Here is a 72,089-nt window from a genome sequence, read left to right on the forward strand (position 1 = left end):
TAGGTTTGTCGTTTCCAGTGGGCCATGTTAATGTTTCCAATGAGCCATGTTAATGAAGTTTGAGTTCCAACAGATGTTGTAGTTCGCTTGATCACATTGGCAAACGAAGATTGGAGTGAAGTGTTAGAGAGGGGGGCCAGTTTACGGGCCTCCTGATAAGAGATATTATTTTTAGTTTTTAGATTTTTTATTTGCTTTTCTTTAATAAATATCGGACAGTCGTTGGAGGAGGCCATGTGATCTCCACTGCAATTGCAGCACTTAACTGTGCTGCTGCAGTGGAAACCATCATGACCCTCACTACGGCATCTAAAACAAACCATATATCGAAAATTTTATTCAATGACTTTTTGATTGTTGCCTCCGGAAACATTCAATGAGAATGTCTCCGGATCTCAGCTTTATAACGTTTAGAGCCGGCCAGCTGTCCTGTTTTTCCTCTTTATCAACACCCGGCAACGACTTCGGATGGGAGGAAGATCGGTTAGATAAATTGGAAACATTTGCAGAAATTTTTAATGTAGACATGGTATGTTTAAAGTTCACCCCCTACTTTCCTCACTCACCACGGAGTGCCAACAAGGGTGATGCCTGAACCTGGGGATACCCAGCAGGACACACACCAAGGATTTCATATGAGGTATACTCGAACAGATCGATCAATACCAAAAGGTTAAATTCAATCTTCTCGATTGACCCATGAGCCACCGCCTCAAAACGTAGTCCCGCAAACGAAATTTGAGAAATAACATTTACTCTGTAAATGCTGTGAAGTTAAGGGGGAAATTGGGACCACGCAGAGGCAAGACTTGACCAAGCCGATGGATCGGACCGGGCCAATCCGACCTCCCGTCTCTCTCCAAGTAAGGGCCAAAGCGGAGTGTTGGGCGCAAGGATCTCGCAAGACCAACACGCCCTCAGCCACCAGGATCCCGTCCTCGGAGATTACGGGTCGCAACCCACGGCAAACAGGTTGCTCCCCCGTTGCCTCTCACACAACCGAGAAGATGTGAGCCTATTGTATTCACCGGGTTCACACAGGAGAGCTCTAGGTTAGTCGTCTTTTACGACAAGCTTGCCTAGAGGGCTGAGGTCCTATTCTTATCACCCCGGAAACCCCAGGGGTGATTTGTGCTACGAAGTCATGCATAGGTGTGTTCTATAGGGTTTTACATGTTAGGTAAATATATTGCTGTGTCACAAGGGAAGACAAACACACCAAACTCATTGTGTAATATTCAATTTTTATTGGATGTTTACAGGTTTGTTAGACCGAGTGATAGAACCCAACAGGGGAGTTTGATCCCTTTCTCATACACTTCTACTGCTTCATACGTTCTTATGGGAATTAAAATCTCCCATTATTATAATAGGTTTAGGTAATGGTTCTTTTAAATTATGCTACCGAAAAGCGGACACAGAAGTTGTTCGGGCTGGGTTGGTTGAATGAGCGTTAAACTTTGTAGCATATTGAAGACTGAGTCTAATACGTCAGTTATATATAGAAGGCTCATTAGTCTCCACGCATAAACTCTTTATGTGCATTGTGAACCTTGGTGATGGACGAGGTCCAACAATTTTAGATACGATATCCACGCAGAGCCGCATATGATGGATTCATGGTCTAATTTAGACGTCACCAGAAAACGATATGGGGGGGGGGGGGGGGGGCGGGGATCCATGGCTCAGTTGGTTAGCGCAGCGTAATGACCCAGGAGCCTCTCACCACTGCGGTCGATTTTAGTTCAAGTCCAGTTCATGCTGGCTTCCTCTCTTTGCGTAAGTGGAAAGATCTTTAAGCAACCTGCGGATTGTCGTGGGTTTTCCGTCCTACCATAATACTTACCGCCGTCGTCGTATAAATGAAATATTCTTGAGTACGGGGTAAAACACAATCACGTTAATAAATAAAAAAGACTATAGATTGAATACAATACACCTATCAGCCCCTCTAATTGGTTCTTGGCTGTAAAAGAAACTGTCCGCTAAGTACAAATAATCCCAAATCTGAACTAATAATATTTAAGCTGCTTTAGAACGGCCATCGTACAAGTAACAAATTTATGCTGATTTATGCTGATCTCGTGTTCAGGGTTTCATGTAACTCGTCTATTTTCTAGGTTTTATCAGCAAGCTAAAAAGATGTTCTTACAACTTTACCGTCCAAAATTTTAGAGTTATTTCGAATAAGATTATCCAGTTTGTCTTTAATTCTATGTTAACCTTTAATTGGGTATGTAAAGTGTCCTTACATAGACAACGGACAAAACCGCGTAGGTTTGTATCGGTTCCGTGTGCAAATTTGCCGCACACTTGTATGAGATTGTCGTCACAGCCCAGATTGTACTTTCTGTACTGTAGTCTATTACATATAATCCGTCTTACGTACAAGATATAAGAACTCCGCCTCAGCTTTAACTGGTATTCGAAGCACATTCTCTATATTTTTTGTAGTGTAAATCAAGTTTTACTCCAGAATTTAGCGCCTTTTTGCTATTTTGTAATAAACTGGGTTGACTGCTAGATGTAGGCTAACGGATATCTTACTACTATCTTGTGATGGTGAAATATTTATCTGGGTAAACAAACCAAACCACTCACACGAGGTCAAACTAATAATCTATGTGTACACCCAAACGATCTATGTAGCTTAGCCTCGATGTAGAGTAAATCAACACATGTGTAGATGGAGCTTCGCAGTACTGTAGTTGGACTCCTTCAGCTGGTGGAGTATCTATCGAGTTTTGACCTTATCTCAAGTATCCTACATTACAATTAGATTTAAAGTCGTATGTATAAGAGCCAGCGTATCTGATACAGGAGCAGCCTTTGATATCGGCGAAGGCTGATACGAGTAACAACATGGACATGAATGCAAAGAGGGCGGTGATTGTGCTGATTCCCAATCGTTTCATTAAAAAGGCTATGGAAAAACACTTTTTAAGGATGAAAAAGTTATATAGTGGATACGAGATCACATTCGTGGCAGATGATGACGAAGAAACTGGATCGCCCATCGGTCTGTATAACTATGCCATTACTCTTATTGAATCCTTCCCCGACCCACCTCTGGTTATACCCACTCACGACATCGGGGCTTTGGTGCACTCTGCTCTGGCTCTGAAATTCTCTCATATCCGGGCGCCATCATTCCTCACAGAGATGTTCACACTGCACAAAGGGCAAACATACAAACTCACCCCGAAAGAGTTTACCCTGCCTTACCTGGAGCTGACGCCAGACGCCGTAATTGAGCAGAGCGACTTGACAAAAGCTGGCATCAGAAACCTTCCAGTGTTCGTCAAGCCCTCTTTCGGAACTAATTCAAACATGATCAAGAAAGTCAACGATATGAGCCAGCTTAATGCATTCCTCAAAAAACAGCGCAAAATAATTAGCAGTGACGCCGAAAAGATTTCTGAATTCATCTTGAGAATTCTGATGGATAATTCCTTTAAAGCCGATTTGAGCAGAACGTGGATTGTACAACCATATGTTCAAAACGACGCCACACTGGTAGCCGTGGATGGTTTGGTGTGTCAAAAAAGAGTTACAGTGTGGAACATTCATGAATTCGTGTTTTGGGGCAATAGTTCGAGTGCTTTAAAGTGCATATCATCACCAGTAGACTTATCCCATGACGCTGGTGAAAACTTGCAAAACGCCTACGACTATATTGTTAAAGAACTTATGTCCCACGGATTTGATAATCAGTTTGCATGCTTGGAGGCATTCGTTACCAGAAATGGAAAAGTCAGTATTGTGGAAGTTAATGGTCGCATTCTGAGAATGATGTCTAGGAGTTATCTGCAAATGTATGGCCAGAATGGCGACAATATCATGGCAATGTTTCAGATTGCTGAGGGAAAAGTTCCAGAGGCTCCAATTTTAAACCAGGCAGTTCACTGTTGCATAGGATATGTGTGTCTTTCCCTCGAAGGTGTTGCGAAGGAATACATTGATTTTGGCGCGGCAGAACGTTTACAGGAAATAGAACTGAAAGTGTCGGAGGACACGCAGATTTCCTCTCCTGGAGAATGGGGTCACCAGGTGGCGTATTGTTACACTTCCGGTAAAACTAGGGAAGATGCCATGGACAAATGCCGAGGATTGGTTGACAGATTAATAATTACAAAAGACAGATGCATGTGGCTTACAAATTGAAAGATTTTACATTTCATGAAATATCTACGTGTAAAACCTGTTCGTTAGCGATTCGAATCGCCGATATGCACACTGCTCTGTTCTCTTTTTCATAATGTGTTCTTATGTAAATGTATCTTGTCACTCCCTCGACATACGTTCTCCATTTCCTTATCTGGGCGAAAATATGGTAGAAATAGCTCAGCAGCCATGCACATGTGTATCCACGGACGAATATTGCAATAGAATAAGTCTAGGATGAAACTAGCGAAGAAGTATTTGTGAATTGCTGAAAATATCACTACATATATATTATTTTTCATTTTCAAAACAGAGCGGTAATGAAGGCAAGCGATCATTACAACAGTGAATGGAAAGCAGGTTATGGCTAAGTGGTTGAATCTCATTTTTCGATCGTCCTCTATCAGAGACATTAGACAGGGAAGTTGCTTTGTGTAATCGAGTGGTAGTTTCCGTAGTGTAGGGGGCTCTATCTGTATGACAGGTGTTTGAAAGGTTTATCAGTAAATTGGACAACTTGCTCCTATTTAGGCATTTACATTAAAAGATATACTAAAACCCTGCCGGAGGAAAATTGACGAGAAGTCGTATTTCGCCGTTCACTTGTGACTAATTGCCATATATCACACGTGTCTTACTCTGTAGTGTGGGTCTTTTAATATATTATATTATATTTAACTCCAGCTTACACCCCTCGTAAATCTGTGCGCCATCGTATTGAAACAGTCTCCGAAACACCGAGTGTAAATAATCATGACGAGAAATTGATCTTGATGCAAACTGACATGAAAGTTGTAGACACTGAAACGGTGTTTGACACCAATGACGTCCTTTTTGCACAGATCGAGTCAGAAGAAAGAAACATAGCACCGCGTGGTTGTATAATGTTTTTCATCCACCCTAGCCTTGATATTTTATGGTATCTTATGCGCTGTATTAAAAAAGGGATATTATACAGTAGATATTATACAGTTCTAATAGCTTCGAGTATTTGTCTTCATGTTTACTTAATTGTGTGCTTGCTGCTATGATAAATGTATTCACTGTTTTCATAATGCATGCAATGCTTTGATAAATGTATTCACCCCTTTTGAATAATAGCTGCCAAGTATAAATTGTTTACTTGTCAATGCCATGTTCAATAGATATTGTAAACATGTGTCCATCTGCCTCTTAAATTGCAAACCGTTGTGTATAAATAAATTACCTAGCTTCTACTCAGGTTCATGTCAGCAGCACAGGTGGGTGCCTTGACAATTGCAATCTGCCACCCATTGTGTACATCTGGCCTGATAGCCATTTCAGCGTGTAGGCCCGGCATGTCTACCGCTGATTTAAAGCGGTACGCGGATTAAAATGCATATACATTTGAATTGAACTGACAACTTGTGACGGCCTGGCCAGATGTATAAGTGATAAGAAACGCGTAAAAAACTTGTTACAACGGACACAGCCTGGACAGCAGGGCAATGTTGGACAGCGTATAAATATTTTTGGTCGAAAGGGCATGCCATATCTGAATTTGTCAGCTGTGGAATAAATACATGTAGATCGATCGTTAGTCCAGCAGTTCCTGTGTTGTTCAGTTTCAGAAAGGCCTCAAGGATATTAAGTCTTACTTGGTATTATAGAGAGAAGATATGCTTTTTTCTATAGCTGTATACAATTGCGCACGGACGTCTGCGAAAATTTATAGCCACACTCAACCAACGGAGATTTGTCTCGGACAGTGGAAATAAAACCACAACTGGGGTAAATTCAAGCCGGATTTCACCGAGTATTACGGTATAAACTGGGATTCTGCATCCGTTAGGTGTGGTTTCTGAACATTAAAGGTTTTCTTTTAAATTTAATGTGGCGACACAGCATTTTGAAAACTTGCAGATCAGTCACGTCTAATAAATCACAATCTTCTGCTCGTTGATGAGCGAGTCCATGTTGCTTAATGTCTTGCTTCATTTTTCCGTCATATGACGACTGAGGAGTGCATATACGCGTAATGTGTGCCCTTGTTACTGGATCGACCGATCAGTTGACCTTGTGATGTCAGATTCCCTACAAACATGCAAGACTTCTCTACGAGTTATATTCACTGCCTACAAATGCCACACACTAAACAAAATATGCTATGTCCACTAAAATGAAAGGCCGATGAACAGGGTTTGAACCCTCACCACCACCCTCACCCCAAAAGCCAAACAAAAAAAAAAAAAAAGAAGTCCCAAGTTTCACTCCCGTAATGCTTAAAAAAAAAAGGTTTTACAAAGTACTTGCTGGTTTTAAGCAGACGGCTGTGACACAAAATGCAAGGGGCCGCAAACGTTCCGCCAAGAACGGCCACGAGGCTAAAAGGGTGGCCCTCCAGTTTAGCTCACACCTCGCCTACAGGCCACTATACGCATGATACCTCGCAGCATGCCGTACATTGAAGGTTGTAAAGCCGGAAGCACAGAAAAGCTATGTGCTTAGCAAAAATTTATTCGTGGCGCTTGCCTCAAGCAAGCAACTCTCGTGTGCGGTGAACTTTTCTGTAAGTTTTTGCCTTTTGTGGAGATACGTCAAATATCTAACGTGTTTGAAAATTTCTTTCATTCATGCAGGATGCCTTACCGTGTGCGGCGTTTTAAGTAGCCGCTAATGAGCATGCGTTCCGGGGTCACATAATCTGGAAGATCACGAGGCAGTTGAATGAATGAATGAATGATCAGGGCTTAAGGCCACATCGGCAAAAAACACGAGACGGTTAAGGTTTTCGACACGATAGTGAGAACATCAAATATAAATAAAACAGTTCAGACAAGTTTAAAATCAGATAAAAAAAAAACCCCAAACAGTTAAAACTCGAAAACCAACATCTAAAAATAGTACATCTAGAAATCTATATGTATACAACTTTTTATCTGTGAATATTTATGACAATTAAAATTTATATTTTATGATATAGGCCAATGGCCTTCAAATATTTTATAACATCGCAAGCGATGCTGTCAAATAAATCATATATAGAGTTAACCGTGTAGAACCTTTGCCAAACGTGGGCAAAGTCTACACAGTCAACCAGGATATGTTGGGTGTGATGCAGAATACAGCATCAAACACAATCGGGAGCACTGCTCCCATCCGAGATGAAATTGTGTGTCAGATGAGAATGCCCAACGCGACACCTCGTTAAAACTACATGGTCTCTACGAGACATTTGACAAGTATAGGCATTGTAGCCAGTGACAGGATGGATGGCATACACTTTATTATTGATCTGCAAGTCCCATTCACCCTGCCAAAGGCGACAAATATATATAAGAATATTAGACTTCATGTCAGTATACTGGATTTTAACCCGAGATATAGGATTGAATAGGGCAGCTTTCGCTTCCCTGTCCACGACTGTGTTTCCATGGATACCAGTGTGACTTGGTATCCAACAGAATATAATATCTTTACCTCTTTCAATTAGTTTTCGGTGTTTGGCTATTATCTCAAGTATCAACGCATTTTTAAATTTATTATTTTGAATCGCTAAATGGCAAGACAGCGAGTCGCTGCATATCACTGCCCTCTGGGCATGCCCAGTAGAAACACATGATAAGGCCAGGAGTATAGCCCTGGCCTCTGCAGAAGAGATAGAAGCTGAAGGTGGCAGACGAAGAGAAGTGACACGCTGCTCTAAGACAGCCGCAACCCTGTCCCCATCCTTTGACCCGTCAGAATATATCAATTTAACATCCTTATAATCAGCCTTGATTTCAGCAAAACTTTGCTGCATTATAAGAGGATTTGTATATGATTTATTATATTTACGTAGATCAAATATTAGTTTAGGTTGTGGGAGGAGCCATGGAGGAGACTCCGGAAAAGGCACCGGAGCTATATCATCCAGTTTGATGTTAGCTCCCACAATATGGTCCTGTATACGAAGAAGGAACGAAGGGATCTTGTTAGGACATTTATTAAATTTATCTACATATGATGGATTAAAAACACAGTCGTAGGCAGGGTTTGTTGGATGAGCTTTAAACTTACAAGCGTATTGAAGACTCAGTTTTATACGTCGATGATATAAGGAAGGCTCATTAGCCTCCACGTATAAACTTTCCACTGGGGAGGTTCTAAAAGCACCAAGTCTGAGCCTCAAACCCTGGTGATGAACAGGATCCAACATTTTAATGTACAACTTCCTAGCGGAACCGTAAATAATGGATCCATAGTCCAATTTAGACCTCACCAGAGAACGATATAAATTAAGTAAAACTGATCGGTCAGCACCCCAATCGGTGCTAGACACGACCTTAATTATATCGAGAGCCTTTGTACATTTAGCTTTAAGCATTTTAATATGGAGGTATAAAAGATAGCTTACTATCAAATATTGTACCTAAAAATTTTGTTTCTCCCACAATTTTAATCTGTTCACCACAAAAATTAAGCTCAGGGTCAAGATGAAGTTTCCGTTTGTTACAAAAATGCATACCGACGGTTTTAGACGTTGAAAATCTAAAACCGCTTTCAGTTGCCAGTTTCTCGATTTTATTGAGACAACGCTGCAACTGACGTTCGATGTTATTCATATTCTTAAATCGGTAGCATCTCAGGAAGTCATCCACGTATAAAGAACCCTCTGTGCCCGATGTTAATGTTTTTGCAAGGCTATTTATTTTTATGCTGAACAGAGTTGGTGATAGAATGCTGCCCTGGGGTACACCCATTTCCTGCTCATAAGAGTCAGAAAGAGTGGACCCCACCCGTACCTTAAACTGACGACCTGATAAAAATTCGGATATAAATATAGGTAAGCGACCTTTAAGACCCATATCCGCGAGGTCTTTTAAAATACCATATTTCCATGTGGTGTCGCAGGCCATTTCAAGGTCAAAAAATATGGACACCACATGTTCATTTTTGATGAAGCCGTCACGAATGAAGGTTTCGAACCGAACAAGGTAATCTATGGTAGATCGACCTTGCCGAAAACCGCATTGAATGTTAGATAAAAGCTTGTTGGTTTCAAGAAACCAAACAAGTCTATCATTAATCATCCGTTCCATAGTCTTACAGACACAGCTGGTAAGAGCTATGGGACGGTAATTATTTGGATCATTATGATCCTTACCCGGTTTAGGAACCGGGATAATACACGCCTCCCTCCATGATGGTGGAAAATTACCAGTTATCCAAATATCATTAAGCAAGTCCAGGAGAGTCTCCAGTGGCTCCGGTGGTAAATGATTCAGAAACTTATAATATACATTATCAGGACCACAAGCAGTATCGTGGGCCTTTTTTAATGCAGTTTTAAGTTCATCGATATTAAAAAGGACAATTATAATCTTCTAAATTTTTAGAAGAAAAGGGCAATTTAATTTTCTCCTGGTTTTTTAATACGTTGGAATTCTTTAGTATAATTCTCAGAAGAAGATTTGTTTGAAATTGTTTCAGCTAGTTTATTAGCTATATCGGGTGGAGAAGTTAAAATATTATCTCCATCTTTCAAATGCTGAACTTTTGCTTTATTAGTTTTGCCCTTAAGTTTCTGAACCATGTTCCAGACCTTACGCATGGGTGTTTTTGACGTAATGCCCGAAACAAAGTTCCGCCAACAAGATCGTCTCTTGGACTTGAGTACTGGGCGAGCCTTAGCTCTAAAAATACGAACCTGGTTTAAGTTATTATCAGTAGTACATATTAAAATTTTGCTCGGCATTTTTGCGGTCTTTATTGGCTTTGCGACAGTCCTGATCATACCAGGGTTTACTTTTGGATTCGTCGAGGTCTTAGGGATAGTTCTGTCAGCCACTTGTAAAACAAACTCCTTAAATTTTAATATAGGATCATCTGCTGCACTGAGAGCTTTTGAGGTGATATCAGCCTCACAAAAACATCTCAAATGCGATCCAATCTGCTTTATCGAATTTCCACCTAGCTACACGTTCTAAAGAATTAGAAGTGATATGTTCTAGGATTATTGGAAAATGGTCACTACCGCAAAGATCGCCATGCACCTTCCAAGAAAAATCAAGGAGAAGTGATGGATCTGTGATAGTGAGAACGATAGCAGAAAAAGTGCCATTACCTGGATGTAAATAAGTATTAGAACCATCATTGAAATAACACAGTTCCTCCTTTGATAAGAAGTCTTCGACTATCTTGCCCTTATTATTTATGTTATTACTGCCCCATAGGGGGTTATGTTGATTAAAATCTTCCATAATTATAAAAGGTTTTGGCAATTGTTCTATTAAATGATGTAACTCCAAAGCTGACAAAGAAATGTTAGGAGGAATATACACTGAATATAATGTGATTGTTTCAGACGATGAAACACGGACAGCCACAGCCTGAAGCTCTGTATGCAGAGCAACAGGGCTGTGGATAATATTGTTATTGATAAAGATCGAGGAGCCGCCTGCAGCTCGCTCTTCTTCATTTGAAAAAGTACTATGTAATGAATAATTTTTAAGAGTTATATTATCTTTGTCAGATGTCTTCAGGTGAGTTTCCTGAAGACAGAGGGCAATAGGATTTAGAAATTGAACTAGCTGTGTTATTTCAATAAAATTTACCTGAAGACCTCGACAATTCCACTGTATAATTTTGTGTAAAGAAGACATTATGGGGGGAGGCGTATGGGGGATTTATCTTTATGTATCCATCACATCCGCATCCGATGTTGAAGGACCAACGTCCTCCAACGATCCAAACGTATTAAAAGTTTGGACAGGGTCCCTAGTGGCCTTAGAGGAACGCTCTATTGGGCCAGTAGGTTTATTAGATTTATTGTTATTATTTGTAGGTTCATTTTGGGACATTTTTGTTTCTACGTTGATTAAGTTTGGGGTTATCGGGTCGGTCAGTATTATTCGCTGGTTGTACAGTCCTGGAAAAAAGTTTGGAATATTGTTTTCGCTGATGATAGCATTTACCAGAAACATACTTTTGTGGGCCTTACATTGAATGCACACATTCTTGTTTGGGTGGAAAATGTAGTGGATTATGTCCCCTTTCAGCTCATACACACCATTATTGCTTGTCACCTGAGCAAAATTACAGTTGGGACAAAGCATGACCATCCATTTCTCAGTGAAAAAGTCATGTGCGCAGACATGATTATAATTTAACCTTGTAACTCTTATAAAAGCTCGGTTAAGGCATGCCAGTGCTCCAGAGTGTTTCCAACAATACTGCTGTGATCATGAGACGTCAACTGAGTGCTGCAGTCTGCAACCGTATCGTTGGTATGAGCCTGGCTGGAGCAAAACAGAGGAACATTGCAGCAGCTCTTGGTGTCACTCAGGGAACCGTCTCCAAAATCTTTAAACGACACCGACAGACGGGTGTGCCGAAGCCTAGACCGAGGTCTGGTCGGCCACGAAAGACCACCGAGAGAGAGGACTGGTATCTGGTGAGGCTTTGCCGCAATGGCCGTACGAAGAGTTCCAACCAGATACGCGCTGACTGGATGAGATTTACCAATACTCATGTGTCAAGCCGCTTAGTGCGATCAAGACTGTTGACTGCTGGGTGTTTGGTAAGGAGGCCTAAGAGGAAGCCTTTGCTACAGCGTCGACACCGCCAGGCACTCTTATCCTGGGCCCGGGAACACCTGAACTGGCAGGTGGGACACTGGCGACACGTGATATTCAGTGATGAGTCTCGTTTTGTCGTCTACCGGGAAGATGGCCGTGTGATGGTGCGTCGTCAGGCTCACGAGGCTCTGAACGAAGATTGCATCATGCCCAGAGTCCAAGGCGGGGGTGGTGGGGTCACCGTCTGGGGTGCTTTTCATAGCACTGGTAAATGCGACCTGCACGTCTTGGATGGACACATGAACCAGCACCAATATCAACGGATTCTGGAAACGATAATGCTCCCATTTGCTCGGCAACAATTCAGGGCAAACTTTGTGTATCAGGACGACAACGCCACGCTGCACTGGACCGAACTGATACGGAAGTTTCTGGAACAGGAGGGTGTTGAGCACATGCAGTGGCCAGCCATTTCACCGGAAATGAACCCAATTGAGAACTTGTGGGCGGAAGTTTCCCGTGGGTTGAATAACCTGGATGAAGCCCCAACGAACGTGGCTGAACTAACTCGTGCTGTGCTCACTTGCTGGAGAGATATACCGGAAGAAACTTTGACTTCCTTAGTTGCCAGTATGCCAAGACGTGTGCGCGCATTGTACAATGCGAGGGGTGGGCACACCAAGTACTAAATTAATTTTCTGTATTGTTAGTGTTTTGCATATTTAACTTACCAAGTATTGTAGACATATTTCCAATCGAATAAAAGTTACAGCTCGTAATAAAATACATGGGTTTCACTGAATTTCTGCACTTGTTTGGGGCGCTTTCAGAATATCGTGAAAAACTCGTCTCCTATAACATTTAGAAATGTTTTGGTTTGAGGAAACTATTGATAATGCATCATAGAGACTAGTCCAAGTGAAACCAATCGACAGATTATTGACCTGAACGCAACGAACCACGCTCTTCGTGGAGATGGTGTGAAATTCACCAATATTCCAAACTTTTTTCCAGGACTGTATTTTTTGTATTAAGGTAGTTTGTGTTGAAGTATTGAAAGCAGGTCGAACAGTAGGTTCAGCAAAAACAGGAGAAGATTTCTGGTTTGCAATGGGCCAAGTCATTGATGTTTGAGTAGCAACAGGTGCTACTCGCTTGACTGCATTGGCAAATGAAGTCTGCAGTGAAGTATTAGGAGGCGAGACTAGTTTCCGGGCCTCCTGATACGATATATTGTTTTTAGTTTTTAAAGTGATTGTTTTTCCTTTACGAAAAGTGGACAGTCCTTAGAGGAGGCCATGTGATCTCCACCGCAATTGCAACACTTAAATGTGTTGCTGCAGTCGAAACCCTCATGACCTTCACTGCCACATCGAAAACAAACAAGTTTGTTTTTACATTGGCCCTTGCCATGACCAAATTTCTGGCACGTAAAACAACGTGTTGGGTTAGGGATGTATAAGTCTACACTGACTCTATACGGGCCAATTTAGATGTATGATGGAATAGAAGTACGATGAAAAGTTAACAGGTATGTATTTAGTTTCAGGATATTACCAGATTTCTTCATAGTGAAGCGCTTTACTCTGGTAACACCTTGCGACTTCAGTTCACTGCAGATTTCCTCTTCTGAAAGTTCCAAAATAGCTTGATCCCCGTCACGAATTATTCCCTGACAGCTCTTCAGGGAATTGTGAGGGGATGTAAACACAGGTATGTCCGAAATTTTTTTAACGATAGTAAATTGATGGATTGTTGTTGGCGGAGACATTCAATGAGAATGTCTCCGGACCTTAGCTTTTTCACATTTTTTAAGGTTCCAGCGACTCCCTGGAGAGCCCTTTGCAAAAGAAAGGGATGGATTTTGGAGGCCGGCTTCTGTTCATTCTTAGTTGAAAGAACAATAAAAGCCGGCCAACTGTCCGACAAAACCTCCATCTTCCTCTTTTTGTTGGTACTCTAAGTCATTCCAGCAGAAGATCTAACATATATTGGATACGTTTTGCGAAAAACTTAAAGACATAATATATATCAAAAAGATTCACCCCATGTGTTCCCCACCCGCCACGGAGTGTCAACAAGGGCGATGCCTGAACCTGGGGATACCCAGCAGGACACACACCAAGGACTCCACATGAGGTATACTCGAACAGATGGCCCTAATGAGCAAACCCCATAAAGTAAATAAGGTCACAGACACATACTACTCGATTGACCCATGAGCCACCGCCTCAAAACTTGGAAGGAAACCGTTATTCTCTAAAGGAGTGATGTTATCGAGAAATGTTTTAGGACCAAAAAGAGGCAAGACGTGAACAAGCCGATTGATCGGACCGGGCCAATCCGACCTCCCTCTCTCTCCAAGTAAGGGCCAAAGTGACGTGTTGGGCGTGAGGATCTCGCAAGACCAACACGCCATCAGCCACAAGGATCCCGTCCTCGGAGATTACGGGTCGCAACCCACGGCAAACAGGTCGCTCCCCGGTTGCCTCTCACACAACCGAGAAGATGTGAGCCTATTATATTCACCGGGCTCACACAGGAGAGCTCTAGGTTAGTCGACTTTTACGACAAGCTTTCCCAGAGGGCTGAGGTCCTATTCTTATCACCCCGGAAACCCCACGGGGGCATTCCAACAAAATGTTCCCAGATTTCTTTTTTTGACTTGTTCCAGAGTTCCAGCATAACTTTCTAATGTCTTTTTTTTTTAGTACGAATGGATTTATTTTCATTTTGCCTTCATTTTTATTAGATATTACTAAGAAGGTAGGAAAGTATTTTCTCCTTCATTATCTAATGGAACTTCATTTTTTCTTTTTTTTAGCAACGACTGTTGTAATTTCAGATGAAGCCATGTTATATTTTATTTAATGTCACCCTGCGTGTCCCCCACCCGCCACGGAGTGCCAAGGACGAATCCACCCCTGGGAATGACCAGCAGAGAACAGAAACAGGGAATCCACGCAAGGTATGCTCGAACAGATTGAGTTACACAAACAAGATTAAACCCAATCTACTCCATTGACCCATTAGCCACCGCCTTCTACAATGACCCCGACCAAGAGCATCTGGTGTTAACCCAACTTTACATCACATTATGTGAAAGTATACCAAACTGGATCAAGTGTAGGGCTTGACGCGACCAGCCGATTAATCGGACCGGGTCCATCCGACCCCACGTCTCTCTCCAAGTAAGGGCCAAAGTGGCGTGTTGGGCGCGAGGATCTCGCAAGACCAACGTGCCCTCAGCCACCAGGATCCCGTCCTCTTAGATTACGGGTCCCAACCCTCGGCAAACCGGTCGCTCCCGGGTTGCCTCTCACACAACCGAGAAGATTTGAGCCTATTAAATTCACCAGGTTCACAAAGGAGAGTTCTAGGTTAGTCGACTTTTACGACAAGCTTACTTAGAGGGCTAAGGTCCTATTCTTTTCATCCCATGGATGGGCATACTGTTGAGTCATCAGTGTGTAAGCAGGGAATGTAAAGATTGTATGCAGTTACACGTAGTTATCATAGCAGAGGTTACTCTGGAGCCCGTTTCCGTACTAGAGGTTATAGTTCCTTTTGACCCGTTAGGAGATCGCTGCTATTTTGTTTATGCTTGCATTAAACATTACGCGATTTTCGCATGATATTTTATCCATCTACGTCGTGCCACCAAGCCTTATGAATTACTTCTCACAGGAAAATTACTCACATTTTTTCTAGACATTGTGTCAGTATTTTTGTAAGTAACGTTACTTTCATTAAGTTGAATCATTTTTGAGGTCACGTAATTTCATTGCGAAGTAATTTACTAGTTTACCGTCCGTTGCACCAGTGTCTATACATGTATATCGGAATAGAGTTAGTGAAATTATTTAATTGCACTAACGGTAAATATTTTTACTGTAAATGGAATTGCGTATGTAGCTGCTGATGATAAATGGAGAAAGAGTTCTGTGCAGTTATGAGAATACTCTTGTTCGCGTTTATCAGTTGGATGATTACTGTATGTAGCCGCGGGCACTGCCGTGCGTGTATTGGAGTTATCAGACAGTTACTTGGGGTGAGTTCAGCGGATCCCGATATGAAATACATTGTCTAAAAAGATCTCTGACTAAATTACCCGGTGAATATAAAAGCAACAAAGTCATAATACATTTGTTAGGCCATTAGGTGCCTTTTAGTTGTCTTATAACTTATAGTTACTATGATGACGTGTTCCCCTATAATTTATTTCATTCAGTTTTGTTCTAGTTAATTATTACATAAAATAGGAAGGACTAAATCGGTTGGAATCAATTTTAAACTCATGTAAGGAGGAGGTCATAATCATTTAACTTGCATAATTACGCATGTTCACAATATAATGGTCTGCGTTATTACTATTTGTACTACGAAGTCATGGATCGGTATGTTCTATAGGGTTTCATACGTTGGCAATATATTCGCCTGTGTCACACAGTAAGATACATACAAAATTCATACATTAGAAAACCGGCGCAGGGAAGGAGATGACTAATTCTACGCATCTCGGTATCAGTTTACTAGATAACCCTGATTTCGTAGAACACCTAGACTTTTTGCATTTTTAAATCAAATTAAGCCCTGGTGGTAGGTGGCGAGTAATTTGCTACTATTTCAGCATTTACATGAATACCTAGAATGGTAGAAGCCTAATAGGTTAATTGACAATATTTCACTGGTTACCATTTGTGTGACCATTTGTCAATTATCGCACTGTCGTAACTGCTCTGGTTTTACTGGCTATGTTTTTAGTCTTGAGGAATTCTGCTGGTCATGGTTAAGTTGTAAAGTTTTGTTTTGGAGGTAGGCAGTAGAAATATAGACATGGTTTGCTCTAGAATGGCCAACTTGGAAATGTCAGCGATGTCCCCTGGCTAACAACGTAACGTTTTTCAGTTCTTTACCCGACAATACCACCCGAATAATATTATATATAGAATATATATAAAAATTAGTAGGAAGGCGATAAAAAGTTCTGTTATTTTGTTTAACGACTACTACCACAGTAAAAGTCACGTCCGTAAAAAGTTTTCTAGGAATATTTACAAAAAGGCACTAGAACATTTTAAACTCTCATTTGAGCAAATGAAAAGGAGATGTCCCCTACCATATTGCAGCTAATACATTCTTTATACGACCATACCACCCGAATTATATTGTGTATAAATTAGCAGGGAGACGATAAAAAAAAAAAAAAAAAAATAGGTTCCGTTTGTTTAAAGACTACTACCACAGTAAAACTACACGTCCGTAAAACGATGTAGTCTAGGAATATTTACAAAAGGCTTGGTGTAAGGAAAGAAAATGAGAACAAAAAGTGGCGAATATCGTTTTCGTAAACATGTGCAAAAACCAAGGGACCAAGAGGAACAGGACACCATGGCTTTCTGTATTATGGTAGTATGGGATGGAGAATTTAGAAGTATTTCTGTTCACATTTTTGTCCATCCCCAGGGTAAAAAAACGTTTTGATACGTTCAAGAAATTTTGCCACCAAGATACGCTAACCCTCGATTACCGTTTAAATTAGCCAGGGTGATACATACCACTGTTGTGTACAAATGTCTTTAAAAAAATCAGCTCTTCTATTTAATACTGGTTACCGTGTGGAACTTTTTGAATTCATTCAATAGGATTTACCAAACCCATTCATCCGGCTCATACCCTATAACTTTCATATCTTATATTTAACAATGTATATCCAGTTACTTAAATAAGTTGAAATTTTAAGCTTAGAATATGTTCAAAAGTTAAACCACGACTTTTTAAAACCAACTGCACCCAAACCGAAGCCAACTGAAAGCACATCTTCAGTTCGTTATCAGCATGTAACACGGCTTGTTGAACTAGGTGTATGGAATGCATTTTGTTTCGAGGGATTTTGGACGTTTTAGTCCTTTGATTCTTGAACTATATACCTTTACGCGGGACACTTGTGAAAAGAGGAAAGGGCGTTATCTTCTGTTTGATAGCAAGTCATATTAGTATCCTCGGGAGAAACAGTCGTAGACAGGGAGGCAAAAATTGCCCTGTTAAACCTTTATATAAAATAAGTCTTCTATATACGGATTTTCGTTGTAATGTTATTGAGTATATTCGTCGCCTTTAGCAGGGCGAATGGGACTTCTAGGTCCACAATAAACTGCAGCCTATTCACTTAGCCATTCTTACACAGGCGGGATGTCTGAAAGAGACTACGTACATTGCAGTTTTAACGAGGTCGGGTTTTGCATTCTCGTTCCACACAATTTCATTATGCGTTCCTGGTGACATATCTTGGTTGACCCAATAGATTTAGCCGAACATGAGCTAGTTCTACACAGTTAACTCCATGTTCGATTTATTTCACAGCATGCTGGCGATCCTATCATTAAATATATGAAGGTCGTTGTCCAATATAAAATGCAGGTTTGGTTTAATAGGCATACATATTTAGATACTTTAGAATAAAAGTAGTGTGTGGGTTTTAAATGATTTTGCTTTTTAATAACTTGTCAGTCTACTGGTTTTAATTTTGGTTTATCTGTCACTTCGAAAGCCATTCATTGCCTCGTAATACAAACAAGTCCCCGCTATGATAGGACTGAAATGTTTCCACTGTGGTTTTAATCCATAATCATTTATTTATTCAATGTTCTCTGCAAGGCTACACACCGGATCTGTAGTTGTGTACATACCCGCATCAATTGCTTCGCTTATGACAAAGTATCCCTCACATAGAAGGTTCATGGCAGGGAGGTATCAAACCAAGTGAAAAAAAAGGACCTGGCTTTTGATACCATATTGCAGCTAATACATTTACGTTCCCTATTCAAACGCACGAAGGCGTCACTTTAGTGCACTGAGCACGCTATAGCAAATAATAGAATACGGAGTCTGCTACACACCGGCACACCAAGAGCTGACTAACGGTCTGATTCTCACCCCAGAGTTATACAAATATATATGCCGCAGTTGTGGAACGTAGGAACTTCTACGAACTTCGTGTAACACCACATAAGCTCCCCTACGCGTCAGGCTGCGAGAACAGGCTTAGTTTAAATTTGTATGTCGATGGAATACTGATCATCTTGAGTGTAAGGCTAGTTTTGACAGATGCTGTCGTCTAACATGAATGTTTGCATTGTGCCAAAGCATTGATACTCAGTGTTTGCGTCTTGACTTCTGTAAACTAGTATCAAAGACTTCAGTAAATCGAAGAATTCCATACTAGCATTGTGAATTTTGGAAAATCACACATTGCCGGTGAATATTCAACATCTCGTTTCGGTTAGAATTTTGTTTGAACTGTCAATGACGCAGGATCGGCTTTTCACGCATTGTCCTCGAGGTGAAAATGGACAGAGATATCATGAAAGGAATAAAAACTAGAAGGCGTTGTTAGTAGAGGCAAGATCTGTGCGCGATGTCCCGCTTATATAACCCTACGACACCATTAAGCCAAGAGGGTTATGTCAATATGTAAACTTTCACTAGTGAGTCACATTCTGTAGGGTTTTTGTAGTGCAGAATATTTTTCTCTTTCATATGCTGTGAAAATTATATTGTGCTCTTTAGGCATTCCCAGATACCAACAACAATTTCAAATTTTAAACTTGTAAAGCGATTAAGAGTTAGTGCGTTTATTATTCATAATTTTATTTGTTAAAAGATTGCAATCCTGCCACACCACTGGTTATCAAAAGATCTTCATGGTATTTTTGGAAATCCCAATAACTAATTTAAAGAATTATCTTCATGCTAAATAAATACAGATATTATTGTATTCTTTCCCGGGAAATTTTACGATGGTTTTAGCGAGGTTCCTTACTGAGCGTTCTCGTTCAACACACAATTTTATTTTCGGTGGGAGCAATGCTTCCTAGTGTGTTGGACGTGATGCTGAATACAAATTCAAACATATTCTTCTTGACTGCCCATGTTTGACAAAGATTCTACAAAATCAGCTCTCTCTATCATCACTGGCGGTGCTGTCACAAAATATTGGCCTATATCATGAAATATAAATTTTAATTATAAGTTATATATATTTCTACATATACTATTTCTAAAATACGCTGGTCTTGGAGTGTTAACTTTTTTTTTCTTTTCAACATTTTTGTTTTTTTAAATGTTCTCACTACCATATGGAAAGCCTCAACCGCCTCGTCTTTTCACCATGTTCTCGACACCATAAGGCTGAAATATTGCCGATGTGGCGTTAAGCCATAATCATTCATTCAAGGGCCATTGGCCTATGTCATGAAGTGTAAATGTTGATATTTATCAATATATAAATAGGAAGATGTATCCATATAATTTTGGAGGTAAGCTATTTTATATCCATGGTGGTTTTCGACTTTTAACTGTTTTGGTATAGCTGAAAGATTTGCTAACGTGACCTTAAACCATAGTCATTAATTCATTCTGAACATGCTATTAGGTACGGAGAGCGGGAATATTGGCCGGCCCTCAGTGGAAACAAAAGTACCGGAGCTCTGTAACGACAAAAAAAGGATATTTTCTAAATGCATGTGATGCGATTGTTTTTAGTTACGCCACTAGAAATACCCTTTTTGTTCAAGAAGATGACTGCACTGGTTTAAAACGCTCCCAACAGAAGATTAGCGTGGCCTTGTGTGCAAACATGGTAAAATCCCTGTAATGGGTAACCAAAAGCCTCCGCTGCTTTGACCGGCTTAGTATTTGTTCAATCCCGCAAATACCACAAGAAAATCCCAGTCTATGGAGCAAGGCATGATCCAGGCGACAAATTCAGTAGGTGCTGACTGCTGTCGATAAAGATGGGCTTACCGGGACTGCTGGGTTGCCGGAGCCTGGAATTAAGTTCACCGCTCAACATTTTAGGGATATTACGCTAAATTTGGACTTTGCCTGAAGGAAAGTGCTCGGATTTTAAAACATGACAACAACAACAACCTCCTTTCGCTCTTGAAAAGCTGGTACAAGAACTCTTTGGCTGCTTTTTTGGAGACCTTGTGAAGTTAGATACGAACAAGCACATACACAACGCCGAGGTACGTGACTGGTACTTTCCTACTGAAAAAATAGTGGATGTTGAGGAACTCACTCCCGTACCAACTACGTGTTCCGTTGTAGAAACCCCGAAAGCGCACAACAAAACTAAAAATGCCCTCCGTATAATATCAATCAATTGATCGTACTAGAAGATAAGATGAATGCCATTCCCATGCCCACACAGACAAAAAATAAGTGACTTTCCACTAACCGACCTCCGTGGGTTTTCAGGGAGGATAAGAATAGGACCTAACCCTTTTAGGCAAGCTGGTCGTAAAAGTCGACTAACCTCGAGCTCTAACACGCCCAGGGCGTGTTGGTCTTGCGAGATGCCCAACACCTCACTTTGAAGGTAAATTTTATAAAAATAACACAGCTTGCTCAATCATTAAATCCTATTGCCCTTTGTCTTCAGGAAACTCACCTGAAGACATCTGACAAAGGTAAAATAACTCTTAAAAATTACTCACTTTATAGCACCTATTGTATTGAAGAAGATCGATCTGCAGGCCGCTCCTCGATCTTCATAAATAACAATATTATCCACAGCCCTGTTTTTCTCGATACAGAGATTCATGCTGTGACCGTCCGTATTTCATTGTCTAAAACAGTCACATTATATTCAGTTTACATACCGTCAAACACTTCTTTGTCAGCTTTCCAGTAACATAATTTAATAGAACAATTGACAAAACCTTTTATAATAATGGGAGATTTTAATCCCCATAACCCCCTATGAGGCATTAATGACATAAATGATAAGGGCAAGATTGTGGAAGACTTATAATCTAAGGAGGAACTGTGTTATTTCAATGATGGTTCCAATACCTATTTACATCTGGGTAATGGCGGTTATTCTGCTATCGACCTATCACAGATCCATCACTTTTGCCGGATTTTTCTTGGAAGTTGCATGACGATCGTTGTGGTAGTGACCATTTTCCTATAATCCTAGAGCATATCACTTCTAATTCTTTAGAACGTGTAGCCAGGTGGAAATTCGATAAAGCAGACTGGATCGCATTTGAGCTGTCCTGTGAGGCTGATATCACTCCAGAGACACTCAATACAGCAGACGATCCTATATTAAAATTTAACGAGCTTGTTTTACGAGCTGCCGATATAACTATCCCGAAGACCTCGACAAATCCAAAATCCAAAAGTAAACCCTGGTTCGATAAGGACTGTTGCCAAGCCATTAAGGACCGCAAAAAAGGCGGAGTGAAATTTTAATTTATGTCATCATGATAATAACTTAAACCAGGTTCGTATTTTTCGAGCAGAGGCTCGTCGATTACTCAAGTACAAGAGACGATCTTGTTGGCGGAACTTTGTTTCGGGCATTACGTCAAAAACATCCATGCGTAAGGTCTGGAACATGGTGCAGAAGCTTAAGGGCAAAAATAATAAAGCAAAAGTCCAGCATTTGAAAGATAGAGATTAAATATTTACCTCTCCATCTGATATAGCTAATAAACTAGCTGAGACAATTTCCAAGAAATCTTCTTCCGAGAATTATACATTAATAATTATAAAGAATTCCAACATATTAAACCCCAAAAAGAGAAAATAAAATTGCCCTTTTCTTCTAAAAATTTAGAAGATTATAATTGTCCTTTTAATATCGAGAACTTAAGACTCCATTAAAAAGGCCCACGATACTGCTTGTGGTCCTGATAATGTATATTATAAGTTTCTGAACCATTTACCACTTGAGCCACTGGAGACTCTCTTGGACTTGCTTAATGATATTTGGATAACTGGTAATTTTCCTCCGTCATGGAGGGAGGCGTGTATTATCCCGGTTCCCAAACCGGGTAAGGATTATACTGATCCAAATAATTACCGTATAGCTCTTACCAGCTGTGCCCGTAAGACTATGGAACGGATGATTAATGATAGACTTGTTTGGTTTCTGGAAACCGACAAGTTACTTTCTATTATTCAATGCGGTTTTCGTCATGGTAGATCCACTATGGATCACCTTGTTCGATTTGAAACCTTTATTCGCGATGGCTTCATCAATAACGAACATGTGGTGTCCATATTTTTCGACCTTGAAAAGGCCTACGACACCACATGGAAATATGGTATTTTAAAAGACCTCGCGGATATGGGACGTAAAGGTCGCTTACCTATATTTATATCTCAATTTTTATCTCATCGTCAGTTTAAGGTACGGGCTGGGTCCACTCTTTCTGACTCTTATGAGCAGGAAATGGGTGTACCCCAGGGCAGCATTCTATCACCAAGTCTGTTTAGCATAGAAATAAATAGCCTAGCAAAAACATTAACATCGGGCACAGAGGGTTCTTTATATGTTGATGATTTCCTTATATGCTACCGAGCTAAGAATATGAATAATATCGAACGCCATTTGCAGCGTTGTCTCAATGAAATCTAGAAATGGGCAACTGAAAACGGTTTTACATTTTCAACGTCTAAGACCGTCGGTATGCATTTTTGTACCAAACGGAAATTTCATCTTGATCCCGAGCTATTTTTTTTTTGTGGTGAACAGGTTAAAATTGTTGGAGAAACAAAATTTTTAGGTACAATATTTGATAGTAAGCTATCTTTTATACCTCATATTGAAATGCTTAAAGCTAAATGTACAAAGGCGGGGGGGATATAATTAAGGTCGAGTCTAGCACTGATTGGGGTGCTGGCCGATCAGTTTTACTTAATTTATATCGTTCTCTGGTGAGGTCTAAATTGGACTATGGATCCATTATTTACGGTTCCGCTAGAAAGTGGTATATTAAAATGTTGGATCCTGTTCATCATCAAGGTTTAATGCTCAGCCTTGGTGCTTTTAGAACCTCCCAAGTAGGAAGTTTATACGTGCAGGCGAATGAACCTTCTTTATATAACCGACGTATTAAACTTAGGCTTCAATATGCTACAAAGCTTAAAGCTCATCCAACAAACCCTGCCTACGACTGTGTTTTCAATCCATTGTATGTAGACAAACATACTAAATGTCCTAACAAGATCCCTTCATTCAGTCTTCGTATACAGGGCTATATTGTGGGAGCTAACATCAAGCTGGAAGATATAGCTCCGGTGTCTTTTCCGGAGTCTCCTCCATGGCTTCTCCCACAACCTAAACTAATATTTGATCTACGTAAATATAATAAATTCAATATAAATCCTCTTATAATTCAGCAAGGTTTTGCTGAAATTAAAGCTAATTATACGGATTATAAATTTATATATAGTGACGGGTCGAAGGATGGGGACAGGGTTGCGACTGCGGCTGTCATGGAGCAACGAATCTCTTCCTTTCGTCTTCCATCCTCTTCTTCAATATTCTCTGCCGAGGCCAGACCTATACTCCTGGCCTTATCATATGTTTCTTCTGGGTGTGCCCAGAGGGCAATGATATGCACTGACTCGTTGTCTTGCTTATTGGCAATACAGAATAATAAATTTAAAAATCCCCTGATCCTTCAAATTTTAGCTATACACAGGAAACTAATTAGAAGAGGTAAAGATATTATATTCTGTTGGATACCAAGTCATATTGGTATCCATGGAAACAAAGTCCCAGACAGGGAGGCGAAAGCTGCCCTAAATAAACCTATATCTAAGATAACAATCCCTTATACTGACATGAAGTCCAATATTCTTAAATATATTCGTTGCCTTTGGCAGGATGAATGGAACTCGCAGGTCCATAATAGACTGCATGCTATTCATCCGGTCATTGGCTAAAATAATTATACTTGCGAAAAGTATTGTAGAGACCATGTAGTCTTAGCAAGGTGTCGTGTTGGGCATTCTCGTCTAACGCACTTTTCCGGAGTCTCCTGCATGGCTCCTCCCACACCCTAAACTAATATTTGATCTAAGTAAATATAATAAATCCAATACAAACCCTCTTATAATGCAGCAAAGTTTTGCTGAAATCTAGGCTGATTATATGGATTACAAATTTATATATACCGACGGATCAAAGGATGGGGACAGGGTTGCGGCTGCGGCTGTCTTAGAGCAGCGGGTCACTTCTCTTCGTCTGCCACCTTCAGCTTCTATCTTTTCTGCAGAGGCCAGGGCTATATTCCTAGTCTTATCATGTGTTTGTACTGGACATGCCCAGAGGGCAGTGATATGCAGCGACTCGCTGTCTTGCCATTTGGCGATTCAAAATAATAAATTTAAAAATCCATTGATACTTGAGATAATAGCCAAACACCGAAAACTAATTAGAAGAAGTAAAGATATTATATTTTGTTGGATACCAAGTCACACTGATATCCATAGAAACACAGTCGTGGACAGGGAAGCGAAAGATTTAACGAGGTATCGTATTGGGTATTCTCATCTGACACACAATTTCATCTTAGATGGGAGCAGTGCTCCCGAGTGTGTTGGATGTGAAGCACAATATAGCACCAAACATATTCTTGTTGACTGTGTAGACTTTGTCCATGTTCGGCCCTTAATTCTATATATATATGATTTGCTTGACAGCATCGCTGGCGATGTTGTCATAAAATATTTGATGGCCATTGGCCTATATAATAAAATATAAATCTTAATAGTCAGAAATATTTATAGATAACAAGTTATATACATATATAAGATTTCTAGATGTACTATTTTTGAAGTATGCTGGTTTTCAAGTTTTAGCTGTTTTGGTTTTCTCTTATCTCATTTTAAACATGTCTCAAATTTTATGTTTTATTTTTGATGTTCTCACTATCATATCCAAAACCTTAACATTTTCGTGTTTTCACCTTGTTCTCCCCACGATGTGGCGTTAAACCATAATCATTCCTTCATTCATTCTTGAAATTTTATCCTTACATAGAAAACTAATCAAAAGAGGTGAAGATATTATATTCTGTTGATACTGAGCCATATTGGTACCCATGGAAACATAGTCGTTGACAGGGAGGCAAAAGCTGCCCTGAATAAATTCCTCTCGAAAGTTAAACTCCCTTTTACAGATTTTCATTCTAATATTCTTAAATATATTCGTCGCCTTTGGCAGGGTGAATGGGACTTGTAGGTTCATAATATACCGCATGCTATTCATCTTGGCATTGGCTACAATTCTTACACTTGTGGATGTCTGGTAGAGACCATGTAGTTTTAACAAGGTGTCGTATTAGGCATTCTCTTTTAACACTCAGTTTCATCCTAGATGGGAGCAGTGCTCCCGGGAGTGGAGCCCAATATGGCAGACATGTCCTGGTTTCTGCTAGCAAATAAACTAGCAGAAACAATTTCCAAGAAATCTTCTGAGAGCTAGATACTTTAGAGTTCCAACATCATAGATGGAGGTGTGTATTATTCCGGTTCCCAAACATCAAGTGGAGCATCAAACATCCTGGTTGACTGTGTAAACTTTCTTTTTGCTCGATAAAGGTTCTACACAGTGAACACTATATTCGCTTTATTTGGCAGCATTGCTGGCGATGCTGTCATTAAATATTTAAAGGCCATTGGCCTGTATCATAAAATATAGCATAAAATATATTATTTTATATTCTACCTTTATTATTATTTCTACATTGTGATAAGAATATTGTGGTTTTCGAGTTTAAGCTCAGGTTTAGTCCTTTTTAACTGTTTTTGTGTTATTTTTGGTGTCTTCATACTATCAAAAAACATTTACTGAGTCCTGTTTTCAACTTGTTCTCGCCGCGATATGCCTGGAAGATTGCCGATGTGGCGTTAAGTCATAATTCATTTATTCACTCAAACAAGAAACCTTAAACCGCCATGTCTTCGTCGTGGGTGACAAAACCTGCGGATGGTGGTGTGCTCTGCTCGGTTTCCTCCCGCCATAATACTGACCACGGTCATATAAGTAAAATATTCCGCTTCAGGGACTATAGATGCAGTGTCAATCCTGGGTCGGGTCACACCTAATATCTTCAAAAAGTGGAAAAGTGGAAATTGTAACTTACTGGGTTGGCGTTCAGCGTGAAGGGTGTAGTGCAATGACTGGTTGACCGGTATGAGTATATTGGCTAGGTTCGGCTTACTTGCCTTTGGTAAGTCGTCTCATTATAGCAGCACTAGATAAAAGAGCAGTGGAAATCCGTCATGTAACAAGGAGGCACATTACACACATTGTAAGGACTACTCTGTCATCATATGACTGAAAAATCAGGTACGACGTTAAACATCAAGCATTCACGGACTCAATATTTCAAGCCCAAATTATTACTGGGCTGTACACTACTTCAACAATTGTCAGTGTATCTTAATGCATCAGGTAAAAAGGGAAGTTACTTTCCACACACCTCGCGGATCATACGAAAACAGGCAATGTATTACCAGGTAAAACATGTGTTTGACCGATCTCAGTAATATACACTCAGGGAAAGATTTGTTTATTTGATTAGTGTTTTACGGGGTACTCAAGAATATTTTACGTATACCACGGCGGTCAGGATTATGGTGGGTGGAAACCCGGCAGGGCTTGGTGGAAACCCACGACCATCCGCAGGTTGCTGCAAACCTTCCCAAGTACGGCCGGAGAAAAAGCCAGCATGAGCTGGACTTGAACTCACTGCGACCGCATTGGTGAGAGACTGCTGAGTCATTACGCTGTGCCAACACGTTAACCAACTGAGCCACGGAGGCCCCCGGGAGAGTTTTGATATTGGTGTGTGTACATCGGCAGTATTCAACATCCATACCGTACATCCAAAAAAAAGAATAGAAATGTACAAAAGTAGCTGAATGCGGTGATGCACCACTACAATACGTGGGAAAGCAACAATTTAAGAACAATTTATAACGGAAATATTCCTGGCGTTTTATACTAATGAGTATAGAGGGACAAACTAAATGACGTGTTAACTTAAAGGCATAATTGGCCAACGGTACTCTAGCTCTGCAGTGTCATGGTGTATAGCGCCATCGTTTAGAATAGGCTTTGCCATCACATGAGCTGACGAACAAACAAACAAACAAACGGACACAGCTAGATACAGCTGGGCCCATTTACTATAGGCCTCCATATCGAAGATGTGAACCACATTTTTAATAAAGATGTTGATTATGGAGATATCTCAGATAATCCCCCCCTCCCCGAACAATATTTTCATTGGTGGTTTTTTATTTTTTTTTCATTTGTGTTTTACGATGAACTCAAGAATATTTCACTTAAACGACGGCGGCCAGCAATATGGTGGGAGAAAACCGGGCAAAGCCGGGGGCGACCGACGACCATACGCAGGTTGCTGGCAGACCTTCCCATGTACGGCCGGAGAGGAAACAAGCATAAGCTGGACTTGAATTTACAGCGACCGCATTGATAAGAGGCTCCTGGGTCATTACTCTGCGCTTGCGGGCTAATCAGCTGAGCCACGGAGGCCCCCACCATTGGTGTTTTACGCCGTACTCAAGAATATTTCACTTACAGGACGCTTGACAGGACACTGGTGGTGAAACCCCATGACCATCTGCAGGCTGCTGCGTACAGCCGGAGAAGAAGCCAAGATGGGCTGGTATTGGACTCACAGTAACCGCATCGGTGAGAGGCTTTTGGGTCATTGTTCCGCGCTGGCGTGCTAACCACAACGACAAACGCAAATCGAACAATTAAATATTAATCGCTGCAAAGCATTTGCTCACGTATGGTTACCATAACGTCACATCGAGATAAAATTACTTGGGCTAGGCTAATGTGTTACGCCATGTTATGTTTGTGTGCTGTGGTAAAGATTGACACGCTTGTCTTTGCATTAGAACGCCGTATTAGGGCTAATGGTACCTGAGAATCAAATATTGCCAATAAATTCTTCATCAGACAGCGTAAACAGTGGAGCAGGTGAGCGTAGAAGCCAACAGATTGGGTTGATATTCAGAAAAAAAAATAGGTGCGCCTTTAAGGCAACTGTCATTCACGAAACAATAAGCCATGGTTTGAGGACAGGCTCTATCAGACAAAGCAAGCTGTGGATGTACTTGCTGATGAAAATACCGCCTATACCATAAATCGTTTAACCGTTGACGAGACAACTCGCGAAGGCCTCATAGGACAGACGGCAATCTTTTTAACCGACCTTAAGGCAGATTGACCTTTCAACATGCAGAAACGCAGACAAGCCCTGTGGCCATTCTACCTCCAGGAACGCATGCGAGCCCTGTGAGAATTTCACCTACAGGAACTCAGGCGAGTAGGGTGACCATTCTACATATAGGAACACTGATATGCACACATTGGTTAATGTTTCGAGGATCATGGGGAATCTTTCTGACCTGCTATAGGGAATTTAATGTGTGTTCCCTGTATTACGACACATGGCGGAGGTAATCACGACCGTTTTTGAAATGCGCACGTTACTAACGAGAACAATCACGAGAGCAAAAAACGGAAACTCCAACCGGTCTACATGGAAACGGGCATGGATATATTTCCTCAAAACAACTACTATTCATGGCATCCGCTACGTTTGGAAAGCGCACGCATTCAGAATCCAACGGTAAGAAAATATTTTCGTGTGCTGACGTTTTTTTAAATACTTGAAGAATACGTCCTGCACACTCTGTAAATATAAAATTCATCGCAACTGATATATATTTACATTAACGTCTACCAGCAGAATCTTGATTTATACAGGTATTCAATATAAAAGATTACAGCATAGAGAAAAATGAAGGGCGGTAGCAACAGCGCCTTTGCCTAGAACTATGACAGACAACCCTTGAGGAACTATTTCCTGAATGGCAGACAACCCTTGAGGCGTTTGTTTCTTTCATAATAGAATGAATGATTATGGCTTAACATCACATTGGCACAATTTCAGCCATATCATGGAGACCTTTCTGATAATAGATGCGGTGACGGTCATGTTTTTATTAACTGTATAGTCGAATGAAGTACGTGTGTGACAAGCACTATTCCCAGACTGTTCTTTATCTGGAGTATATCACGGCAGAAACGTTACGTGGTAAAATTAAAAGAATCCCAGTTCTCAAAATTTTCAATGTTCATCTTACTAGATTTCATAGGTTATATGTGATCTGCCAACCATGTCACAGTTGTCGGTGATCTCGCTTTACTCCCATCGCTCTATAGTCTTACATTTCCATTTTCAGCTCAGCTTTTGAAATGTTTGCAGTTTCCAATGGCAACTAAATGTTTACATGTCATGCTGGTTTTGGTAGATTGGTTTGGCTTGGTCTTGTTCTCGGGGGGATTACGGTGATGTCCTACCAGATCATAGATCGCATCATCCACTATTATAAATGGCCGACCACGGTCAACGTTGCTGTCAACTTCAACAACAGCTTGCGATTTCCGGCCATTACCTTGTGTAATCAAAACACGTTCAGGTAAGGGTTTTAATCGTAGACACATGTGTGGTTGAATTTTACTCTCCATGTGTTCTGTCAATGCAGCACTCGACAAATATGAATTGATCACTATCTTTGCGTATAGATCAATAACGAGGTGCATGCGTCATTCGTTTTACTGGTTCTGTCGCATGGCGCGTTGTGCTGGGACAATGTCATGTGTTTGAAAAACCGCCCCGCTGTTCCCTTCATCACAAACCCAAGCAGTCCTAAATAAGTGAAACTATTCACAAGAGTGATGCAGCATACCAATTAATAAATTGTTTAACCGTCATACTAGCGGCATTTTCAGTTGATTATATGGACCATAATGTTTTGTCGACCTTTCTATCTAATGAAACTGCTGTTTGCAAATTTGATTATGGATATTGTTTTACCGGTTGACGGCCTGAATAGTGATTTGGTCACTTGGTTTACTATTTGTATTAGACATACATGTATTTAATACACTGGCATGCAGGATTTTATAATCCATTTGCCATTGTACCACAGGCCTAAATTGGCTAATGTGTCTTCAATACACAGGTGACATTTGTCTATAGTAAACGTGCATTGCGGTTATTGATGGGAAGCTCCTAAAGCTCCTTAGATCGGCCCTGCGACTGGATGCAGCTGTTTTTTTAACACCTGAGAGCGGCCAATCGGGCGATAGTATTAGCTGATCTACGCGGGCTTGCGATCACCGGCTAACTGCGACTCAGCAGTTGTTTAGAGTTGAACATGTTCTACTTTTGTGCGACAAGAAGCATCCAGGTGTATCCATTTTCGTCGCTCTAACGTTCTTGCGTCCAGTTGAGTACAGTGTGCCTACAGTTGTTCATTGTGATGCTTCACTGGCAATAGTTTACGTGACACCATGGACAGAAAAGGCAGAGCAACGACGACAGTGTGATAGCTGACAAATGGTCACACGTGAAAGGTGAAATACGGCCCCTTGTCAATTGTCCTCAGCCAGGTGTTATTCTAACTGTTCATGTAAATGTAAAACTAGTAGCAAATTAGACGCCCCCTAGGACTATGGCTTAAGCAGAATTAGGCAAAACAAATGCAGTGATGTTAGTTGCAACTCGTTAAAGACCATTGGTCTACAACTACTCAAAAGGCCGTGTTATCGTCACATTTAACATACAATAACATTAAAACACTGCAAAGGAACCAGGCCTCGGAGATATTTAGACTACCAGCAGAATCCAGCTTGATGAAGGAATACAATATCATTTAAACGTACAGCATAACGAGAGAAACTGAGCAGCGACAACGGTGTAACCATTTCCACCAGACGTAGTCGACCTGTATCCACAAAAACTGTATCTGGTCAGATACCCATAAAAGCCCACGATAACAAGGTTTTCTCAAGCTTTTCGACATTAGCATTATGTATCAGTCGACTTCTTGAGTTGGAGTCAGTTGCTTAGGACTGACCGACACCCGGCATTGCGATGCATGAAGGCATGCAATTGCTCGAATAAAACATTAGAGAAATAATGTTCACAAAATGTTTTGCCCTAGGTGAACATAAGATCTCTGTGACGTCAAAGTACATGTACCCTGCCACTGGCAGTATTGCCTAGTAACAAGTTGAAAATATAATACACTTATGTTTTCAATTTAAATTACATAATACCTTCTCAAGTAAATAATCTGTTAAACTTATTTATTTGTTTCATTGGTGTTTTACGCCGCACTCACTTAAACGACGCGGCTAGCATTATGGTGGGAGGAAACAGGGCACAGCCCGGGTGAAACCCACGACATTTCGCAGGTTTCTGCAAGACCTTCCCACCATATTCTATTAATTCAATGCAACTATTCTATTAGACTAAAACAGGATACTATGTTGAATATGACACAAGATTAGTGTTTACTGTACATGTCATTTGGATCCATATGTACAGCCCCTCCAAGCTTGTTACACATAATGTCTTCCTCAAGGGTATGGTTCGAAATGCAGAACTTTTAATTCCCCGCATGCCCGGTATATTAGTTTTCAACCTTAGCCAAAATGTCTTTCTGTCATGTCTCTATAGTAATTTAATTAACTGTCAGTACATTTTTGAATGGCTAAACTGTACTCTATTTTGGCTTGTTCTTAGAGCCACAGCAGCAGTTGCCGATGGCCGATATCACTTCATCAAAGAGTTATTCGGAGGTAACAGGAATCTCACTGATTTCCACATGAACAACAATATTACTTTGAACATCACAGTAGAAAACCTGTACTCTCGAGCTGCCCATCGAAAAGAGGACATGATTGTAAGGTGTGTTGCTTTCTTTCGTATTTTCATTGTTTCCTGTTGAATTCTCAGCTTGACTAAGTACTAACTTTATTTCCACTGGTGCTGCTGTTCTTGTCATTGGCTATAATTCTTATACTCGTGTTATGCCTCCACGATACCAAGTGGTGTCGTATTAGGCATTCTCGCCTAACTCAAAATTTTATTCTTGATTGGGGAACTACCCAACGGTGTGTTGGACGGCTTAATTGACTGTGTTAACTTTGCTCATGTTCGGGAAACCTTCTAAACAATTGTTCCACAGCATATTCGATGTATTTGACAGCATTGCTGGCGATACTTTCATTACATATTTAAAGGCCGTTGGCCTATATAATAAAACAGTTTATTATTACATATTCTAATAAATCCTATATACATACGATTTTCTAGATTGAAAACTATAAAAACGTTATGACTTTCGAGTGTTAGCTAAGATTTGATTCTTTTTAACTGTTTTCAAAGGTGTTCGTCTATTTTTGTTTTAGTTTTGACGTGCTAATTCAATCGAAAACCGTTCACTGGCTTATGTTTTGAGCTTGTCCTTGCCACGATATGGCTGAAAAATTGCCGATGTGGCGTTAAGCGATCATTATTTATTCATTCCACTGATGCTATCTTCGCCCGAAGTTAAATCTGTTCTTGAAAAAGAATTGTGCAACCCAAAACCAGGCGGAAGTGTAAAAGTCTGGTAAAACTTTAAAATGTACATATTCCACCCATTGAGACAAATGGGCAAGACTCTGTACTTTTCTGTCTCACAATATTGACGAGTGGTCATGAACGGCTGACAAATTTCCTTGTTTAGAGTCGAGACCCAGATCACCCCGAAAATTACATGGAATGATGTCTGATCTAGTGTCAAACGGTTCACGAGAAAATGTTCAAATCGATATGTCGAAAGCCATTCACTGCCTCTTGATCCCAAGTCGTTCTCCCACGAGATGGCTGGAATATTGCCGATGTGACCTTAAGCTCTAATCATTCATTCATTCATCCATCCATTCATTTATTCGTTCTTCCACTCGGTCAGCTCTATATACGATTTGTTTGACAGCATTGCTGGCGATGTTGTCATAAATTATTTGAAGGCTATTGGCCTTTATCATAAGATATAGATTGTAATTTTTCATAAATATTTATAGATAAAAACTTATATATACATGAAGATTTCTTGATATACTATTTTTAAAATATGCTGGTTTTCGAGTTTTATCTGTTTTTTGGTCGTTCATACCTGATTTTAAACATGTCCGAACATTTATGTTTTGTTTTTGATGTTCTCCCCCATCATATCGAAAAACTCAACCGCCCCGTTTTTTTTCACCCTGTTCTCGCCTCGATATGGGTGAAATCCAGAGGAAACCATAGTTATTTTCACGTTTTTTGCCAGAACAATAACTTATATCTTCGCCCCTCACTGCTTAGTAGGCGTGTACTAGACCAAAACGCGATGGTTTTACATTATTTGCTTGGCGTTTTACACCCTATGGGTATGTACAAAGAATTACTGAACTTGCAGGACGGTCGGTATTGAAACAGGGGAAAACCACGCGCTAAAGCCACTATTTCTTATCCGTTACGCTCTCTCTCACCAATGCGGTCGCTGTGAGTTCAAGTCCAGCTCATGCTGGCTTCCTCTCCGGCCGTGCGTGAGAAGGTCTGACAGCAACATGTGGATGGTCGCGGGTTTCCCCCTGGCTCTGCACGGTTTCCACCCACCATAATGCTGGCCGCCGTCGTATAAGTGAAATATTCTGAGCACTGTGTAAAACACCAATCAAATAAATAAATAAATCAAACAAGCTAATGTAATGGCTTTGGTAATTCACAATGTAAAATGCGGCAGGCAACTATATCAATATATTGTGCATACAATTGCCCGGAAAACAGCTGTGATGGATTACAAGATGGCGACAGCATATTATATATACATTCTGCAACTAGCCCTACTGCTAGAAAATTCAAGTACATGTAAATACATTGTTACAGTTGCCATTTGGGAACCACACCTTGCTCTGTGGAGAATTTCACGCAAATCCTGACTGACCACGGTGTCTGCTACACCTTCAATGGCCAAGTTTCAAGCCGAAATCCACTTCTTATCTTTGAAGCAGGTAACTCCCATCCAGAACTGAAGTGTTATTTTTTCTTTAAGCCCGTTTCACTCAATTTTTTTGTGTATATCATATCTTTCTTGCCCTACCATAATTTATTTTGACCATGTGACCATGTTCATTGCCTTTGATTCAAAGAGTAATAATCTACGTGGTCCTGCTGCCCGCGGACTCTGCATTGTTTTGTCCCACCATGATGTTGATCACTGCTGGATAAGTGAAATATTCTTCAATACTGTTTTGTCAACCTCTTATTCTGGATCAACTATCTGTTAATTCGGTCTGATGACATTGTGTCATCTTGTTGCTGTAGTCAGAATTTGCCAAGGGCTGGTAGTTTGTTTTCAACATAGCCAGTTGTCGACAGAAATCTATATGAGTGTGGCTGTACTGCTACATAAAGAGTCATAGTTCATAAATTTTACGCCTCCGTGGGGTCTCTTGGGTGAAAAGAATAGAACCCCAGCCCTTTAGGCAAGCTTGTCGTAGAAGGCAACAAACCTAGAGTTCTCCATTGGGCCCGGTGAAATATAATAATTGATAATGGATGGGACAGTTGGCCGGCTTTCATCGTTCTGTCAACAAAAACTGAAAAAGCCGGCCTCGAAAATTCATCCATTCGTATTAAAAAGGGCTTTACAGAGCGAAGAGCATACAATAAAAAAAAACGTTAAAAAAATTACGATCCGGACACATTGTCATGGAATATTTCCGGAAACAGCAATAAACAAATTTATTAGCTTTAAACGAAGTAACTGATTATATCCCCTCACAATTCCCTGAACAGCTGTCAGGGAATATAACTTGACAGGGATCAAGGTATCACTGACTTATCAGAAGAGGAAATATGCTTAGAAGTGAAATCACAAGGGGTTATCAGGGTGAGATGCTTCACTACGAAGAAAGCTGGTAACATCCTTAAACTAAATACATAACTGTTGATACTTTACTTCTATAGTAAATCTCTTCCGTCGTATATCTACGTTGGCCCATACAGGGTTATTGTGGACTTATATCTTCCTTACCCGATACTTTGTTTCACTTGCAAAAAGTTTGGTCACGATAAAGGCCACTGTAAAAATAAACTGGTTTGCTTCCAATGCGGCAGTGAAGGTTATGATTGTTTCGACTGTAACAGCATAGTTAAGTGATGCAATTGCGGTGGAGATCACATGGCCTCTTCCAGGGACTGTCCACTTTTCGTTTAAAAAAAAAAACAACAAATAATCAATATAAAAGTCAAAAACAATATATCTTATTAGGAAGCCCGCAAATTAATCTCACCTTCTAACGCTTCCACGCAGACTTCTTTTCCAATGTGGTCAAGCGAGTAGCATCTGTTGCTACTCAAACTTCATTGACTTGGCCCATTGGAAACGACAAACCGAGTTCTAGTTCTGTGCAACTTTCAGCTTTTACTCAATGCAATGAATAAAACCAGTAAATAGTGCCGAACAAACTCACAAACGGGTACCCAATCCCTCTGACGATAATAAGTCCAAAAAGAAGCCTCATAAAAAACCTAGTGGACCTCCAGAGCTTTCCTCTAAGGCCTCTAGGGATCCTGTCCAATCTTTTAATAAGTTTGGATCGTTGGTCCTTGGAGATCGGATGCGGATGTGATGGATACGTCACCCGCACCTGGGGGATCTTCCATGAACTTGTTTTACGAGTTGCCGATAGAACTATCCGTAAGACGTCGACAAATTAAAAATCAAAAAGTAAACCCTTGTATGATAAGGACTGTCACCAAGCCATAGAGGACCGTGAAAAGGCCGTGCGAAGTACTGATAATAACTTAAACCACGCTGATATTTTTCGAGCTAAGACTCGTCGATTACTTAAGCCCAAGAGACGATCTTGTTGGAGGAACTTCAAGCATTACGTCAAAAAAGTAAGGTGTAGAACATGTTTCAGAAACTTAAGGGCGAACGTTCAGCATGGAGAGGTGGAGATAATATATTAACTTCTCCACCTAATATAGGAAATAAACTAGCTGAAACCATTTCTAAGAAATCTTCTGAGAATTATACTTCGGAATTCTAACATATTAAAAACGAGAAGGATAAATTTCTAAAAATTTAGAAGATTTATAATCGTCCTTTTGATATTGATGAACTGAGAAATGCATTTAGAAAAGGCACAAGATACTGAATGTGGTCCTGATAACGTATATTATAAGTTTCTAAACCATTTACCGTCTGAGTCACTTGAGACTCGCTAGGACTTGCTTAATACTATTTGGATAACTGCAAGTCGGATGATGAATGATAAGACTTGTTTGGTTTTTAGAAACAAACTATTGAATATCTAATATACAGTGTGGCTTTTGTCTGATCCACTCTTGATCACTTTGTTCGATTTGAAACTATTATTTGTGATGGTTTGTACCCAAGGGCAATATTCTTTCACCAACTCTGTTTAGCCTATAGCTTAGCCAAAACCCTGACATGGGGCGCAAAGTGTTCTTTATATATGTTGATGATTTCTTTATATGCTACCGAGCCAGAAATATGAATAATTTTGAACGTCAGTTTCAGCTTTGTCTAAATAAAATCGAGAAATGGGCAACTTTAGAACGGCTTTGGATTTTTCTGTAATGTGTAAAACCGTTGATAAACATCTCTGTAATAAGGGAAAATTTCACTTTGATCCTGAACTTAAATTTAAAGGTAAACAAATTAAAATTGTTGGATAAAATAAATTCTGGGTATAATATTTGGTAATAAACTATCGTTTATACCTCATATTGAAATGCTTACAGCTATATGTACACAGTTCTTTGATATGTTATCAATGTGGTGTCTAACACCGATTGCGACGAGGGGGGGGGGGGGGAGAGACTCCGTGGCTCCGTTAGTTAGGGCGCTAGCGCAGCTTAATGACCCAGAAGCCTCTCACCAATGCGGTCACTGTGAGTTCAAGTTCAGCTCATGGCTTCCTCTCCGGCCGTACATGGGAAGGTCTGGCATCAACCTGCGGTTTCCACCCACCTAATGATGGCCACCGTCGTGTAAGTGAAGTATTCTTGAGTACGACGTAAAACGCACATCAAATAAATAAGTAAACACCGATTGGGGTGCTCTGTGGTCTATATTATTAAATCTATATAGCTCTCTTGTGACATCTAAATTGGACTATGGATCCATCATTTACGGTTCCGCTAAGAAATTGTACCTAAAATGTTGGATCCGGTCCATTACCACGGTTTGAGGCTCAGTCTTGGTGCTTTTAGAACCTCACCAGCAGAGAGTTTATAGGTAGAGGCAAGTGAGCATTCTTTATCAGCATGATGCCTTTATGAACAGTTGCATTTAAAGCGCGACTGAGATACTTGTTTAGTTGTTGTTTGACATAGAACTCATTCACGGACTACGAATTTAAACATTGATATGGAATTCATTCCTGGAATATCAACTGTCTGCCTGGCACCATTGAAAACTGATGGCCGCTTCTCTCTTGTGTGTTACCGGCTTTATTTCTTATTTGTATAATTTATTATATACCTTTGTCTTTGGGAGTTAGTGTTAAACGTTGTTTTGGAAATGGATCTTGCGATTGTCGACTTGGAACGCCTTTTACGGACTACGAAAGGTATATGAATGTCGGACTTGACGCTTATATTCTTTATATAACCGACTTAATGAACTCAGCCTTCAGTATGCTGCAAAGGTAAAAGCTCGTCCAACAAACCCTGCCTACGTCTGTGTTTTTGATCCATGATATGTAGACCAATATAATAAATGTCCTAACAATATCACTTTGTTCAGTCTTCGGATACGCAACAATATTGTGGAAGCTAACCTCAAGCCGGAGGATATAGCTCCGGTGTTTTTCCGCAGTATCCTCCCTGGCTTCTTCCACAACCTAAACTGATATTTGTTTTAGGTTAGTATAAGAAAACTTTACCATTCAGCAAACTTTTGCTGAAATTAAGGCTGAATATCAGGATTATAAATTTACATTCACTGACGGGTCGAAGGATAAGGACAGAGCTGCGTCAGTTGCTATCTTAGAAGAGCGCATCTCTTCTCTTCGTTTTCCATCCTCTTCCTCGATCTTTTCTGCCGAGGCCGGGGCTACACTCCTATACTTGCTTCTGGGAGTGCCCGGAAGACAGTGATATGCAGTGACCCGCAATACAGAATAATAAATTTTAAAATCCACTAATTGTTGATATTCTATCCTTACATAGGGAATTAATTAAAAGAGGTAAAGATATTATATTCTGCTGGATACCAAGCCATATTGGTATCCATGGAAACAGTCGTAGACAGGAAGGTAATGCAGCCCCTAATAAACCCATATCCCCACAATAAACTCCCGTATACTGACTTTTGTCCAAATGTTCTTAAATATATTCGTTGCCTTTGACAGGGTGAATGGGACTGGTAGGTCCATAATAAACTGCATTAAATGCACCCTGTATTTGGCTATAATACTTCTACTCCTGGTATGTCTCCAAGAAACCAAGTAGTCTTAACGAGGTGCAGTATAGGGCAATCTTGTTTAACACAGTTATATTCTCGATGGGAGCTGTGCTCCCGAGTGTGTTGGATGTGATACTCAATATGGCGTCAAACATATCCTAGTTGACTGTGTAGACTTTGCCCATGTTTGGCCAGGATTCTACACAGTGAACACCGTGTTTGATAGCATTGCTGGCGATGCAGGGGTGAAGGAAGCCATTTCAAAGTGGGGGGCCAAGAGTCCCAGCAAAAAAGGTGAGGGTTCATGGGCCGCCAAGGCCCTGGAAGCTCTCAACGAGCCATATCGCCGAAGAGACGATTTACCGTATTTTAGATATGCCAATTGAGGTGTTATTGACTATTTAAGCCTGCCTGAAAAACTGAAATAGACGTTTAGCTCAGTTGTTGACGCTTTTGCCTGGAGAACCATGGGTCAACAAAGAACATTGCAACAATTAATCTAGAATTCAACATTAAATTTATGCATGTCGGAGAAAGGTTGGTGTAGATTGACTAATATAAGCATTTAACTTGTATGGAGGAGAACCGGTGGAAAAAAACATCCATGTTTTTACTGGGCCTTGGTGGTAAACTTGCCCACCTATTCGCTCTGGCTTGCTTTCGATTAAAATCAATGTCATTCACATGTCTACATACACTTTTTCATCAGGTCTTTGGCTCAGAAAAAAGGTGTGCGTCTGATTTAGGGGAATTGTCAGTAACGCGCCAAAGTCGGTGATTACAACGGTTACTTATCTTTCGATCACTGATGAATCTTGCGACCCGTCCTAAGTGAAATGATCTTGGAATGATAAACCATAATGAAATACATAACTCAACACCGATGAGTGCATATATTGCACAAATATACTAATTATTCTGCTTTTTGGGCTGAATAGAACTGCAACGTCATCGCAATACAGTCACTACATTAGAAGATTTTGGAGACACATAAGTCAAACATATGTAATTTTGCCAGATGATCAGTTCACTGCCACTTGGTATTGGTGCCTGATTTTGTTCGTTTGTGGAAGGGCTTGTATTGTTAGACGACGAAGCTCGATTTGCAGGCGTCGTAAAAAAGGAATCTATCGACAGTTGAACTCGACGAGACTTGTCAGGCGGCTCCATTTCAATCGACTGACTAGTCCCATCTAAGGGAATCATATGTGACGTATTGAGGGTTCGATGGATTCTTTTCTGTCACTTTTTATAGTTTGTAGATCATTTCGGCACCATCATTTTAATAAAGCAAACTAACGTATAAGATGTACAGAACGTTTAAAAGAACAAAAGGCAGACATTACACTTATGTTACAATGTATAAAAATATACGTAAACCAACAGAAAATTATCTTTACAGGAATCAAACAAGGGCTGCATTTAGTGTTAAACGTGGAACAGTACGACAACATGGTGGGTCACCACGGCACTGCCGGCGTAAAGGTACTCGTCCACGATCAGAATGAATTTCCGTTGGTCGATGACCTTGGTTTGGCAGTTCCCACAGGTTCCCATTCCTTCCTGAGCAATACTTTATTTGTGGTAGGTGGTATATATATATTCGATATTATAGTTTTGGCATAGGGTTCGTAAAAATAGCGGACATTCCACTTCCTGAGGGAAATACATGTACGATTTTACATACCGTAACGAATTGGAAAAAACAATAAGGCTGTTTACATTGTATCATGGCAATTATCATTGGATCGCATTTCTAACTTAATTCTCAGTTAGGTTCAATATGTCTGATAAATTTTAAAATCACAGTTAACGTATTAATGATGAATTTTTGTTCTTACAGCCCTAGTTGTCTCTTAAATCTTAAAATGTGACTTACACGTTCGGCGTTGGTTATTGTTACTTACTCATAAGGTTTTTATTTCTCTTACAAAAACAAGACAATTCTGATGAATACTTACACCTTGGGTGTTGCTTATCGTTCCTTACTACTTTCTATGTCTCTTACAGAAATATGACAGTTCTGTTGAATACTTTCACGTTAGGTGTTGCTTATCGTTACTTACTACTTTCTATGTCTTACAAAAAGATTTCTGTTGACATAGTTCCTATGTCTCTTAGAGAAAGATGACAACTCTAATGAATATTTTTCTTGCAGGTAGAAAATCTGCCACACCCGCATGGAAAATGTGACGTGAAGACCCTGCCGTATTTCCCCGACGTTCCCTATACAAAAACCCGTTGTAAGATCGATTGCCTTACACGTGAACTAGCTAAACGGTGCGGCTGTCGAGATGCCTACCTACCTAGTGCAAACGGTAAGAAGAGTTCGAAAGACTATTGAAAGAAATTCGATAGGTCTGAGTTGACGAACGAGGTTATTTTTGGAATCAGAATCTGCTCTTAATCCTAGAAGATTGCACCAATTTTTCAACGGACCCTATATTCTCAGATATGACATTTTCTCATAAGGTGAAAAAATGAGTAGAATAATGATGAAGATGTCAACGCATTATCACATACATGTAAGTGATTTCGATTCTCTAGCAGGGGTCTTGTCGAAAGCTTTGAAACGTTTTACCTTTCCGTGATGATGCCTCGTTTTACCAATATCCCTGAACTGATATACACTAAGAGTCTAAAGTGTATATCGGGTGTCCCAAAAGAAGTGCACCGCATTTTGACAAGTATTTTCTAGGTGATCGATCAACTAAATTCATTGAAAGCTTTCACACAGTAACCTTAGCGTATCGTCAACAAGTCTGGAAAATGTCTACAACACCGGACACAAATTATGCGAGTACTGTCAAGTTCAAATTTAAAACAGGATGTCAAAAACTCCAATATCAAAAGAAAAGTTATTTCAGTTTATACTCAGGGTGGCCTCTATCTTCCTCCACGACTAAACGAAGCCGTTTCTTCCGAGCAGAAACGCCTTCACGTGTTTCTTCCACCGATATGACATGACATAATTATCCTGTTATTCGCACAGAAAACTTGTTCATTTGTAACTCGCTTGCAACTTCTCTAAGAGATTTGTGGGTTCCTGGGTTCTCCTCCTGTGATTGAATCAGTTCCTCAACACGGTCCTTACTTTGCAGTCTTGGGTTTACTACTGCCAATTTTACATGCTACTGACCCTGTAGCATGTATTTTAGCTATAAGTCTTTTTACAGTTACATGACTCCACCTCTTCTTCCACCCCAGCCTTTCTCTTTGAAACAGTTTTCAAATGTAACTTTATCACTTTTATCAAAGGTATAGTTGATCCTTCCAAACTAAAATTTTGGACAGAACTGATTTTAGATACACATGACAATAAAAACAAACATGCTAATTTTAGACTGACAATGACAGACAGATGCCATCACCTGACAGCTGACATGAACACGATTTAAGGTCACATTGCACAGCTCTGATATTGGATTTTTTGACATGCTGTTTTGTCAATACTCGCATAATTTGCGTTTGATCTTCTAGATAGTTTGCAGACCTGTTGACGATACCCTAAGGTTACTGAGTGAATATTTTCAATGAATTCGATTGATCTATCACTGAGAAAATAATTGTCAAAAACTGGTTCACATTTTCGGGACAGTCGATATAATGGGTATATAGTTTTATTCCACATTCCATATAGGGATTAAGTAAAATTATTATTATTGATCTTTTTGTAATGATACACAGGTTAACCTATGGATCATAGCTAGCACCACGGTTCAAAAGCATTTACAATGAGTAACTCTGGTTAAACCCTATAAGTGACGTCCTCGAAAACAAAATCGTGATCAGTTTCGTAAAATTTTTCTGATGTGACGTGATGGTTTCCCTTATCTGACGACGAATCAGGGAGACATGACGTCTAGTATTAAGGCAATAACGCCGGAATGACGTCATGCGCGTTTGAAAGTATGTCAATTGTGAACGTGTCATGCCAGAAATGACAGAAAAAAACTGTTTTCTTCTTTATCTCGGAACCTAACAACAGTGGTTTTAGTACAATGCAATTTTTGAAAAATTTATGATTTCGATTCAGATTATATCCATCCTCATATTTCAACCCTGCTATTTAAGAGTCGTTATTCACAACAGGTTACATTAAGTCTGAAAGAGGCAACTCTGTAGGTATGGCAACACTTTAGCGTATGTTTCACAGTATGAAATGAACAATCTGTGTGAACGTTGCAGACGATTGTGTTGTAATCGATTATATTGTAAGTCATTGTGTTGTAATCTATATGCCCCCGTGGGGTTTCCGGGGTGATAAGAATACGACCTCAGCCCTCTAGGCAAGTTTGTCGTAAAAGACCGCTAACCTAGAGCTCTCCTTTGTGAGCCCGGTGAATATAATAGGATCACATCTTTTCGGTTGTGTAAGAGGCAACCGGGGAGCGACCTGTTTGCCGTGGGTTGCGACCCGTAATCTCCGAGGACGGGATCCTGGTGGCTGATGGCGTGTTGGTCTTGCGAGATCCTCACGCCCAACACGTCACTTTGGCCCTTGGAGTGAGACGGGAGGTCGGGTGGGCACAGTTGGTAGAGCGTCCGCTCCGGGACCGGTATATCCAGGATCAATCCTTGATCGAGTCACACCTGAAAAATTGTTGAGTACGACATTAATCCCCAAGCACTCACTCACCCATAACATCATTCCTTAAAGAAAATGTTATTTCTGAAACTTTGTTTACGGGACCTCCGTGGGGTTTCTGGGGTGATAAGAATAGGACCTATATGCTATGTCTTCTTCAAATTTTTCTTTTAATGTCTCTATTATAACTACCAGGTCTTCCTCTCAGCCAATTTCAAGTGCTGACAAAAAGAGGAAATTGGAGCTTTTATCCGACTCAGTTGATAACGGACAGTTATCAACTGAATTCAACAATTCATCCATTTGAACTAAAAAGAGCCTTAAAGGGTTCGGCTGGTACACTAAAAAACGTCAAAAAAAAATAACGGAGACATTCTCATTGAATGTTTCCGGAAACAACAATCCATAAATTTATTAGCTCTGAAAAAAATAACTGATATTCCAGTGAATACCTCCCCTCATAATTCCCTGAACAGCTGTCAGGGAATTATACGTGACAGGGATCAGGATATCATTGATTTATCACAAGAGGAAATTTGCACTGAACTGAAATCACAAGGTGTTACCAGAGTGAAACGCTTCACTACGAAGAAATCTGGTAACATCATGAAACTAAATACATACCTTCTGACCTTCAACAGTAAGTCTGTTCTGTCGTATATCTACATTGGCCCGTATAGGGCCAGTGTGGACTTATATATCCTTAACCCGACACCTTGTTTCAACTGTCAAAAGTTTAGTTATGGCAAGGGCCAGTGTAAAAATAAAGTGATTTGTTTTGGGTGCGGCAGTAAGGGCCATGATGGTTTCGACTGTAGTAACACAGTTAAGTGCTGCAATAGCAGTGGAGATCACATGGCCTCCTCCAGGGACCGTCGATCTCCAAGGAAGAATCGTCCGCGATCCAAACATAAAGAGAAATCCCTCATACGTCTTCCTCCATAATGTCTTCTGTAGACAAAATTATACAGTGGAATTGTCGAGGTCTGAAGGTAAATTTTACTGAAATAGCACAGTTCAGTCATTAAGTCCTATTGCCCTGTGTCTTCAGAAAACTCACCTGATGACATCTGACAAAGATAAAATAACTTTGATTAAAAATTATTCACTTTATAGCACCTATTGTATTGAAGAAGAGTGAGTTGCAAGCGGCTCCTCGATCTTCATAAATAACAATATTATCCACAGCCCTGTTGCTCTGCATACAGAGCTTCAGGCTGTGGCTGTTCGTATTTCACTGTCTAAAACAGTCACATTGTGTTCAGTTTACATACCGCCAAACACCTCTTTGTCAGCTTTGCACTTACATAATTTAATAGAACAATTGCCAAAACCTTTTATCATAATGTGAGGTTTTAATTCCCATAACCCCTTATGGGGCATTAATGACATAAATGATTAGGGCAAGATTGTGGAAGACTTCTTATCTAAGGAGGAACTGTGTTATTTTAATGATGGTTCTAATACCTATTTACATCCGGGTAATGGCGCTTATTCTGCTATCGATCTCACTATTACAGATCCATCACTTCTCCGGGATTTTTCTTGGAAGGTGCATGACGATCTTTGTGGTAGTGACCATTTTCCTATAATCCTAGAGCATATCACTTCTAATTCTTTAGAACGTGTAGCTATGTGGAAATTTAATAAAGCAGATTGGACCGCATTTGAGATGTTCTGTGAGGCTCATATTACTCCAGAGATCCAAATCCAAAAGTAAACCCTGGTATGATAAGGACTGTCGCAAAGCCATTATGGACCACAAAAAGGCCGAGCGAAATTTTAATATATGTCCTAATGATAATAACTTAAACCAGGTTCGTCGATTACTCAAGTCCAAGAGACGATCTTGTTGGCGGAACTTTGTTTCAGGCATTACGTCAAAAACACCCATGCATAAGATCTGGAACATGGTTCAGAAACTTAAGGGCAAAAAACAATAAAGCAAAAGTCCAGCATTTAAAAGATGGAGATAATATATTAATCTCTCCATCTGATATAGCCAATAAATTAGCTAAGAGAATTTCCAAGAAATCTTCTTCTGAGAATTACACTAAAGAATTCCAACATATTAAACACCGGAAGGAGGAAATTAAATTGCCCGTTTTCTTCTAAAAATTGAGAAGATTGTAATCGTCCTTTTAATATCGAGGAACTTAAAACTGCATTTAAAAAGGCCCACGATACTGCCTGTGGTCCTGATAATGTATATTATAAGTTTCTGAACCATTTACCAGCTAAGCCACTGGAGACGCTCTTGGACTTGTTTAATGATGTTTGGATAACTGGTAATTTTCCACCGTCATGGAGGGAGGCGTGTATTATCCCGGTTCCCAAACCGGGTAAGGATCATACTGATCCAAATAATTACCGTGCCATAGCTCTTACCAGCTGTGTCTGTAAGACTATGGAACGGATTATAAATGATAGACTTGTTTGGTTTCTCGAAAACAGAAAGCTTTTGTATAATATTGAGTGGGGTTTTCGTCAAGGTCGATCTACTTTAGATCACCTTGTTCGATTTGAAACTTTTATTCGTGATGGTTTTGTTAATAATGAACATGTGGTGTCGATATTTTTTAACCTTGAAAAACCTACGACACCACATGGAAATATGGCATTTTAAGTTGTAGCTCACAAGAGTCAGGTTAAAATTGTTGGAGAAACAAAATTTTTAGGTATAATATTTGATATTAAGCTATCTTTTATACCTCATATTAATATGCTTAAAGCTAAATGTACAAAGGCTCTCGATATAATTAAGGTCGTGCCTAGTACCGATTGGGGTGCTGACCGATCAGTTTTGCTTAATTTACATCGTTCTCTGGTGAGGTCTAAATTGGACTATGGATCCATCATTTACGGTTCCGCTAGGTATATTAAAATGTTGGATCCTGTTCATCACCAAGGTTTGAGGCTCAGCCTTGGCGCTTTTAGAACCTCACCAGTAGAGAGTTTATACGTTGAGGCGAATGAGCCTTCTTTATATCAGGGGCCTCCGTGGCTCAGTCGGTGAAAGCGCTAGCGCAGCGTAATGACCCAGGAGTCTCTCACCAATGCGGTCGCTGTGAGTTCAAGTCCAGCTCATGCTGGCGGCCGTACGTGAGAAGGTCTGTCAGCAACCTGCGAATGGTCGTGGGTTTCCCCCGGGCTCTGCCCGGTTTTCACCCACCATAATGCTGGCCGCCGTCGTATAAGTGAAATATTCTTGAGTACGGCGTAAAACACCAATCAAAAAAAAAAAAAAAAAAAAAATCTTTATATCACCGACGTATAAAACTGGGGCTACAAAGCTGAAAGCTCATCCAACAAACCCTGCTTATGACTGTGTTTTTAATCCGTTATATGTAGACAAATATTCTAAATGTCCTAATAGGATCCCTTCGTTCGGTTTTCGTGTTAAGGACCATATTGTGCACGCTGACATTATACTTGGGAACATAGCTCCGGTGTCTTTTCCGGAGTTCCCTCCGTGGCTTCTTCCACTACCTAAATTAATATTTGATCTACGAAAACATAATAAATCACATACAAATCCTCTTATAATTCAGCAAAGTTTTGCGGAAGTCAAGATTAGTTATCCCGATTACAAATTTATATATACCGATGGGTCAAGGGATTGGGACAGAATTGCGGCTGTCTTGGAACAGCGGGTCACTTCTCTTCTTTTACCGCCTTCATCCTCTATCTTTTCTGCAGAGGCCAGAGCTATACTCCTGGCCTTATCATATGTTTCTTTTGGGTGTGCCCAGAGGGCAGTGATTTGCACTGACTTGTTGTCTTGCCTTTTGGCAATGGAGAATGACAAATTTTAAAATAGATTAACTCTTGAAATTATAGCCTTGCATAGAAAACTGATTAAAAGAGGTAAAGATATCGTATTCTGTTGGATACCAAGTCATATTGGTATCCATGAAAACATAGTCGTAGACAGGAAGCGAAAGCTGCCCTATATAAACATGTATCTCATTTTAAAATCCCGTATTCTGACTTTCGCCCAAATATTCATAAATATATTTGTCGCCTCTTTCAGGTGGAATAGGACTTGCAGATCCATAATAAACTGCATGCCATTCATCCTGTCATTGGCTACAACTCTGATACGTGTGGAATGTCTCGTAGAGACCCAGTAGTTTTAACTAGGTGTTGTGTTGGGCATCCTCATCTAACACACAATTTCATCTTAGATGGGAGCAGTGCTCCCGAGTGTGTTGGGTGTGATGCCCAATATGGCACCAAACATATCCTGGTTGACTGTAGACTTTGCCCATGTTCGGCAAAGATTCTACACAGTCAAATATATGAAATCTATATATGAATTATTTTACAGCATCGCTGGCGATGGTGTCATAAATTATTTGAAGGCCATTGGCCTATATCATAAATTATAAATTTTAATTGTGGTAAATATCTATAGATAAACAGTTATATACATATAGATTTCTAGATAAACTGTTTTCATAATATGCTGGTTTTCGAGTTTTAACCCTTACTTTTCTTTTTATCTGATTTTAAGCATGTCTGTCTTTTTTTTTTTACTTTTGATGTTCACGCTATCATATCGAAAACCGTAACTGTCTCGTGTTTTCACTTTGTTCTCGCCACGATATGGCTGAAACATTGCCGATGTAGCGTTAAGCCATAATCATTCATTCATTCATTTGTAATCTATAGGAATTTTTAGGAAGGGGAAACTTCTTTCACGGACGTAACATTAAAGATTTAAAGGCCATTGGTCTATATTATAAAATGTAGATCTAGGGTACATGTAAATTTTAAATTAACTCTAAAGCAATATTTCTAAAGGTCCATCATCATTAATACAAAAACAGAAAAGCTTATGATCTTTAAAAGGTTAGCAAGCTCTCAAGTTTCGATATGAATAGAAGAAATGACTATTGTAAGAGACAGAACTCGATGACCCAAATATAATACAGAAATTTAAAGACTTTTCTACGTATACAGTTTTATATTCTTTTGTTTAATTACTGACTTCATGGTTGGGGATGTATAGCGGAATTAATTAGGGCGCAATTTTTTCGACAGGTTATCCCCCGGCCTGTGCTCTTCAGGAGATGGATGCATGTGTCACACCTTTTAAAAGTAAGTAATTAATGCATAGTAAAGTGTAATAGGTGAATGTAGCATACCTTTCAAAACCTAAGTATCTGTTTCTTTCATACGTGTTTTACGCCGTACTCAAGAATATTTCACTTGTACCAAGGCGGCCAGCATTATGGTGGGAGGAAACCCAAGACGAGACAGAGATTGCTGGCGGACATTCGCACGTACGGCCGAGGAGGAAGCCAGCATGGGCTGGGCTTGAACTCATTTCAGTCATTATATTCTGTTTTGTTGAAATACTGAAGTTGTCTTACTTTATGATGACTTTTTTTTCTCAGAAAGTTTTCACCTGAAGGAGAATGATCTCTGTTCGTGCCCAGTGCAGTGTAACTTCGCCAGATACAAATCGGCTATATCCTACGCCACGATGTCCACTTCTAATACCGATAAATTACGGATGAGTCTAGACTCAGGTTTGTTCCGTCAGAAATATCTCGATGCCAGAGAAATCACCAACAGATATGTCAGTAGCAATTTCAGGAATTTTAAAGCAATAATCGAAGAGTTTACAACGGCATTTGTCAGATTACATGAGCTTTTGGAGAAAAAACTTCGCACCAAACTACAAATGTTGAAAGAAGTACTTTCAAAAAAGGAACAAGTCGTAAATCAAATTTGGAAAAAGAAAAATTTCATCCAGAGATTCCAGTATCACATGATCAGGAAAAATTTCCTCGAAGGTCGGCGCGCAATGCAAGAGAGAACGTTGGGTTACATAGGAAATGGCTTTCAGGCGTTCACCTTGGAAATCTGCCGTAACCTTCAAGCTTTGGTGCACAACACGGAAATGAAGAACGATCGCAGAGACGCGTTATATCGCCTGCTCATGGACAAGCTGAACATAGAAATTGAGATGATCAACCGAGGAATTGGAAATCTTACACAAATTATTGAAGCATACAGAGAGGGAATCCCTATATTTGGTTATGTCTTTGCTCGAGTGCCGGTAAGTCATAACGCGCATGTAGTCCCGAAGAAACTTTTGAATGAATCGCTATACCGCACTGAGAACTCGAGAGAGTATGGTCTAGGAATTGTAGACGATCTCAAACTACTTAATCTGAAACTGATGGAGTTCAAAAATATCAGTCAACAGGCATATTTCCAAAAACGGTTGGACATGGATAACATCGAAGACGTAAATAATTTGATCTTAAAGTATTACAGACTTTTCTTCCAGAATAAAGCAAGTTTATATTTCGAGTCCTTGGAGTGGCCAGAACTTGTGATGAAGATTAGAATACGTAACTTTACAAGGCTGTGGATAAACTTTACTATTCTGACAGACAGCATACGCAGAAACGTAGATCTCATCACTACCTCGTTAAAGGACGTGCGGAATAATGTCCTGCCCGAATTGCGGAGCATCGTTACATTATGCCGGGCGTATCTCGTCAATGATACAGTGCAAAAGACACAACTGGCCCAAGCTGTCCTGAAACCGGATATTGCTGAAAAGATAAACGCCATGAAAGTACTTTTCGAAGAGGTCAGAATCCGAGCACACGCCATATTTGATGACTGGGAAACGCTGGTCGAGACGACGAATGAGGTATGGTGGGAAATTTTGACTGACGAAGACTCACTAGAATATTATGCCTGGGCAGGGCACGAGAACTTCTTACAAAATCTCTCGACTGTCCAGAGTAAGGAATGGCAGGATTTCCAGGCACTGAGAAACGATACGGACATTTTACATCTCATCGGTAATAAAGACAGTGACTTTTACTTTTTCATGGATATGTTAACATCCAACATGGAAATGTTCCAAAATAGCATTCGGTTGGACAATAACTTTGTGAGGTAAGATTTTCTCGTTCTTGATTAGTGTTACACGTTGTTAAAAGTGGAAAAGGGCGCCTGCAAATTGGTGCATGTACTATTTAAGGCTTCACATAAACAGTTAGAATAAAACCCTGACTGAGGTATACTGGTTAACAAGAAGCCGGATTTCATCGGTTACGTATGTCCATTTGTCAACTGTCACTGTCCAATGTCCAAAACCAATTTCTAAACCAATGTTTATATCCCGCTTTCCTTCGGGTGTCATTGTATTGTACTTTACGCTTTAACTGATCTCCGAAGTTTGGAACTCATCTCTACTCACTAATCTTCAAACTAACCTTTCAGTAGCGTCGGAGGGTAATTAAAAGTTTGGGTCCCAGCTATTGGGGAGGGTCGAGAGGTCACCGCAGGCTCCACAACCTAGAGGGCAATAATGACTCCGCCATTTTGTGGCGCCGAGAGATAGGGTCTGAGCATTATACCATAGAAATTTTCTTTAACATCCATTTTAAGTTTGGCCACCCAGATGTCGGGTTTAAAGAGTACAGAGCCGTATAATCACATAGTTAAAAGAACAGTGGGTGGGGGACCCCCCCCCCCCCCGCCTGTTGCGTCGCCTCTGGATGCCACCGGTACTCTTATCTGCATATGATATGTACTGTACATATATTACATCAGCTCGCCTTGTTTATTTCGGCTGTCTTCAAAGCACCAAATATCTTTCAAAAATATTTGAAAAATTGTGTAAACAAAAAAAAAAATCAGAAATCACACCGTTCGATTTAGCTTTTAAAAAGTTATCGGAATAAAACTTAAAGGAGACGGTGAAACCGACACGGAAATTGTTACCTTCCGTCTTGATATAGAGGGGAGGAATACATGTGTTTTGTTCGTTTGATTTCTTCTTGTATTCTAAATCGATTTGAGTCTGTATTTGAGCAAGGTTTGAATTCTTAATTTGGGTTAGTATGACGACATGACGTGTGTTAACGAGTCATGCACTAGAAAATGAATCTATTCATTTTTAACGAAAAGTCTGGGTGATGCTAGAATGTGTTCTCCTGTCACAACATTTTGTTCTGTTAAATATAACACACATATTAATTCAACATTAATATTCTATAAGACAAACAGGATATTAGGTTAAATAGGACACTGTATTGTGTTATGATAACAGAATACATTCTAGGATCACTCAAACAACAGACTTTCGGTTAAAATGAATACATTCATTTTTTGAGTGTGCATTCCATCATCGTGGTTTTTCATGATGGCATTGTTTATGATTCCATACTTCGGTTATCCATATCTGTTTTCAGAGAGAATTTCATCTTACTGGACGTTTTTTACAGTCAACTGAGTTACGAGCAGGTTACACAGCAAGAGGCATATCCCATCTTTAGTCTCCTGTGTGAGTTATCTGCTTTTCAAACTAGCTGTCACACTTAGCTTTCTTGGAATACTGGACCATGTAATACAGAGATCTCATTGCTTTACCAGCATACCTAGTTGTGACATGAACATATTTATCTTGCATACATTCTGGAACACCCTTGTGATATTGTAATAAATATTCATGAAATAAGCCGAATCAGCGTTTCACGACTCTCGTAAGTTCAAGGCGAGACAAGGTAGCAACTCTCAATCGCGGCTGTACCGAATATACTCTTCGTGCCGTAAAATTGCGTCTTTTTAGCCGCGTTAGTTTGCGAGTGGACTCACCTTATCTTACCTAAACTTGCGTGAACTCGCATGATTCCTGAAATACCAGTTAGGTTTACTCCTAGACGCTTTGTCAGTTGGCAATACTGCGCACGTTTTAGGCATTGTAAGCTGTTACTGACACAATTTTTGGAATATCAAAACATGCAAAATGCATGTATATTATTTCTGTCCCATATGAACTTCTTGAACAGGGCTTATTAACGTCACGAAATGTGACGTTAGGAGCAAATCACTACCATCGCAGTAGCTCAACCTCTTACTCACAATTTTAATCGGATTCAAAAACTTTAAATAACTGAGACTTGCGTTATGAACTAAAGCTTTTGCGCTTGCTATGCCCTATTTTGAACGGTAAACTTAAAGACAGTCTGCTCAGTGTCAGAAGTTCTTTCATTTCTGTTGGCAAGCAAACCCTAAATGACCATGGAAATGCATTAGCTCTTACATGGTTTCTTCCTACATTAGGGGGTCAAGCCCTTTATCGAGAATAATAATCCCAACGATATGAATAGCGTTTCAGTCCGAAGCTGTTTCACGTTTTTAGCGAAAACGGTGAGGCAGAAATTTATGAAACTGAAGTATGTTTTAGGGTAGGTTGTCCACCGTTACTTATGGGGTGATTCCGTCACATGCCTTGGGGGCCATAATGGAGTTTAATGAAAACCCCTCTCAGATGAATGACCGGCCCGGATAGCACAGTTGGTAGAGCGTCCGCTTCGGGACCGGTAGATCCAGGATCAATCCTTGATCGAATCACACCTAAGACTGTAAAAGAGGAAGTTGTAACTTCCTCGTTTGACGTTCAGCATGGATTGGATAGTGCAACGACCGGTTGACCCGTATCAGTATAATGGCTCGGGCGGGGCGGCTTACTTGCCTTCGGTAAGTCGTCTCAGTGAAGCAGCACTAAATAAAAGAGCGGTGGAAATCCGTCCTGCAACAAGGAGGCACATCACACATGCATGCACCCTAAGGATTCCTTCGTCGTCATATAACTGAAAAATTGTTGAGTACGACGTTAAACCCCAAGCACTCACTCACTCTCTCTCAGATGAATGTATCTTCTGACATGAAAATAGTACAGGTGTTTTCTCTATGACATTTTCCAAAGCTTGGAGATTTTCGATGTTAAGGCAAATTAGTATTTAACATAGATTTAAGAATAGCTCAAAAGTAGGTCAATTTTCATAAACCTTTCAAATAACGAAAACACTGATGTCAAGATTACGAATATGCAATTAGTTTTTCGCTGTGACATGTAATTTTCATAAAGTTAGCAACAAACAAATCGTTTGAATGGCTTATCTACTCAACATGGGGGCTTCGTGCAAGACTGCATGAAACTAATTTCTACCGTATAGAGTGGAACGGACTCAACCTTGCAAAAATCTGTTTCTGATTTCTGTTTTTCGTTATGACCAATGGTCGGTCTTCAGTACTAGATCTAATGTACGTGATATACTGTTGTCTCGGGTTTAAATTTTTACAGTCCAAGTATATGATGACAATAAGTCCTGTATTTTCCCCGGTCTAAGTTGTTGTAATATGTTTGGGAATAAAGCTCTGTACATGAAAGAGTTTAAAAATGTAACAGTCTGCAACTTTTTACCAGTTTTACGTCCCAGTTTGGCTGCTGCAGGAACGCAAACAGACTAGAAAGTTCGAATCCCACTGACGTAATGATGTCGGTTACTCTTGATTTGATTGGCGTTTTACGCCGTATTCAAGAATATTTCACTTATGCGATAGTGGGAGGTAACCGGATAAAGCCAGGGGGAAACCCTCGACCATCCGCAGGTTGAAGACAGACCTTCCCACCTATGGCCGGAGAGGAAGCCAGCGAGGGCTGGGCTTGAACTCACAGAGACCACATTTGTGAGGGGCTTCTAACTTCTTTATTAGGTTTTTAATTGTTTTATAAAAATTGGAAGACTTGTACCTTCTATATTCCACACTCCTATCTATCTCCATAAGGCTCATTTAACCATAAATAAAGATCTTCGTTTACCGGAAGAACAGCTTGAACCTCGGGAATGTTGTTTACGAAGTTTTAATTTGTGTTTAATTATGTTTGTTTTTAATAATGTTTATTTTTTTTTCATTTCTTCTTTCTAGGCGACATTGGGGGTAGTCTGGGGCTGTTCCTTGGAGCTAGTGCTTTGAGCATATTTGAGGTCGTAGACCTGATTGTCAGTCACTTGTATCATCTTATACTTGGCACCCGCAGATCCTAATTCACCACATTAAACATTACACGATTTGGTATAGAGTAAATATCTCAATGTGTCTAAAAGGATATATAAAGCACCTGGTTGTTATTTCTTAATACGTTGTATATTATGTGGCCTTACATTGTACAACTACAAGAAAATTCATGAGCTTTCTCCTGGTCGGGTGGGGGTGGTAAAAATGGCTTTAAACTACAGTTTTCGGGAGACTCCAGCGGTTAAGCCGGAAATTAAGTAGCCTGCTTCGGTGACGTTAACGCTGATAGCTGTCAGAACAATTTTGTTGGCTCCGGTGGGTGGGGGCAAAATAGGGGCACTCAGCCGGCCCTTCTTTCCCATCGTGTTCATGTATGAAGTCATTTCAGAATACTTCCTTCCATTAACAGTAAATATGCATAACATACAGGAATACTCGTTTTATAGTACGTTTTCCTGTATCCTTAAGTGAAGAGTTTTGACATTTTATATGGCGGTGGCTTCTTTTTCGTAAAAAGTAAAATGTTTTTCGGGAACGAAGTAAGAATCCATCACGCTACTAGATACAATATACTCTGACATTCCTGAATTAGTTCTATGAACTGTTTTAGCTTGCATAAAAAATTTTAACATTATTTCTTTGTAAATTTCTAAGATGACCTTGCGCTGAAATGATATACCCTGATGTACATTTTTTGAGGGGAAATTCCAGCTCAAAACGTTATGAACTTCATATATGTATTACCCATGTATCACTGTCAACTTCCGCATGGCGTGTACTACAAACATACACCAATCAAATCGAAGGGGAGTGGACCATCAGAGGCGCTTGTCAACATGAAATTTGTAGATTCCCCGCTTTCACTGGTTTGAGGCCTTAGTGACAATAAGCAGTCTACGACGCTTGTCCGACTGATTGGCACAGCCTAACTTTCTTTAAAAGACCACCTTTCTTCCATCAATATAATCTTATATATCTGTATGTATATATTCATGGATGCTTGGGTTTTTACGCCGTACTTCGTTGACATCTGAATATTAAATGTGGAAAAGTCCATCTGTAAATTGCCAAAGGTTTGTAGTAGACGTTGGTCACTCCGGTTTCCTGCACCCACTAAATTTAAAGCCATGTTTAAATGAAACATTCATGAGAATGGCGTTAAGCAATAATAAAGTTATTAAATATTAAGAAGCTGGTGCCTTACGGCAATCAACTTTTCTGAGGGCCTATGTTCCGTGGCTATGATGTCAGATAAGTCGATCCGTCCATTTACATGTATGTCAGCAAATATATACTCTCGTCTAACCGGGCACAGCAATGAAGCCCAGAAAGTAGGGTGAGCGACTCAAGGGCACGAGGCGGACGGCGTGTGGGTTTAACTCCGTCTTTGGACAGATACACTTGAGAATGCCCCCCATCTCCCGGCTTTCGTTCTTCATAGGGACGAAGTGGGCGTTCAACGGCGCTCGTGTGTCCGATTGCGCCAATATGTTGCGCAAGTCCTTAGGTCAGACGTATTCAAATTCTTCATTAAAAGGGGCAAAGATCCTTGGTTTACTACGAACGCTCTGGTTTCCTCCAACATTGCGTCATTGTAAAGTTCAATCAATGGATCAGTCAGCCACCTACCTCGAAGATTTGTCAATTAACTAAGTAAACTTCATCTGCTCAGCTGTGGCATATGTATAAATCCACCCAGCACAGACTTTTCTGCTGATTTATTATTGTTTTATAGATTACTATTTATAAACTATCTTGTTTATGTTCCGTTGTGTTATATTTATATTTTACTGATCACTATATAACAGCTTTGGAATGATTTACCATTTGTTGCATTATTTAAATACCACTTGCTTATTAAACATTTGACGCTGAAATTGTCGTACAGTTTGAATTTATACATAGGCATTTGCTTTGTTTTAATGCGATTGTACGCTAAATAGTATGACAACACAGCCTTTTGAGTATTTCTAGACTGGTGACGACCGATAAAGTGCAGTTAACATCCCTGCATTTTTTTTACCTAATTCTGCTAAAGCCATGATGCTAGGGTGCGTGTAAATTGCTACTATTTATGTATTTACAGATTCCTTACATCACAACAATGTACTACCCACAATTTAAGTCCTTTTCCTGTTCTGAGTTTGGCTTTCAAAGGACTTGCAATTTGTGACTTAAGTTGCTTGACAAATATGGACCTTGGTCCCTTTACGTTGTTGCAATATAATTGTGTGTTCAATGGGATGATAATACAGCCTTTTGAGTATTTCTACATCAGTGACATCTAATATATTGCAATTAACATACCTGCATATTTTACATTAGCATGCGCATTTACATGTTAGAGTAAAACCGTTAGAGTAAAACCCTACTGAGGTAAATAAGATTTCACCGGTGACGTGTGACTATTTGCCAGCTATCACACTGTCGTCGCTGCTCTGGTTTTACTCTCTATGTGTACGTCATTAATTATATTCAAATAGACTGACATTAGCCATGACTTCCACAGCCCGGTTTTCTGCCACCATAATGCTGGGCGCCATCACACAAGTGAAATGTTCTTGAGTACGACGTAAAACACCAATCAAATAAATAAATCAACCTGCGGATGGTCGTGAGTTTTCCCCGGGCTCTGCCCGGTTTCCTCCAACCATAGTGTTGGCCGACGTCGTATACGTGAAACAGTATTGAGTATAGCGCACCAAACCTAGGCCATGGCGCGTAATAATCCAGTAGCCTCTCTCCAGTGACCGGCCCGGATAGCACAGTTGGTAGAGCGTCCGCTTCGGGAGCGGTAGATCCAGGATCAATCCTTGATCGAGTCACACCTAAGACTTTAAAAGAGGAAGTTGTAACTTCCTCGCTTGGCGTTCAGCATGGAGGGGATAGTGTAACGACTGGTTGACCCGTACCAGTATAATGGCAGTATACTTGCCTACGGTAAGTCGTCTCAGTGAAGCAGCACTAAATAAAAGAGCGGTGGAAATCCGTCCTGCTACAAGGAGGCACATTACACGCACATGCACCCTAAAAGATTCCTTCGTCGTCACATGACTGAAAAATTGTTGAGTACGACGTTAAACCCCAAGCACTCACTCACTCACTATATCCACTATGTCTGTAGAGTTGCATAAAATATTCGATTGGCTGGCAGCTAACCTCTTGTTCCTTAATATTACTAAAACATAGTGCATGCATATAAATGTATCCAAAAATAAGGCACTTCCTCTACCATTGTATTTGCATGGCATTGAAATAGCCTGCCTGCAAGAACACAAGTTATTGGGACTACATATTTATTCAAGGCTGTCTTGGACGTCACGCGTTAACTTTATTAGTAAGAAAGTATCCAGAAATATTGGCATCATCAAACATATTCGAGCAAATGTCATCAAAAAACACTGCTTATTTTGTACTATTCTCTGATATTCCATTAGCTTTCCTGTTTCATGGGGCAACACATACACGAGTCATCCCCATCCCTTAGTTATCCTTCAGAAACATCATCCGCCTCATTTCCAATACTAAAGAGCCTCAAAATCGTCCCTCTTGCACAAATACAGATATTCATCCTTTCTACTCGCATATAAATCCATTCACCAAACACTCTCTCTTGCTCATCAATTTACACAGCTGTTAAAAAGACAATCTGACATTCACAATTCTCTACCAGATCTTAATCTTTCAATCTCAATGTACCCTTTCCAACTTCAAATCTATCAACGCATTTTATCAAATCATCAGGCCCAAGGGAGTGTAATAGACTTCCTCCAAACATCAAAGTAATCAATGGCACGTCTTTATTCAAATCCAGGTTAAAAGGTTTTTAAATTAACAATATTTGATCCACATAGTCATATAATCTACGAGGCAGAAAGTGTTACACAAAATATTATTCACACTATTGTATAGTTAACTGAATTTGGGTGTTTATAGTGTTACATTTCCATGTGAATTTTTTCTGACTTTGCTTTTGTTAATACAATTATTCACTAATTAGGGACCTCCGTGGCTCAGTTGGTTCGAGCGCTAGAGCAGCGTAATGACGCAAGATTCTCTCACCAATGCGGTCGCTGTGAGTTCAAGTCCAGCTCATGCTGGCTTCCTCTCCGGCCGTAAGTGGGAAGGCCTGCCAGCAACCTGCGGAAGGTCGTGGGTTTCCCCCGGGCTGCCCGGTTTCCACCCACCATAATGCTGACCGCCGTCGTGTAAGTGAAATATTCTTGAGTACGGCGTAAAACACCAATCAAATAAATAAATAAATAAATTCACCAATTATTGCTCCTCAACAAGCATGTATTATTATTCTTTGAGAATAACTAGTCAGGGGTAGAACAAGTCCCGCGAACTTTATTCACGCCATTTATGAAATATGTAATTATACATATATTTATGTATGATGAATAAACATTAAATTCAATTCAACCTCACCTTGTGAAGGTACACCGGAAGTACAACCAACGAAAAACAGATTCGAGCACTAGACTAGTAGTTCAGAGGAAGGTAAAATATCAGTATTTTCTGGTATATGACATCTTTATTTTCTAAAGAGTTTTACATATAGACTGACGGGTAGTTTTTATGTCATTGGCTAGTTTCTATATCCTTATTCTGCATAAAAACACAACACGATTTCATACAGGTCAAGTCAATATACCATAAAATTCTAGTCCTAATTATATACTGAAAGGAATTATGAACGCATCACTTACAGATCCACATATTATTTAGGTGAGTTTCGGCATCAGAAAAAATGTGCAGGATGTGATGAGTTACCAGTTTTGAAGAGAATGAGACCTGTTACAAAGTTGCACGGCATTTAATGGCCGACGCAAAGTCGGTTCAACAGAGATGTTAAAACAAACTTTCACATGCTCGGGTAAACATCAACAAAAAGATAACTTCAGTATCGTATGTGTCCGCCATGGATATCAATAACTGACGTTTACCTCCTCGTAAGAGAAAAGATGACCCCCTAAAAATGAGGAGGGATCTTTTGCCATGTCGTGCGGAGAGATGCTTCCAGCTGCTACCCATTGAGGCGTGGTGCCATATTGACAAATCACCTCCCCATCTAACACAGGCATGCTCGACGTTCAAGGCGGACGACACGGGCAAACCACTGAGACGAACGACACAGGCAAACCATTGAGACGAACGACACGGGCAAACCGTGAATGCGAGCGCCACGGGCAAACCTTTAAGGCTAATGAGTACGGGCAAACTCTTCAGATGAGCGACACAGGCAAAGCGTTAAGACTAGCGACACGGATAAACCGTTAAGATGGTATCGGATATGAAGAACCACGCTTATATAAATGTGGGTGTATTTCATACATATTCTCCTTACTCATACTAAGACAATTATTCCTAGTTGATCGTAGACCTATTATTTAATTTGTAAACAAGTGGATCGATGTCACAGCCAGGGCTGCTGCGTGTGGTAAACTACCGTTACACTGCATTGACGGTCATGCAGAGTTGTGCTCTGTGTTTGCCCTGTTTATTCCATGTGAAGACAACATAACGTTTTGAGTAATTCTAGACCATTAACGTCCAATAAATTGCAAGTAATATCACTATGGGTTTTTTGTTTTTACTAAATGACGTACAGAGGTCGTATTTTACCAATTACAGGTACGTGTGACCATGTACCAACTATCGTCCTGTCGTCTCTGCCCTGGTTTTTCTCTCTGTGCTGTGTGTCTTTTATATCTGAGATGTGCTGGAGGCAAACCCCTAAAACTCCACATATAATCTGGTATGTGAGCAATATACGTCAAATACAGTTCCAAAATTAGTGCTTAGTTTGACATTGAATGATTCACATCAATGCAACTAATTCATATTCGTTTTTTTTTTTTTTTTGGGGGGGGGGGGGTTGTTTGTTTAGTATATGTAGATGTAAATGTAGTATATGTTCAATTAATGAAAAATACTGAGTAAACATTCAATGTTTTGTGCCACATTAGACAAATGGACGTGTGTTAAGGCCATGTAAACAAGCCCTATGTGAACTAGTAATTTATGATAACAGGGCACGGTTTAAGCATGCATACTCACACGGAATCACCAACAACGGCTTTTAAAGTGACAAGGAACAATACTCAACACGAAATGAAAATGCTCAAATAGAAAATGGATTGGCAATTTAAGGGGAAAAGACCTTTAAAATGTAGCAGACGTCAGTAGAAAGACCATTAAAAACGGTACATAAAATATCGCTTAGTTTTTTTAGACTCGATCAGACTTTCTTCGCCGGAAATAAATGCAGCCATTGTGTAAGGGTTGCCGACCGTATTGATAATGGATATCACCATTGACGTCACACAACTTTTCAGGCACCAATAAAATTTCCGTTTATTCGTATCTTTTGTGCCTGTTCCGGAAACACCGAGTCCGATATTAAAATCCTTTTTTTATGAAGAGAGGGGAGATTAGTCACCATTGACAGCATATATATATGCTTCTTAACATCATTCTTGCAATCTACATATTTGGCAGTATTTAATGTAGTGTAACGAATCTAAGCACAAATAAGCAAAGATATTTTCAGGTGCAGATTTCTACATATAGAGAAAAGTTTGGGTTAATTGACCACATAATCTGGCTTATGCAATTGAAGTAATCCCACTCAGTCATGAAAATCGTCTCATTATACTGTTTGACTCACTTGGGTTAGTGGGAAAGTTCACTTTCATTACACAGCTGATCAGGTCAGATTTCTAAGTCAATTGTCCCATACTTTCTCTCAGAGTATACCGTTAATCTACTGCATAATTTTTCTATTTCTCTTTCCTTTCCAATATAAGTGGTAGAGGTAAGTCTTGCCCTTTTAGAACACGCTTTTCAGTCTGCTAATCTAAGCCAAGACAACAGCATGCCAGGAGAGTAACACCAGAGCAACAAAGTTAGCGCGATACATGTAGTTGGCAAATACATCACTCGTAACTAGACGGCCTATAGTGAATTTACTAGAATTTACAGTTGTAGGGTTTTATTTTAACTAATCATTAAATGTAAGTAACTTAAACAACTGTCGTGATGACAATAGCAACTTAGTGAAGATCACTGATATAGAAACTGCTTATACAGCAAACATGGCTCGGATCTAATCCAACACGATGAATATAAGCGTCATGTCCGACATTCGTATACAATTCGTAGTCCGTAATGGGCGTTCCATGTCGATAATCGCAAGATCCATTTCCAAAACAACGCTTAACACTAGCTCCCATAGACAAAGGTATGTAAGAAATTATACAAATAGGAAAGCCGGTAACACACAAGAGAGAAGGGTCATCAGTTTTCAATGATGCCGGGCAGACAGTGGATATTCCAGGCATGAATTCTATATCAAAGCTCAAATTCGTAGTCGATGAATGAGTTCCAGGTCAAATAACAATTAAACAAGGCATCTCAGTCCCGCTTTGATTGCAACTGTTTATAAAGGCATCATGCAGATGTAATGAGCATGGCTACATTTACGGCCCATAGCCCCAGGTTAAGCGGTATTAGATACGGTTCGAAAATGACGAGCGTTACAGACTTTAATCGGACAGATTGTGATCCAAAAGTAACGGGTGATTACGTCTTTCCCGTTAATATGTAAGGATCTCATACTACAAGAGACGCCATCTATGACATGCTGGTCTGTATAAAAGCTGTGTACAAGATAGACGGTTACACAGCCTCTAGCTCCGGAATAAGCGGCCTGTATTGGACAAAATTATGAAGCAGAGGTGCCAGATTGTGGACTGGTGTGTAACTGGTGAGTCAGGTGGAACTTAACGCTCATTGACTCTAAATGTTCCTCTATCATTTTTCTACTAACACGAACAGGCTTTAGCATGTGTACAACGCGCATTGGTGACTATTTTCTTGAGCCGCTTAATGTCATAAAACATCTTTGCATCATGCTAAAAGGGAAAGGGAAAGATTTGAATGAATACAGAGACACATTTAAAGTTATTATGTTTTAAATCTATCAAAAAATATGAGAAGTCAGAGTATAAATCTATTTGTAGACAGCCCACCCCTGGAGAATGGAGACAGTATAAAAGATGATGTGTTCAAACAACATCAAGACAATAGATAAGACGGTGTTTGTCAACAAAAACAAAACTTCATATTATTCTTGTTGTAATCTTTATACATTATGTGTTTCAGGGTGTCCTCGAAAGATGTTATCCATATTGACGCTAACTATGATGACAACGCAAGAATGTTAATATTTCTAGACCAGTGATATCTATTACTTTGTAATCAACATCACTGCATATTTTTACTTAATTCTTTTTGAGTCATGGTGCTAGAGGGCGTGCAATTAGTAACTATTTACGCCTGAACAGTTGGAATAACCCTTAAAGGATTAGTGCCCAGATTTAGCTACTGACCCTAATTATAAAGAGGGGGGCCTCTGTGGGCTCAGTTGGTTAGCGCGCTAATACAGCGTAATGACCCGGGAGTCTCTCACCAATGCGGTCGCTGTGAGTTCAAGTCCAGCTCATGCTGGCTTCCTCTTCGGCCGTACGTGGGAAGGTCACCCAGCAATCTGCGGATGGTCGTGGGTTTCTCCCTGGCTCTGCCCGGTTTCCTCCCACCATAATGCTGGCCGCAGTCGTATAAGTGAAATATTCCTGAGTACGGCGTAAAACACCAATCAAATAAATAAATAATAAATAAATTAACCATTGGTATAACTCAATCAGTTCGAGTATACCGTGGGTGGATTCCCTGTTTCTATTCTCCACTGGTCATCCGCAGAGGTAGATTTGCCCTTGTTGGCACTCCGTGACGGGTGGAGGACACGTAAGATAAAATTAATAAAGATACATCATGGCCTCTTCAAAAATATCAGCAGTCGTTGATAAGAAAAGGAGAAATAAAGTAACGCTGAATATTGAAACAGGAAACAATTATTTTCCTGCTTTTTTTAGTAATATCTAAAAAGAGGAAATCAAGGTAAAATGAAAATAGATCCATTTGTACTAAAACAAACACATTAGAAAGCTGTGCTGGAATTTTAAAAGAAGTCACGAAAATGAAAACTGGTAACATTTTCTTGCTGTGTTCCCTAAAACAACAATACATAAATTTACTAAAAATTTTAAAAAATAAGAGAGAAGCCTGTTTCTGTTTCTCCTTATAATACCTTAAACTGCTGTCATATCATAATCCGTGACGAGACCAAGACCTTGCCGAAATGACCGAACAATAAATACCGGAAGAACTTAAGTACCACGGAATAATAAATGTAAAACGCTTCTTAACTATAAGAGATAGAAACCTTATTAAAACGACCACATATCTGCTATCATTTAATAAACCATCCCTTCCGTCATCATCTTTATCTGGCCGTATAGTGTAAGGGTAGAGTTGTATTTACCTAACCCCACACGTTGTTTTTCCTACCAGAGGTTTGGCCATGGCAGGGGTTAATGGGACAATAAACTGGCCTGCTTTAGATGTGCGGAAACAGGTCACGAGGGCTTCGACTGCACAAAAGCAATAAAACGTTTGAATCGCAGCGAAGTCCACATCACCTCTTCCAAGGATTGCTCTGTGTCAAAAAAAAAAAAAACATAGCCCTAAAATGTAAAAAGCTACCACTTTACCTGATTCTCCTGCAGTTTCTTTATCTGACCACACACCGTGTGTAGATAAATTAAAATCCCATAAACCCGTTGGGGGCGCCTCTAGGCTCAGTTGCGCGCTAGCGCAGCGCATTCACCCAGGAGTCTCACCAATGTGGTCACTGTGAGTTCAAGTCCAGCTATATCCCCGGCTTTTTCATATGTTCTGGGCATGCTCAAATGATATGTATTGACTCGCACTCTTACCTTTATAAATTAATAAATTAAAAATCCGCTAATTCTTGAAATTTTAGCCTTATATAGAAAACTTATTAAAGATAGGTAAAGATATTATATTTTGTTGGACACCTAGCCATATTGGTATCGATGGAAACACAGTCACAGACAGGGAGGCAAAAGCTGCCCTGAATAAATCCATATCAAAAGTTAAACTCCCATTTCCGGATTTTCGCTCTAATATTGTTACTTATATTCGTCTCCTTTGGCAGTGTTTGGCAGTGTTGAACAGTGTTCACCCTGTCATTGGCTTCAGTTTGTATACTCAGGGTATATCTTCTAAAGATCAGGAATTTTTATCGAGATGTCGTATTAGGTATTCTCGCCTAACTAACTTTATTCTTGATGGGGGCTCTCCCCCTGAGTGTGTTGGATGTGATGGTGAATACGGCATCAAACATCTTCTGGTTGACTTTGACCATGTTCGGCAAATATTCTACACAGTCAGCTTTACATATGATTTCCTTCACAGCACCGCTGGCGATGTCGTCATGAAGTATTTGAAGGCCATTAGCCTATATCGTAAGATGTAAATTTAATTATATATATATATATATATATATATATATATATATATATATATATATATATATATATATATATATATATATATATATATATATATATATATACATACATATATATATAATTGCTTTTTTTCTTATGTGATTTTAAACATGTAAAAACACTTGTTTTGTTTTTGACGTTCCCATTACCATGTCGAAAACCTGAACCGCCTCGTGTTTTCTACTTGTTGTCGCCACGATATGTCTGAGATATTGCCGATGTGGCGTTAAGCGTATGGCAATACGGATCTATAACCGTGTACAATATAAATACATGCACATGTACGATGTGGATGTCGGCGTTAGTGTACGGACATTAACTATCAGTTAATCAGCCCAGGTAATAGTATTTTATAACTACTATGTGCAGGTGCATGTCCTTGTGGAAATTGAACTCTATTGGTGGTATATTTTGAGCTTTCGGTCACACCTGCTGCCATCTTCTGATAAAAACGTGTGTACATGTTTTCATTTTGTTTCAAGTTTATTCTGCTGGTAGATTTCAGCTGTAAAATGGTCAGAACAGAACACAGCCGTGTTTTGTGGGTACAAAATCCTTCCGTCATAGTGCAAATCCACGCCTTTCCAGGCCAAATTGTCAGATTTAGTTATGAAGATAACCTAATATCTAATGTTTCGCCTCTACATATAGTGTTTCACATTTCGTTTGGGTTTCAATTGCATATTTATTATATTAACTGCTGTTATCAGCTGAGTAAATGGGTATGTTGAACGTGTGGATATTGAAATCAGCACAATAACAAAAATAAACGACCAAACCGTCATAGGAAATTTCAGATCCCAAGCTTGTCGCCTCAGTTCATTAAATAAAAATGATTATCACCTTCGAATTAATCTGTCAATGCTTTTTATCCTGTTAATATTAGGTATAGATGAAGGGTAATAAAATACAAATATTTGTCACATTAGCGGACAGAATCCATCTAAACTAATGGATCACTGAAGTCAAAGGTGAATGCGACGATATATGGATAATATATTAAATCATATATTCGTGGACATCGATAGCTATGAAGAGTAGAACCAGACCTAGGCCACTTGCTGAAGAAACATGGAAGTGAAAGCAGTTCTGCTCATGTTTGTACTTATTGCTTTTAAACCATATTTCAAGGCACCACTCGAAATTTGTGGGACCGAGATCAAAGATATTAGTTTAACAACGCCTGAAAGAGATGGTGTATTTGAAGCTGAAGACTTTGACGTGGAAGCTGAGGATTCTGAGGTCGATGGGGAAGATGAGGTTTCGGATGTCGATGGGGAAGATGAGGATTCTGAGGTCGACGTGGAATGTGTGGATTCTGAGGTTGACGTGGAAGCTGAGGATTCTGAGGTCGATGGGGAAGATGAGGTTTCGGATGTCGATGGGGCAGATGAGGATTCTGAGGTCGACGTGGAATGTGTGGATTCTGAGGTTGACGTGGAAGCTGAGGATTCTGAGGTTGACAGGGCAGCTGAGGATTCTGAAGTAGACGTGGAAGGTGCGGTTCAGGAATATAACAACATGAGTTTTACAGAAACATTGGTGTTCTGGGAATACTTGGCTTGTGGGGAATCGTCGTTTTGTAGCTCAATTCGGGATAAGCCTAACTTGACACAGACTGGTCTTTTCAGTTGTGACGCCTGTCTTTGTGACGACTGTGATATCTACGGCAATTGCTGTCTTGGCAATTCATATCTGAGAAACGTCAGTGGTGTTAGGTTGGACGGTCTGGAGTGTTTGAGTGGCACTGAGGGCTGGTACTCATTCACGGCTCAGTCTTACTACTTAATTGGCAGCTGTCCAGAAAAATACATGAACCTGAAGACGATAGAAGCTTGTGAAGATCGGAGTAGTCGAGTCTTAGAGGCAGTGAACAGCCCTCCGGTGTACAGCCGTGTGTCTCGACTTAGTTACATCAATAGTCACTGTGCCAAATGTCACGAGGATTTGGAAATGGCTGAAACATGGACACCAAACTTTATCTGTGCAGATTCGCGGGACTTGCAGACGATAACATCCAGGGAGGATCTGTTACAGTTAGTCGAAGAAGGGTCTGCTTGTTATTTGTCATTTTCTCCTCCGCCTAACTCTGTCGCTAGGAAGTGCCAAAGAGTCGAACCTATTGGTGAGTGTAACATCACCGGAAAATGGCAGGATTATGACCCCGTGTTACAAGAGGCATGCGGGATGTACTCTCATGTGGTCGACGCCAACGGGGCAAGATATCGTAATGTTTTCTGTATTCTGTGCAATGAAGAGGCAAAAACGCTAGAGGGATTGGGTGGAACTTCTGACATTTCTGACGAAACCGAAGGGGATTCAATCCGCAACACAAATGTGATGACAAAAAGTGTAGTACCTTTCTCTAGAATATTCGACCTTACCCCAGACAAGGCATCCCGTCCCACTTCAGGCAAGACAGAATGTCCAGGAAATTTCGTTTTTGACACGTTCAAGGTATAGTGTGTATGCGAAAGGTTATATGTTGTCTCACAAACATTTATTTAGAAGTGTTTCATATATCATATATCCATATCCCCACACAAGATTTACTGTTCGGTTTACAAATGAAGTCGGGGGCCTCTGAGGTGGAGAGGAGAAGACCGAGGAGCCTCTCACCATCTCATGCTCGCTTTTTCTCCGGGTGTACGTAGGAAGGTCTGCACAGCTTGCGGATTTTCGTGGGTTTCGCTCGGACTTTGCCCGTTTCTTCTCACTATAATCCTGGCAGGGAAATATTCTTGAGTATGGCGTAAAACACGAACCAAATAAATAAACAATTGGAGTCTTGGCATATTTAGTTGCATACAGTTGGAAATAAAGTTTATTTTCTTGAGAGTTGTTTAACGTCATTATTCTCTTATAAGATGGTAGAATGTCTAATGAGCTTAGCGAACCGCAATGTCTGAAATGAGCCACCGACAGTTGGCACGTTACTGACAAACTCTCCACATGTGACACATGATGCAGATCTGCCCACCATATTTGTGGATTTACATTCCGCAAACGGCCACACAAGCGTCGTCGACCGCTCATACTCACAACGGTCCCCTAAATCAGTGAAAGATAGGAATCTGTAAATACCCTGTCCATAATCATTTTTGAAACAGCGCCTTGTGTGTACCTGCGATTGGAATGCAAGCGCCTTTAACAATGACAATGCCGCACGTCCCCTGGGTAGAGATCAGAACTAACACTCACGCTAAATCCTATTTATGCCGGCTTTCTTTCCGACTGTACGTGGGAATTTTTCCAGCAACCTACTGATGGTCGTGAGTTTAACCAGAGGCTCGGTTTCCTCCCACCATAATGCTGTCAGCCGTCGTATACAAGTGAAATATTTTTGAATACGGCGAAAAAGTCCAATCTAATAAAGAAATAAATAAACAGCACTCAAGCTAGTCAGATACAATACAGTCATTATTTAAGTGAACGAGGTATTGCGTTTGTCTGGAGTCAACTTCAAGCATGACAGCATGAACAATATCACGAAACTGATAAATATTCCAGCTCGAAAAAAATTGACTTTTAAACCCACGTTTTTTTACACATTTTGGTATGTTAACACCACATCCGTTAAGACAGTCAAATAGCACGACCAATGTGATTACCTGAGCAGCTTTGAACGGGAGAGGATCAGACTTAGGTGTTGGTGCTGTTTCCTGATCGTAGTGACGGAAAAAGTGGGACCAGTCTAATCCAGTCGTCTTGGTAGCATGAAAATCACTATTAAACTATTTTGTTCGCGTTAGGACTATATATATATATATGTATATATATATATATATATATATATATATATATATATATATATATATATATATATATATATATATATATATATATATATATATATTACAGAATGGTTCGATAGCTATCCACTTACATGTCAAGGTAATTATGACATAGGCTTTTATAGAATGTCTGACGCTTGTAGCAAGTATATACACATTCTTCCTTTTCTTATAATTGCAGGAAGAATGCCGGGGGCTAGTGTGTTCAGACGGACGGATACTCCACAACCATTCTTGTGTTGGTGTTCTTCCCACAGCACGTGGAGTGACCTACAAGCTATATTTTGACTTAGCCCCCCCAAAACGCAACAGCACACGTGACGAAATTTGGGGAGCCTTCCGAGGGGAGATAAAACGTTTGTCGTCTTCATTACAGCCGTGCTACCAACGGCTTGATATGTATAAATACAGCATAACAAAACTAAGTTGGGAAGGCGACCCTGCGCATGTTCCCACTTGGTTGGAGTATAACGTACATGTTGGAAGTTTCATCACTCAAGAAGAGGCCGAGTTCTATCTACTGGACACTCTCAAGTCCTCGTGGTTTGTACATGGTGCACCGGGAATGTCACATTTCTACAGTGTACACATTGGGAATAACTCGGAACAGTTCATGAGAAATACTCTCTACGAATCTGAAACCAATGCCACAAAATTGTGTGATGAGTCCTTAAACGAAACGTCAGTCATTACTCTTACTAAATTGTCCCGATGTAACCAGATTGAGTTGGAGGGCTCCGAGTTCTCGGTGAATGCCTTGACAGGAACTTTAACACTGAAAGCATGGGGCAGCGAAATTGACGTCTTTGAGTACTTGGCTGTTGAAAACAAAATCAGAATATGTGTGAATTTTTCGGGTTGGTTTCAGAGTAAGAACAAAAGAGGCATTGACGAAACAGAATATTGGTTGACACTGATTTCCCTGTCCGTGTCTGTCTCTGCATTATTCCTGACGTTCCTCTTGTCTCTATACTCCAGATCAAGAAAGACTGTCCCAGCCCTTATCACTATCATGCTGGTTGTGACACTTTTTCTCGCTCAAGGCCTCTTCCTCCTTCTTCCCCTCGCCTCTGGTAACAAGTGGGCTTGCCAAATCATCGGACTAATCACTCACTATTCTTGGTTGGTTGTGTTCGCCTGGAAAAATGTGGCTGCGTTCCACATGTACGTAGCTTTTACTCAGCCCTTCACAAATCGTTCGACCAGCCCACGTCGCGTTCTCCTGAAGTATGCCTTGTTCGCGTTTGGTACACCAGCCATCTTGGTGACCTTCTATGTCCTGGCACAATCCATGCTCTCCAACCAAGAGCGTTTTGGCTATACCAACGATTGCTTTTTATCTGCACCCGTGGATCTCGGAGTGGCTTTCGTCGCCCCAATAGCGTTGGTTCTTCTTATCAACGGCTACTTCTTCACTCGGGTTGTCCACGTTCTGAAGAAAATGTCCGAATTTGAGAAGAATTCCAATCAGTCGAATTCGGCTCACACCGCCTTGTTTATTAAAATGTCTCTAATTTTGGGTTTTATGTGGGCTGCCGGGTTCTTGAGTAACATGCTGGAGGTTAAAGTCTTGTGGTATTTATTTGACGTCCTGAACGGAGGTGTAGGCGTCCTCATTTTTCTCATCCAGGTGTTCAACAATCAGTTCCAGTATCGCGCGAAGAAAGCCTCGTGGTCAAGGGGAAAATCGACAGCGAGGACAACCACAACAGAACCCAGTGGAAGGATTTGAAAACAACATTCGCCTCTGTAGTGTGACTGGCTGGAATATTGCTACCGTCTAGCTATAAAAAGAATCACTCCTACCAGAAATGAACCACAGTTGTGAATAGTTGTTTTCAGTTTTGTGTAATTCAGTACATTTATCTGTGGTCAAGCTAGAACTGGTGTACCTGAAAAATTATTGTCTGAGCGTGTCTGAGTCAACTGTATTTGACAATGTAAGTATATTCTGCTGTAGACTATTAGTGGTACAGTAATAATGAGGAGATCGAGACATCATCACTTAAATGTCGTACATTCCAGCACAAGGCTCTAAGGCTTTACAAATATTTCACATTTGCGCAAGGATGTACCGAACTGAACGAACGGAGCGCATCAGAATTGTGAAAATTTTATGGTTTTCAGGGTTTTTCAGCCGTTGTTTCGAACTTTATAATAATTATGCTGTGTTTTAATTGCCGTTGTTTACATGTAATTGCAGTTTTGCTCGGTTGCGTTTGCTTATTTTTTTATTTATTAGAAGCCGTACGTCGTACTCATGACTCTTTCACTAATACAACGGTAACCAACATTGTGAAGGGCGAAAACCAAACAGAACCCCGTGGAAACCCATGAGTGGCAGATTTCACCAATTACGAATGGAGAAGACATCAGCATGAGCTCACAGCGATTACGTTGCTTCGAGGCTCCCGGATCACTGTGTTGCACTAGAACGTTAACCATTAGGCCATGGAGATCCCCAAGACTGGAAAGTCTCGAACACTCGTTGTTCGCATGCCATCACACCCACCCAACTACTAACCAGGCTCGACGTTGCTTAACTTCGCTGGTAGGACGAGAACCGTTGTAGGCCTATTTGTTAGAAGTTCAATAATAATTGTCATGAAGACTGTTGGACACTTTCTTATTCGCCATTATTGTTACTCAGTTACAGAGAATGACACGAAATTCTGATTTTGACTGAGTGACAACATTGTATTATGTGCTGAAGAGCCAATGTGGTCGCTGTGAGTTCCTCTTCGGGCGTGCGTGGGATGACCTGCTAGCAACCTGGAAATGGCTGTCGGTTTACCCCAGGCTCAGCCTTGTTTCCTCCCACCATAATGCTGGCCGCCGTCGTATAAGTGAAATATTCTTGAACACGGCGTAAAACGCCAGTAAATAAATAAATGGAGCCTTCATGTTTGCTCGCAGGTTTCAGTGTTGCTGTGGGTTTTATGTAAAGACTGCGGTCTGTGAAACAACCACACATATTCTTGTAATTAGCCAGCTTTTTGAAGTACAAAGTTGTGCTTATTATAAATCTCTCTGTATAGAAATAAATAAATGAGCGCCAAAAGCAATTCTTCGTCCATCTGTAGTGAATCCAACAGTGCCGTTGTTTATCATTACAAAGTCCGTCGCATTAAGTAATCATCGGATAAGTCTGTTACTGTAGTTATGGTACGCCGTGTGAGACAAAGTCCCATACTTCTTATGGGGCGCCCTTTGCTACAAAATTACTTCGATTTTTACACAGTTACACATTCATTAATGTATGTAGCCAAATTTTAAAATTTGGCGGCGCTATACCCCTTTTCTGCGATATTATATGTAAATCTTAAATAGAAAACGGTGTCTGTGCAGATTTAATCGCACCAGTTGATGTCGTAAAAGAAGAACAGTCAAAAACTGTTACTTCTTGATACCGCCCGCGTAATACGTCGTCTAATTATGTGCACTAATTTTGTTACACTTAGTGGCATTTGGGAAACCCACAGGCATCCGCACGTTGTTGGCCGACCTTAGCAACTTAACCAGAGAGGAGACCAGCATGCCAGACGAAGTTAAATCTGCCAAATGCGTAATA

At 40.2% G+C, this 72,089-nt stretch overlaps 1 protein-coding gene across 1 annotated transcript; it reads left to right on the forward strand.

The window, feature by feature from the left end:
- The first annotated feature begins 28,982 nt into the window (after positions 1-28,982).
- LOC135477846 (uncharacterized) lies at positions 28,983-54,314 on the forward strand. The gene is made up of 10 exons (XM_064758051.1): positions 28,983-29,164; positions 29,850-30,017; positions 32,132-32,296; positions 34,304-34,398; positions 34,918-34,934; positions 40,245-40,442; positions 41,017-41,176; positions 48,849-50,373; positions 51,675-51,766; positions 54,196-54,314. Exons 1-10 carry the CDS (start codon positions 28,983-28,985, stop codon positions 54,312-54,314), a joined length of 2,721 nt encoding a protein of 906 aa, XP_064614121.1.
- Positions 54,315-72,089: the final 17,775 nt, after the last annotated feature.

Source organism: Liolophura sinensis, chromosome 11 (assembly GCF_032854445.1).
Source record: "Liolophura sinensis isolate JHLJ2023 chromosome 11, CUHK_Ljap_v2, whole genome shotgun sequence".
NCBI classification, from domain to species: Eukaryota; Metazoa; Mollusca; class Polyplacophora; order Chitonida; family Chitonidae; genus Liolophura; species Liolophura sinensis.

Bases quoted from the DNA above. Each gene is read 5' to 3' on its own strand.
- LOC135477846 (XM_064758051.1), top strand. From the start codon at position 28,983: ATGGCGGAGGTAATCACGACCGTTTTTGAAATGCGCACGTTACTAACG. The intron at 30,018-32,131 runs GTAAGGGTTTTA...GCTTGTTCTTAG, and splicing joins TGTAATCAAAACACGTTCAG to AGCCACAGCAGCAGTTGCCG. The intron at 51,767-54,195 runs GTGAGTTATCTG...TCTTCTTTCTAG, and splicing joins TCCCATCTTTAGTCTCCTGT to GCGACATTGGGGGTAGTCTG.